The 72,089-nt window shown below is 41.5% G+C and overlaps 1 protein-coding gene across 3 annotated transcripts; it reads left to right on the plus strand.

Annotated features, from left to right (window-relative positions):
- Nucleotides 1–21,742: 21,742 nt before the first annotated feature.
- On the plus strand, nt 21,743–36,881 carry LOC141642536 (lysine-specific demethylase JMJ26). 3 transcript variants are annotated; one of them, XM_074451372.1, is made up of 14 exons: nt 21,743–21,865; nt 22,195–22,308; nt 23,515–24,101; nt 24,416–24,531; nt 24,763–24,862; nt 24,988–25,120; nt 25,246–25,309; nt 25,534–26,206; nt 34,050–34,379; nt 35,137–35,415; nt 35,583–35,655; nt 35,948–36,033; nt 36,156–36,275; nt 36,365–36,881. In XM_074451372.1, exons 2-14 carry the CDS (start codon nt 22,290–22,292, stop codon nt 36,482–36,484), a joined length of 2,700 nt encoding a protein of 899 aa, XP_074307473.1. In that variant the 5' UTR covers nt 21,743–21,865; nt 22,195–22,289; the 3' UTR covers nt 36,485–36,881. The 3 variants fall into 3 exon arrangements, with proteins under 3 accessions (XP_074307473.1, XP_074307474.1, XP_074307475.1); XM_074451373.1 differs by lacking the exon at nt 22,195–22,308; XM_074451374.1 differs by lacking the exon at nt 36,365–36,881 and having other exon boundaries at nt 36,156–36,281.
- The last annotated feature ends 35,208 nt before the right edge of the window (nt 36,882–72,089 follow it).

Genomic DNA, 72,089 nt, shown 5'->3' on the forward strand with positions numbered 1-72,089 from the left:
CAAAGAGTCTCCGAAACCCTATTCCTTCACGTGATTAGTATAAATAGGAGCATTTGTTCCTCATATTTCTCACGCGAGTGTCCGCCCTTCTCTTCTCCCTTTGCATTCTAGACTTCGTTCTTACTAATTGGCGCCTACGTGCTTGGACTTCCGACCACGTAAGCTCGGATCCTTCCGGGTACCAGCCTCTCCGTTGCATGACCGACCAATTTGACCAACTACACTCAATCAACTTTAATTAATCGATCGTTTTCCTCTTACGAGGGCACTCTCTTTGCATTCGCGTCGAGCATTCACTAGTCGATATCTTAGTTCGTCTCGTTTCGTCAACATGTAAGTCTGAGGGTGTATAATCTCTCTTTTATTTATTGTATTTTATTTATCGTATCATCGTTGTAAGATTTATGTCGAAAACACCATTAAAACCGATTTCTAAAACCGTGCTTTAAAACTCTGTTTTTGCGGATTTCCAGTAGACAGACGTCGAGAAAAGACGCAGCAACTGCTGCGCCTCTTCGTGAGGCTGCCGCAGTTCCTGCTTCTTTTCTTCTTCCTTCGTCCTCTGTAATTCGTGTGTTTGTTATTTGTTTCGTTTATTTTCTTTAATTCTTCATCACAATAGTTTAATATTCACATGTATATTGTATCACATAATTCATCATTCATTAATATGTTTTAATTATCACAAATCCGACTTGAATCCCTTATAATCCAATATTTACGGGTTTTCGTCATTAAATTCAATCCGGGTTTTAGAAATTCAATTTGTTCATATTGAGTTTCTGGAAATCATCGTTGATATATTTTCATCTGTTTATTCATTAATTTGTCATCATTCATTATGTTTAGTCTAAATTAATTTGTTTAGTTAGTTTGTTAATTCGTTAATTAATCTTGTATCATGTAATTAATTCGTCTAATTCCATCTCATCCATGTTTTACTGTTTTACGACCTATTCATATGTTAAATAACCTGTTAATCACTTTCATCCGAGTAATTATTTTAATCAATCATTAAAATCATCAATTGACATTAACGGCTTGCAATTACGGCTTCACAGCCAGAACTGAGCCACGGAACAGACGCAGCAACTGCTGCGCCTATTCCAAAGGACGCAGCTCTGCTGCGCCTGTTCCTGGCTGAGTTCTGTCTCTGAACTCCGTTTCTGCCTTGACATAGTTTAATTAGGCTACGTATTAATTAACTAATATCCGTATTATCACCTTCTAATTCCTGTTCGTTAATTTATTTTATTCTTTTATTCTTTTATTTCTTTTTCTCAAATTATCCGTTTTAAAGGTATTTTCGACATAAATCGCCTATTCCATTGTAATTAATGTAATTTTCATTATTGTAATTTATTTCTTTTATTGTTTGTATGTTTTCACATGTAAATCAATATTAAATCCTACTTCGACCCAACTGTATGCTAATTACGTGTCAACCGACTTAGTCTAATCTTCACATGTTAGGATTAATCTATGGATGTTGCATTGCATGCATATAACCGACGATATATCGAGTATAAACAACTTCCCTAATCATTAGTAGAGGCCGCTATCGAGGCGGGCGGGATTAGGTGTTCGATCAAAAGAGCTTCCTAATACGTACCCTCACCCCTTACTCCAGATCTCCGTGAGCACCCGTGTTCATTGGCATCCACGAGAGTCATTCTAGACATAGAATGCTAAGGGTAACGATTGCTTAGTGTTCATGTCACTACTTTGTGTCTTGACATGGCACGAGGTATTCGAACGGTTCCAATTTCCCATAAAAATTGGTGGCGACTCCATACAAAATGCAAACGCTTGTCCCGTTTCTCACCAAGCGCCCCCGTGGGCGGCCCGCTGTCCACAGTTTGGCGACTCCGCTGGGGATCATACACTTACGTGTAGCAAGGGTGAAACTTGAACAAGGTTAGGGAATAAATTTGTACAAGACAATTGTCAGTTTTCATAACTCGGTCTTCCTAGACCGTTTAATTCGGCCTTCCTAGGCCCAACCCAACCCATTCGACCAATCGTCCCGTCTAAACTGTCCTAATTCTTATTTGGGCCTAAGGATGGATAGCGATTGACGTCATCCATACCATGATGCTTACTCTTGTTTGTATCAAGGGCCTTCACTACTTGAGGAAATGGACTAGGAATCGGCCTTACTCTTGTTTGGCACGAGCCTCTCCACAGACTTCGGGTTTGATGGTTCGGTATGGCAACCCACCCTTTAAACCAAAACCCTTTTAAATGCACTCAGCATCCCGTTATAATGCTTGTATAAATGTGTAAACCTTACGTGATCACCACTTCTAAACAAAACCATGACGAATTTTCAAAAAATCAAAATCCTTATTTTCAAACAAGAATTTCGAAATAGGGCCTTCAATTAGCGCAAAATCCGGTCAAAACTCTGTCCGTTTGTCGCGTCAAAATTTCGGGCCACAAGCCCATTTCAAAACCTCACTTCGAGTCCACTCCTACAACTACACTACAGTTGACTAGGACACACATTTTCAAAGACCTTGTCTTTCTTCAAAACTCACTCAACACAAGTGGCACACACCCACTTCACGAGTCAAAACTTTTCCTCTTTTAGCAAGTGTGATAGAATGGTCGACCGTGTTTTGATTCGTCGCCGATCTCTTATCCAGTTTCCAAGATGCCTGGATCAAGTGATGAAACAAACCTCCAGCAAATTCAAGAGAGTAATGATCGAATCCTAGCCGCGCTAGCCCAAATGCAAATCACTCAAGAACAAACCTATGACCGCCTTGACTTATCGAAGGCCGTATCTTTGATGTAGAGGGAAGGTTGCCTCCCCTTAAAGGTGAAGTACTACAATTTTCCGATGACGAGTCTAAAGATGAGAATCCAATCATAGGGACAACCGCAGCTGAGAAAAGACTCCAATACCTAGAGGAGCAATTGATGTACCTTAAGGGGGATGACATTTATAGGGAAAACAATCGCAAGTATGAAGCCGTCAATTCCAAATTACCAACTAACTTTAGCATGACCGATATCCCTAAGTTTAAAGGACATGAGAACCCTTTGAACCACATCCGCGCCTTCAAGGACTACATGTCTATCAAAGGCATCAAACCCGAGATGTTCTTAAGGATCTTTCCTTCATCTCTTGACACCATTCCGAAGCAATGGTTCTACACTTTAGATCACAAAAAGGTCGCTACTTGGGAGGACGCCGCAATCGAGTTCTCGAAACAATATGCGGATAATGCCGAGATCCAAGTCAACATGCGTACTCTAGAGGTTCTTACCCAAAATGACAAAGAAGGATTCACCGACTTCCTAAGTAGGTGGAGGAAGACTAGTACTCAACTAGTTGAACGCCCGGATGAGGCTACTCTCGTGGAAAAGTTCGTGGATAATCTCAAACCCATATATGCCAGTCACTTGAGATATCAAAACATCAAGACTTTCAAGGACTTAACCGTACTAGGGACACGAATTGAAGATGACATCCGTAAAGGACTCTTGTCCAAAACGGTAGGTCGAGGATATCAAGGGTCCACAAGTCGTTCATACGGCTCTACTAGCAAGACCGATGAGGTTAACCTTCTCGAGCCATCCAAGAAAACTACCCCACCAAGGAAGTTCACAAACCTTGGGGATACGTACTCCAACGCTCTAAAAAGGCTAATGAAACAAGGTAAACTCCAACCCATTGGACCTACCCCCGAACCCGAAAAGAAATCCAAGTTCTGGGATGAAAATTCCTACTGTGAGTACCATAGGGGCAAAGGGCACGACACAGAAAAATGCTACAAGTTGAAACACGTGCTTCAAGACATGATCGAAGATGGTCGACTTCCAATTCCACCAGGAGGTAAGCCCAACAACACTCAGAATCCTCTTGGAGTTCTAGTGATTACAAGTGACGAATCTACCTTAGATTGCTCACACCTCATTTCTCCCACCGAAAATGAAATTCATGCAATTGAGAAAGAAAGGCTCTACTCTACTATCTCCCCTACCATTTCCGACTTCATCGCATGGGCAAGGAGTGTAGATAGACAAGTGTGGGAACTATAAAACATGGTAACGACCTTACGCAATCCCAATGCAATACCAAAAGAACGCGTACCATTGATCTTCTCTCAAAATGCCACTATGCAAGAAGTAGTCACCGTGGTTGATAAACTAGTCGATCAAATCATACGACTAGAAAGTGATATCATGAGAATGAAGGAACTAGCTACAGTCAATGGGGTGTGGGCCGATGATGATGAAGATGAATATCTCATTGAAAACCCCTTAGTCAAGGAAATAGTCCAAAATGGTGAAGACCAAGATGTGGATCACCTCACTCGTTCGGGTCGCCCATATCAAAGCACTACTCAAAACGGTCCAACCAACGTCATCACACCAAATGACAACGAAGATGACCCCACTGATCATTTGCTCAAGCAATTACAGAAGACCAAGGCTGATCTTTCAGTCTGGCAACTAGTGGCAAGCTCATTTCCGCATCGCAAGCTTTTACCGCAAGCTTTGGCCAAATTGAATGTAGCACATAACTCCACTCCTGAAGATGTAGTCAACTTGGTCTTCCAAGAATCACCGAGGCTAAGTAATCCTATTACTTTCTCAGATGAAGACTTGCCACCTTTTGGCGCTAGTCACAACCTTGCTCTATACATCACTGTCATTTGTCTAAAGAAGAATGTGCCAATGACTTTGGTAGATGATGGCTCCGCGGTCAACGTCATACCCCTCAAAACGGCATACAAACTAGGCATGAAGGAGTCGGATTGGACTCCCACCAACCAAGGTGTACGTGCATATGACGGTACGCGACGAAAAGTGGTTGGACTTGCTAGCCTAACCATAGCCACGGGACCAATCGAACGAAAAGTTAACTTCCAAATAGTGGACATCGAAGCTTCATTCAACATACTTCTAGGAAGGCCTTGGATTCATGCTTCCAAAGCGGTAACATCCACCCTTCATCAAAAGATCAAGATCCCACTAAAAGGCAAAGTTGTGACGATCACTTCGTCACCCATCAAGGCAATAATCGAGAAGCAATCAAACAATCAAGTCCTTACGGATCCCATATACGAACTTGGGGGCTTCCAAAGTGTAAACGTCATAGAAAGTGAGTTGGCACCCTTATACTATAATCCCTACTCTAACTTGGTGGTCAACCACATACTCAAATCCCAGGGATACTTCTCTGGAATGCCTTTAAACCCAATTCGGAAGAACACCTTCACACCATACAAGGAAGGCAACTCGACAAGGATACCACTTGGACTAGGGTACAAACCCACAAAAGAAGAAGTTCTCGAAATGCTCGCTCAAGTCCAAAATCGCAAGCACGTGGGAGTCCAAATGAGACCATATCTCCCCACTCTAAATGGGTACTTCGTGCAAGAAGGAAGTTCAGAACTCTTCCACGGATTTCCCGAACCTTAGCACTATCTTGAGAGGAAGTTAGCCGGAATCGAGATCTTTCACGATTGCTACTTCATTCCTCCCGAAACGGTTCCTACCGTCAAAACCCATCAAGCACCTTGCTTCGACGAACAAGCTGTTAGCCTATTGTTTGGAGAGGACCGATTCATTAGGGCCGCGCAGGATGAGATCATTACTATGATACTTCAGGACGATCGCTTCAACCCCACCGCGTTGATCACAGAAATCGACGCAAAGCAGCAGAAAGGGTGGAGAAAATCTATCAAGTGGACCAACAACCAAGGAAGGCTCTTCAAGCTCACCACTGGAGAAGGAGAGATGTTCAAAGAAGAACCAGAAGACGACGAGTTCGAGTCGGAGTCGGAGTCGGAGTCAGAGTCGGAGTCTAGAGGAGTCATTAGAGAATCTACTCCTGTTGTCATCCCCACTCCCTTCGTTTCTCCTAGTTTAGCCTCGAGTAGTCACGGTAGTTCGGGAAATGTCCCAACTACTGTCCCTTTGCCGCCACTGACCATGGATCAGTTGGCTTCTTTGTTTCAACTTTACTCAAATCTTAATATGAATAAATCAGGTTCTGCTTACTCTCTGTGTTCTTTCGAGTGCAATTCTGTTTATGATGATACTGAGGATGACCAAGACCCAGACTTGACCGAAATACCTTCCTACGTAGCCAAAGAAATATTACAAGAAGGGGAAGGGGGACCAGTAATAGAAGATACCGAACCCATCAACGTTGGAACCGAATTAGAACCCAAAGAACTTAGGATAGGGACTACCTTGAGCTCTACCGAAAGGGCCGATTTCATAGACCTCCTAAATGAATTCAAAGACATTTTCGCTTGGTCCTACAAAGACATGCCAGGGATCGACAGGGATATCGCCGAACATAGGATTCCGATTAAGCCGGGTTTCAAACTGTGAAACGAAGCTTGACGAATGAGAACAGAATGGGCTCTAAAGATTAAGGAAGAAGTGGACAAACAATTCAAAGCCGGGTTCATCAAAGTTTCCGAGTACTCTGACTGGGTAGCTAACATAGTACATGTGCCCAAAAAGGATGGGAGAATCCGTGTTTGTGTTGACTTCAGGGACTTAAACAAAGCGAGTCCGAAAGATGACTTCCCTCTACCTCACATTGACATATTGGTGGACAATACTGCAGACCACGCATTACTATCCTTCATGGATGGATATGCGGGTTATAACCAAATCAAGATGGTCATGGAAGATATGCACAAGACCGCATTCGTCACCCAATGGGGAACATATTGCTATACAGTAATGCCATTCGGATTGATCAACGCCGGAGCTACATACCAACGCACCGCAACTACACTCCTACATGACATGATGCACAAAGAAGTTGAGGTATATGTAGATGACATGATCGTCAAATCCAAGGAAAGAAAGGGACATATTGCAAACCTTCGCAAGTTCTTCGCGAGGCTACGAAAGTACAACATGAGACTCAATCCCCAGAAATGCACGTTTGGGGTAACATCCGGAAAACTCCTGGGATATGTCGTTAGCCAACGCGGTATAGAAATAGATCCCTCAAAAATCAAAGCTCTGATCGAAATGCCACAACCTCAAATAGAAAAAGAAGTCAGAGGATTCCTGGGAAAAGTACAATACATAAGTCGATTCATATCGAAACTCACGATGATTTGTGAGCCTATCTTCAAGAAACTCAAGAAAACAGACCACACCATGTGGGATGATGATTGTCAAAAGGCGTTTGACCGAATCAAAAAGATATTGGCTAAACCACCAGTGCTCATGCCACCGCAACGAGATCAACCTCTTGGTTTATATCTCACAGTAACTGAAACCGCCATGGGTGCCATGCTAGCTCAAACTATAGGAAGTGAAGAAAGAGTTATTTACTATCTTAGTAAGAAGTTCTTGGAATATGAGTGCAAATACTCGCAACTCGAAAAGACATGCCTCGCTCTTGTGTGGGCAACGAAGAAGCTACGTCACTACATGCTTAGCTACTCCATCAAGATATATTCCAAAATGGATCCAGTCAAATACCTCTTCGAGAAACCCGTACTCAACGGACGTCTAGCAAGATGGACTCTGATGCTCTCAGAATTCGACCTCAAATATGTCCCACTGAAAGTCATAAAAGGTCGCGCCGTCGCCGAATTCTTCGCAGAAAATCCTATCAACGACGCACAAACCATAGATACTTGGTCATTTCCCGACGAGGATATACTTCAAACAGATGTAGACTCCTGGGATCTATACTTTGATGGGGCATCAAATTTAAGAGGATTCGGAATAGGAGTGTTGCTCATTTCTCCTGAAGGTGAGCATACACCGATTCTTTGTCAAACTCGACTTCGAGGTGACAAACAACGCAGATATGAAGCTTGTCTCATTGGACTACAAGCGGCGAGTAAGCTTAGGTATCAAAAACCTCCGAGTACATGGGGATTCATCACCGATCATCAACCAAGTTACAGGATCTGGAAAATCCGGCGAAAGCCTCGCACCCTATCAAGCTAGGATAGACCAAGTCGCTCAATTCTTTGATCACGTAACCTACTTACACCTACCTCGAGAGGAAAATCAATTTGCAGACGCTCTTGCGAAACTTACATCCCTAATAAATATGCCAGATCACATGATAGACATGCCCTTGTGTATCGAACGACGGTCAGAGCCGGCTTATGTCCATCAAATCACCGATGAAGAAGAAATCGCACAGGAACCCTGGTTCCAAGCAATCCTGAATTTCAAGCTTAATGGTACCTATCCACCGGGTATGGACAAGAGGGGACAACGTGCTATACGCCTATTAGCTTCCCAATACATTCTGATGCAAGGAGAATTATACAAAAGAACACCTCTTGGTGTAGTCCTACGTTGCCTTGATCATTCACAGGCACGAAAGGTGATGGAAGAAGTCCACGACGGAGAATGCGGTCCCCACATGAGTGGGCCTATGATGGCAAAGAAAATCACACGTTTGGGATATTATTGGACCACAATGGAATCTGATTGCATCAAATACGTGAGACATTGCCACAATTGTCAAATCTTCGGGAATGTGCAACATGTCCCTCCTTCGTTGCTATACACGATGACATCTCCTTGGCCATTCTCTGCATGGGGAATTGACATAATCGGGAAAATAACCCCAGCCGGAACAGGAGGTCACTGTTTCATTCTAGTAGCAATCGACTATTTCACCAAGTGGGTAGAAGCGGCTTCCTACACTAGTCTTACGGCGAAAAATGTGGCCAAATTCATACAAAACAACATCATCTGTCGATATGGTTGCCCACATGAGATCATTAGTGATAATGGGTCACACTTCCAAGCTGAAACCGAGCAATTGCTAGCCAAGTATAAGATTAAGCATCACCACTCTTCGCCCTATAGACCACAGACTAACGGCGCGGTAGAAGCGGCAAACAAGAACGTTGTCACAATTCTCAAGAAAATGACTGACAACTATAGGGATTGGCCAAGCAAGATACCCTTTGCTTTGTGGGGGTATCGTACATCAGTTAGGACGCCCACTGGGGCCACTCCTTTCTATTTGACCTACGGCATGGAGGCCGTACAACCAGTCGAACTAGAAATACCATCCTTACGTATTCTACTCGAAAGTCAAATCCCTGAAGCCGATTGGAAGAAGGATAGATATGAAGAACTCATCCTCCTGGATGAACGTAGGCTACGCACCTTACATAATGTCCAAACATATCAAGCCCGTATCAAACGAGCTTTCAACAAAAGGGTTAGGCCAAGAAACATCAAAGAAGGAGACTTAGTACTCAAATCGGTTAGAGCTCTTTTACCTGTCGACCCAAGGGGAAAATTCAAACCTAATTGGGCCGGACCATATCTAGTCAAATCCATACTCCCAGGGGGTGCGGTTAGAATCACAAAACTAGATGGGAATGAGTTTTCAAATCCCACAAACCTTGACCAACTGAAACGATACTATGCCTAGAATAGGACCACACACGCGCCTCGCGTAAACCCATGTGTCGCTCTTGTGGCACTAAATAAACGGCCCCTGGCCAAGCTGAAATAAGCTAGTGTCACTATGCTCTTACATTTTGACAAGATTGTCATCCTCATATCATCAAATAAACTAAATTCGCACCTTGAGAACAAGCAAAAGCTCATGCTTATTTTCTATGTTCATTACAAGCTCTTGCTTAGAACAATTATTCTTTTACATTTACTCGAACTACGCGCAAGGGTTTGATTTCGCTTTTTTTAAGAGAATACGTAGGCAATCCTTCACGGGATTCAACCCATTATATCTAAAATGTAAATAGAAGGACATTTGCATTGCATTTGAAATTCGACAAGAATAATAAAAGAAAATCACAACGGTTTCATAACCATTTAACCTTTTTTTATTCCATTCGCTTTCTAATAATAATAGTACGTTACATAATGAAAAATAGAATAGGCTAGGATTCTAAAAATCCCTCCTTTTTATTACAACAATAATAATAATAATCAAATAATAAATAAGGACTCGGGCTATTCCTCCATCTTCCCCTTGCCCTTGTCATTCTTGTCATATTTCTTGTCACGACCTCGAGCCGGACGCTCTTGCACCACTTCAGACCTAATCACCAACGGTCTTTCTCGAGGCCTGACTCTTCCATTCTTGCCAACCACCATTTCCGCAACAGGAGTAGTCTTTGATTTCTTCGAAGGATGAATGACCTGAAATCCAGCTTCTTCTTCTCCCTCTGTCAGATGCTTCTCCTTCTCTTTCTCTCCTTCGCGCACCTTGTAGTCAACAGGCTCGCGTTTCCTCAGTCTTTCGCGTTCTTCCGAAGTTGCAGCCTTTATCCACCTCAGATAGGAACCCGACACCCACAAAGCATTGGCGGAGAAGCTCAAGAACCACATGTTTCTTTGGGCCCATTTAATGGCCCACTCTCTTCGGCTCTCGGTGGTAAGCGCTACAGCAGTCTGCGGGACGGTATCAAGCCTCGGGATAGTCCGTCACCCAACTTGCCTCATCAATCTTTCGGAAAGATGCATACCATGAACTCCAATCCCGGAATGCGCACGGACCTAGTGGGATCCAAAGAAGACACTCCAAAGTGATGGACTTGAGGTGCCACCACGGACAACCCACCTAATCAACGGGTCATCATCATTCTTGACTTATTCTTCCAACGATCGCATGAGACCGGGTGAAGTCCACCATGTACAACCGCGTCCTCATCGCAATCATACGGGAATGATAGGAAAGTGCATGAACTGGGGGCTCGAGCAGTCGGAGCCGTTCCATAAGCCAAACCTACCAAAAGCAGGTATTAGACACCCAAAAAAAAAAAAAAAAAAAAAAAAAAAAAAAAAAAAAAGGTGTCTTTACTCGTAAGATAACAGGACTCCAAAAGTGGCGGATCGCGGTTGGATTTCCTATTATTCAAACCCAAAATGATCTCTCCTAAGCATAAACAAGTTTGGGCTCTGCGCATGACTCCATTTGCTCGATAAGACCCAAAAGACGGGGATCACCTCGCAAATCTTCATCAACGTGTCCGTGGAAGACATACACATGCAACAAACAAAAGCCAAATGCCCTCCTCCTGGCAACATAGGAAACGGTAGGGGTCGGCCCGTTAATGAATCGGTCTACAAAGTCCAAAGCATTCTCACGCCTTTCGGGGTAACTAAGCGATCCACCTCGAGTCTAGTCAATCCGAGCAGGTCTCTGAATTTGCTCTTATACCCTTGTGAAGTGGAAGGAATGGCAGGTAAATGCTCGGGGTCCCACCCACCAATAATAGCAATTTCTTCCGGAAAAGGACAAATATCACCACCTGGGAACGCGAAAACATGATAATTTGGGTCCCAATAGTCAAGGCAAGCATCCAAGAACGGTTTTACAACCTTAATGAGTTTCAAACTCAATAGAGACTCAAGGTTATGAGCACCCATGTCGTGCTTCTCAATATTCGAGAATTCATTAGTCCATTCCTTCAAGCGGATCTCCAAAGTATTCATGATGACAATTTTCTCTTGAAAATTTATTTTGGGAGTTTTTATGTGGATTAACGGAGAAGAGACGGAAGAATTATATGATTTAAAGCTTCGTCGACGCTTCTATTTATACTAATTGCTGTTTCCAAAAATCCGCCGAGAAAAGACCAGGGCAGGAACAAAGTAGCCTCTGCGCGCCTATTCAAGGATGCGGCTCATCGCGCCTCTTCCCAGGCTCACTTTCTGCGATTTCCGCGTTTGGATCTTTCCTAATTCTATAACGAATAATTTTCTATTCCTACGGGATTTTATTTTGGTAAATACGAGCAGTTTACCATGTTTCAAGTTTCCTAAATTCGCGGGCACGCATTTCGAGGCGACGTCGACACCTTCGCCATTTTCATCGCACTTAATTCTTCTTTTTATTATTATTTTAATTCATTTATTTATTCTTAGGAAATAAATTTCATTTTTTTTTTAGGAAGTAAATTTCATTTTTAGGAAATAATTTGCTTTTGTTTTCATTTTTAACAAATTTCAACATTTTCATTTCTACACTTGTAGATTTCTCTTTTTTTTTTTTTAGGGGGTAACCCTCCCTACTGTCCGGTCATTTCCGGCAAATTTTTTGCATCTTTGTGTCCTTTTGAGTCTCATTTTTGCGCTAATTAAGACCACATGTGTATAAAATGTATGTTTTGGTGAGATTTCCATGTAAATTTCGGCAGCATGATGGCGTAAACCGTTGTCTACCAAACCTGTTCAAGAACTAACCTGCAGGTACAAGCAACACAACCCAGCAGCAAAGGCACTCAGGCCATCATATATACAAATGTACAAGCAAACTGGGGGCTTGCGCCCCGAACCAAGTCCAAAGTCCAAGCAAACTGGGGGCTTGCGCCCCAAACAAGTCCAAAAATGTTCAAAATCAGATGTCCAAATGTACAAAACTACACAAAACTACTGTTGGGCGCCCTCCAACTCGGCAACTCTTGCCGCAAGAACGGCATTCTCGGCATCCCGAAACTCGAGCTCCCTCAACAAGCGAGCCGTCTCCTCCCGAGACTGGGCCAACTCTCGCTCCAGCTCGCGGTCACCCTGTAAACAAGAAATTGGCTCATGTCAATCAACTCAAACAAAACTGAAAATCAAAACTCAAAAGAAATCAAATGAGGTTCATACCTGACGACCTCGACCACCGACGAGTGCCTCGATGGCAGTAGCTCGTAGCCGGTTGGCCACCCTCCATAGTGCCACGAACCGAGATGGCGCGACCTGCATTTCAAAAGAAATTCTCAGTAAAGTGAACAAGTTCAATCAAATGTGTTCTTACACGAAAGGTATATAAGCTGGAGGCTCACCCTCCGAATAAGATGCTGCCAGTCATCTAAGCCAGCATCCGTCACAGCTACGTCAAAGTCACGCAACTCGGAGATCGTCGTCCTCCCAGTCGCGTCAGTGTACTCAAGGGTCTCGGGGTACACTGGGGGCTCGATGCCCGCCGCCTCGACCTCCTGCAAGGACAAATAGTTCTCGTTAATCGACGATCTTTCGTCGTAATTCTCAAAATCAAATCAAAGAAAAGTAAAAGATACTCACCACTACTGGCCAGTACGCCAACCTCCCGTAAAGGAACGCCGAGTAGTCCTCGCCAGGGAGAATAAGGTCGTCGCCACGGCACCGCCCAGTCCGCCTCCTCTCAGCCTCAGAAGGCTCCCTGAACATCGTCCTCGGAGGGTCAATGGGAACCGTCAACTCGCCCCGAGAGCACTGACGAGCCAAACGCTCGCCCAGATACCACACAGGACCCATCGACGTCCACAATAGCAGCCGACTCGGGCTCCTAGGTCGAAGGACCTCAACGACAAAAGGAGGCGCTCCAGCGTACTCCGCCCAAGGTCTGGGCACCCACTGCGACAAGATAAGGCAAAGATCATTCCTATGATCAAGTGAAAGCAAAGGATAAGAAATATAAATACGAGTGGGATACTCACGCTGCTCAGCTGAAGAGCGTTCACGTCCCGCCGGTAGACATTGTGAGAAGAGCGCTTGCTCTTCGTCCGGCACATCACCCAATCCCTCACCACGGGATAGGCCTTCTCCAACGGCTCCGTCCTCTTGGGCGCGAGACTCGGGAAGTAAGAATACACCCACGCCTGTAAAACAGAATAATCATTGACGATCTTTCGTGATTTGATAAAGAAAGGAACTTACTTTGGTCTAAAGGAAGGTTCATACCTCCAGCAGTAGCCCAGGTCCGACAGCGCCAGGAGAAGTCCCCTTATCCATCAACTCCGGACGAACCATGGCCCTCATAAAGCGGTTGAGGACCGCAAAACCAGCGGTGACCCAGTCCCAGCGCCCTAGGGAACTCAGGTCAGAAAGAAAGGGAAGAAGCTTTGTCGATAGCCTCTCGCCCTTGTCTCCGAGATAAATCGAAGACAGGAACCACCAAAGCCACAGACGAGCCCTCTGCTCAGCTGTACAAGGAGGAGGAGCTGTCTCCCTCCCATCGATCGTCACCAGCGCCGGGGTCTTCCCCGCAAAGTAGTCTCGAACGTAGGTACGGGTACCAAACCCAAGATCGCTGTGACCTTCGGCGACAAGTTCCGGCCGATCAATCTCCTCACCTCGGCCGAATCCGCCCTCATAGCAGTCTCCGGCCACACCATCTCCTCGGTCCCCACACCGGACAGAAATCATGCCGTAATCCTCCAGAGTAACTCCCACCTCACCGAAAGGTAGGTGAAACGTGGAAGTCGTATCCCAGAATCGATCCAAGAAAGCACGGACCAGGCTAAGGTTAGCCCGCAACTTCCTCTTCACGATATCCCTCCGGACGAACCAGGAGGACCAAACGCTCCACGCTCGATCATGGCCCTCTCCTCCGCCGACACCCGCTCGTAGTGCTCCATCATTTGTCGTGTAACCCGAGAACGACCTGATGTTCCCGGCCTCCTATAATGATTTGAAACAAAGCTATCTTTAGTTTTGAATGAAATTTGCAAGAAGTTTGGACAAAAAGAATGAAAGAAAATAGGTAATGAGTAGTGAATTCTTATTTACCAAGCTCTTCACCGTCCTGTAGGACAGGTGATCCTCTGCAGCCCACACGAGGTGCCTACTCTCCCAGGTCTCAGCCCACGCAGGAGCCCCCCTCAGCTGACGACCTCCTCGCCTGACGTTGGCCCGTCTCGGGATCTCCTCCTCCTCGACGGCCTCCTCCTCGTGAGCCTCGTCTCCAGTAGCCATCACCGCAGCGGTGAAGGCCTGCTCCAAAGCCCCCTCGACAGTGGCGGCGTCGATCTCCATGGGAGCTCTCCCAGAAGTAGAAGCCTCATCACCTGCAGCGTTAAAGCAAATTCAGGCCGCGTCACACGACGACAAGCCTTTGTTAAAGAGTTTTCGAGCCTTCAAGGCCCTGAAATCGCTCTTTCCTTGCCATATTTGGCCACGTTCCCATCAACCCGATCACTCATGTGATAAATTGGGTCAAGTCAAGTCAAGTCAAAGCCTAGTTCCGGTTTCGAGTCGAAAATTCGGCAGCATTTCGTTATAACGACGATTATGCCCTAGAAAGGTGTCCTGAAAAAGTTGTCATAAACCAAAATTCCGAGATGGTAGAAAGTTTACCCATCATCCAAGGATCCCAAATATCAAATTTCATCGCCAATGGACAATCCTAAGGCTATTTTCGAAGCAATTTACGGTTCAGCTGTAAAACCGTCTCAAAATTCGTTCAAGGGGTCAAAACTCGATGAAAATTCGAAGCAAATACATGGTTATGTTCCTAACATTGCCTACTATCCATTTCTAGCATCAATTTGGCATAGCAAATCCATTTGGGGGAAAAGCCCCAAATTTTCGATCGAAAGGGTCGGAAACCCTAAATCTCGCGGCTCAAAATTCAACAAATGTAGATGTTTAATGCAAGATTAAGACACATACCTCGATTAGTCATGTTTAATGCAAGCTTTTGGACCAAACCTCGACGGAAATGGTGAAGATTTGAGAGAGAAATGCAAGAATTATGTTTCGAAATAATGAAACACAATCCTTCCGAGTTCGCGTTTTTACGCAGAAATAGCCAAATTGGGGAAAAGACGCAGCAGGTGCTGCGCCTCTTCCAAGAGACGCAGCTCTTGCTGCGCCTCTTCCTTGTGTTCCCTCCATACGAATTTTCAAAAATTCGTTATGAGTTCGTTATTCGTGGGCCCATCTTTGGTGCGCCTCTTCTTCAACGCTATTATATTCTTTTGGTCCGTTTCGATGATTTTCTTTCGTTCCGCCCGCATTTTATCCAAATAAGCGAGATTTTTGCGATATTGCTCAAAATCATTATATCCAAGCAAGAGCAAAGATATATTGCGATATTGCTCAAGATCATTATATCCAGTAGCAGTAGTATTTTAAAGATCTTTGCTCACTCAAGTTTTCTTCCATGACGATCTAGATGTTCCTAGTCGTCTGTCTCCAGCGCAGTAGTATTTTGCAGTACTGCTCACTCAAGATTTCTCCCACGACGATCAAGATGTTCCTAGTCGTCAATATTTCCCCAGCAAGAGTTTGTTTGAGACCGACGCAAGCAGATTCAACCTCAAGTTTTGCAAGAGTTCGCTTGAGACCGACGCAGCGGATTCCCAGCCAGATTTCTACCGACGTCCTGCGCTTTCAATATTTCTTGTTTCCCCACGAAGTTCGATTAAGTCTCAGGTATGATCTCTCCTTATGGTTGGCGAGCTTCCTTACGTAGTCTAATGGACTTTAAACGACCCTCCCCGATAGTCGACGAGACTAAAATGTTCGACGACGGGTCCTTGGTTCGAGACCCCTTGAGCGCCTCGCGTCGCCATAGTCGTCAGGTTGTAATCTTCGATTGACCTGATGGCTATACTTTGACTTTCGCCTTGTCCAAGCCTCGGTCAAAGTGGGGGCTCAGAGACACCTCATTTCTCGCACCTCCCGCAAACCACCTGGTGATGATTGGGCCGCATGTTTGATTCGCGGAACGATTTGTGACAGTTCGTAAGATTATCGTCAAGTGATTGCTCAAATATTAATGTCAACCTCTTAGTTGTCATCTACGCCCCGATACGGTCGTTTTGGCAGTAATTAGAGTACATTCGGAGTCCGGGTCAAAAACCGTCTCCATTTTTCGATAAATGTTAAATCCCGAGTCGGAATGTTCGGAATGTTAGGATATTTCTATTCCATATTTTATAAGTTTTATCTTTTGGCAAATAATATCCCGTAATATTCATAAGATAATCGAATTATTTCCGTCCTACCATAACTCAAACACGGAAATCTTTCTTCAACAGGAGGAAACCTCCACGGGAATAGACGCAGCAGCCCAGTCTTTGCGCCTCTTCAAAGAGACGCGATGGGCTGCTACGCGCCTCTTCCCGTGCCCTTCTTTGCATGATTTACGTATCTTTTTTCATATCTTTCCGAGATTCACTTCCAAAGAGTCTCTGAAACCCTATTCCTTCACGTGATTAGTATAAATAGGAGCATTCGTTCCTCATATTTCTCACGCGAGTGTCCGCCCTTCTCTTCTCCCTTTGCATTCTAGACTTCGTTCTTACTAATTGGCGCCTACGTGCTTGGACTTCCGACCACGTAAGCTCGGATCCTTCCGGGTACCAGCCTCTCCGTTGCATGACCGACCAATTTGACCAACTACACTCAATCAACTTTAATTAATCAATCGTTTTCCTCTTACGAGGGCACTCTCTTTGCATTCGCGTCGAGCATTCACTAGTCGATATCTTAGTTCGTCTCGTTTCGTCAACATGTAAGTCTGAGGGTGTATAATCTCTCTTTTATTTATTGTATTTTATTTATCGTATCATCGTTGTAAGATTTATGTCGAAAACACCATTAAAACCGATTTCTAAAACCGTGCTTTAAAACTCTTTTTTGCGGATTTCCGATGAGACAGGGACGTCGAGAAAAACGCGCAGCAATCGCCGCGCCTCTTCGTGAGGCCGCGCATTCTCGCTTCTTTTCTTCTTCCTTCGTCCTCTGTAATTCGTGTGTTTGTTATTTGTTTCGTTTATTTTCTTTAATTCTTCATCACAATAGTTTAATATTCACATGTATATTGTATCACATAATTCATCATTCATTAATATGTTTTAATTATCACAAATCCGACTTGAATCCCTTATAATCCAATACTTACGGGTTTTCGTCATTAAATTCAATCCGGGTTTTAGAAATTCAATTTGTTCATATTGAGTTTCTGGAAATCATCGTTGATATATTTTCATCTGTTTATTCATTAATTCGTCATCATTCATTATGTTTAGTCTAAATTAATTTGTTTAGTTAGTTTGTTAATTCGTTAATTAATCTTGTATCATGTAATTAATTCGTCTAATTCCATCTCATCCATGTTTTACCGTTTTACGACCTATTCATATGTTAAATAACCTGTTAATCACTTTCATCCGAGTAATTTTTTTAATCAATCATTAAAATCATCAATTGACATTAACGGCTTGCAATTACGGCTTCACAGCCAGAACTGAGCCACGGAACAGACGCAGCAACTGCTGCGCCTATTCCAAAGGACGCAGCTCTGCTGCGCCTGTTCCTGGCTGAGTTATGTCCCTGAACTCCGTTTCTGCCTTGACATAGTTTAATTAGGCTACGTATTAATTAACTAATATCCGTATTATCACCTTCTAATTCCTGTTCGTTAATTTATTTTATTCTTTTATTTCTTTTTCTCAAATTATCCGTTTTAAAGGTATTTTCGACATAAATCACCTATTCCATTGTAATTAATGTAATTTTCATTATTGTAATTTATTTCTTTTATTGTTTGTATGTTTTCACATGTAAATCAATATTAAATCCTACTTCGACCCAACTGTATGCTAATTACGTGTCAACCGACTTAGTCTAATCTTCACATGTTAGAATTAATCTATGGATGTTGCATTGCATGCATATAACCGACGATATATCGAGTATAAACAACTTCCCTAATCATTAGTAGAGGCCGCTATCGAGGCGGGCGGGATTAAGTGTTCGATCAAAAGAGCTTCCTAATACGTACCCTCACCCCTTACTCCAGATCTCCGTGAGCACCCGTGTTCATTGGCATCCACGAGAGTCATTCTAGACATAGAATGCTAAGGGTAACGATTGCTTAGTGTTCATGTCACTACTTTGTGTCTTGACATGGCACGAGGTATTCGAACGGTTCCAATTTCCCATAAAAATTGGTGGCGACTCCATACAAAATGCAAACGCTTGTCCCGTTTCTCACCAAGCGCCCCCGTGGGCGGCCCGCTGTCCACAACACCTCATCAGGCTGCTCCCATACCGACATGTACGACTCGAAAGACTCGGCATGGTCGGTCGGGTCGCTATCCCCTTTGTATGATAAGGGCGACGGACTTGACTTAGTCGGCACGGGGTCTCGAGGACATAGGTGCGAGGGGGTCGACCACGTGTCGAATGACACGCGGCGATCGGCTCCTCGCAACCTTAGTCCGGCTTATCTCCCTCTGGCGGGAAGGGCTTGTTGTCCGACTTTGGTGAGTCGGACTTCTTTCATTCCTTCGGCCGGCCTCGTTGTTGCCGCGCGACGCTGTCCTCCCGCGAGTGGGGAAGGACTCAGTGCCGCCACCGGCACCACGGGCTCTATTTGGCGTTCTAGCACGCCTTGACTCCTTGTATCGCTCCGGACAAGTTGTTCGGAGTCACTTTATGGGCCCTGGTCACTGTGGATGCGCGCCGTCACCGTCGTCGTGACGGGGGTAACCGCGTACTACCCATTAGGTCCAGGAATAGCTTTAATTTGGCCGCATCGACCACATGTCCCATGACAATGACTTGGTCGGTAGGCGCGGTGTTCGGCTCTTTCGGCATCCCGAGCGCCGTGTCGGTGACTCGGCCGGTGGGGATCGCCCGATCTCGAGTTTTAACGTGTCATCCTGGAAGAATGCAGTTCCTTCACTCACATTTTCTTGTTGCTTTGACATCTTCTTAGCTCGCTGAATGTTTTTTTTTTTTTTGGGTAATGTAGGTGACTAGCTTTTAGTACGTTTTCCCCACAGACGGCGCCAATTGTTCCGGGTGTAATTCCGGAGCAGGATTGTGACCACTTGAGCTTGTAGAATGATGTCGTTGCTCGTCTCTTCCTTTCACTCTTTCCTATAAAGATGAACAAACTGAGGGCTCGGCTTGGGGCCGAGCGTACTCACTCCGACGCTCAAGTCAGTAAACTTAGAGAGATATGTTGTATGTTTAACTTGGCAAAGTATATTGTAGAGAGATAAGAGAGTTTTATACCAGATTTTCCAGTTGATTTCTCAATGAGAGATGTAGAGTATTTATAGACTTTCACCTTTTGTCACGTAGTGGCCAAGTGGCGAAGAAGCGGTGGAAAGATGTCTTACCCTCGGCCGAGGGACCCATGATGGCGGCGAGCTGGTTGACTCCATGCCGAGGGGACTGGATGTGAGTATACGGATATGCTTCTACGGCTAGTTGCCGAGCCGAGACCCAAGTGACAGCCGATGTGCTTTGCTTTGCTAGGTTAAGTAGTTTTTCTTTTGACTTGTTGTCTTTTAGCTTTGACCTTGGTCAATATGTTGACTTGGTCAGCGGGTGCAGAATATGCCCCATCACTTACCTTTTAATAATTTTCAAAATATTACAAATACTTATATTATATTTATGTATGTTAAATAATTAACATATTTATAGTAATTAATACCATAAGTGGGACCCATTTATTTTAAGGAAATTCTTCATATTCTAATATTCTCTAAATTTATACTTTTAACCAAAACTATATAATATTTACATTGAAATCCCTTGTTCAGGTCCATCACACGGCGCTAACGATTTAAAACTATATAGTATAATTAATGTGTATAGATTTATTTAATTACATGGAAGTCCCTTGGTTTCTGGAATTAATATATAGTATTGATAACACCCCCCTTGGATGACCATTCCTTAAAATAACATAATGTCTAGTGATGTGCATGGAATGCTGCCTCGTTAAAACTTAGCAGGAAAACCAATGGAAAAAATCATGATAAAGGAAAAAGAGTACAGCGTGCATTGAATATGAATATGTAGGTATATTAAATAAGCCCATGAATTTTTGATCCACAAGATTCCTGGACCAAAGAGCGCCCATTGAAAAAGCTAATCGTCGTAATGTGTACGACACATGAGCGTCAAACGTCAACCCACCGTTTTATTTCCCACGTTTTCCATCACATAGTTCCCAACTTCCAACACTGTCAGTCACGCGTGAACCTTCCTACCAAAATTATCAGATCCTATCTTTTCCTAATTTTAGGCCGCGTCTAAGAATAACCTCTGACTCTATGATTATGGTAAGAATATTTTTATCAGAAGCTATCTCTTGTTCTCTCTGTTAAGTTATTTGTTCTTCGTTCATTTTAATTGTTTATTTAGTGAGTAATCTTTTAGTCAATGGTATAATAAATGAGTAAATGACTGAAATCGTAAATATATTATTTTTAATGTAACTTAATTATTATTTAGGTGTTTTATAGCATATAAAAACAATTTTAAAAACATAAAATTTTGTTAAACATTAAGACAATTTATAGTCTATACTACTCCCTCCAATTCAATCAGTTATTTATATTTAATTAAAATATCACTCGAATAAAAAAATAAATGATACGAAGGAGTATTTTATTATCATAAATAGTTTTTCACTTTCTTTGAGGAACATTCAGATTACGTTGTTATTTTGATAGTACCCCTATCAAAGATAAGATGCATCAAGATAAAGATATGACCCATAAAGGCAATAAATTAGGTGCTACCAAATATAATAATGGTAATTAATCATCCCTACCAAAATGGATATATCCGTTTTAAAATTAAAATAAACTAAATAATACAAATTCATACATATATTCGTCTTTGGTCTAGATCGGAGGGAGTAGAAATTAAAGGTAACTGTTGCTTTATTACATTTGACGAGACACATTTTGCAACGTGAATATCTTTAGTTACACATTATTAAAAATTATAAAAAAATGATATTTTTATAGCATTTATGATGATAAATCAAACAAGATCTCATGACTATATTTTGTCTTATAAATTAAGATAAATATCAAAAATTTCATACGATTATAAATAGTGTCAAAAAACAAATATTACTTTGATTTGGATGAGAGGTAGTAGATAAGACAATATTTTAATATTTAACTTGTTTTAAGTTTAAACTAATATTGGACTCAATTTGGGTAATAACAAACATAAGTGAGATACGAGTACATTAATATGATGATCACGTATAAATAATATAATAGTGAATAAAATATTAGTGCATGCATTGCAGATTGCATAACATAACATTAAACGCCACATTTGTTTTCCTATTTCTCACCAAACATCCGCCCCATTTCCTCTCTCTCTCTGTTAACATCAACAATCTGTAAGTTTCATCTTCATCATCTATCTCACTTTTAATAATTTACATTTGTATAGTTATATATATATATCAATTTGTTTTGTATAATCTGAAATAAAATCGTTATATACCATACAACGGTCTTATTTGAGTTTACGTAACGTCAATCTCTGAATTTAGTTACGTCTTTTTATTGTTCATTCTGAATTTGGGTATTTGATGATTTTCACTTGGGGGTTTTTTTAGGAGTGGATTGATGCTTTTGCCTTTTGTATAAATCGATTAAATTTGATTATTTATTGAATTTTTTTAATAATATTTTTATTTATGACTTTTATTTGGGTTGCGTATAGTTTGGAGTTGAATTTTCTTGGTCAATGGAGAAGTCGTTTTTATAAATAACACTCTGAATGTCTCTATGCTTTGATGAAGAGTTTCAGGAAATAACATGATAACCCAAAATTCAGGTTTAATTTCTACCGTTTTACTAATTTTGATGCTTTTTTTTGTTTTGTTTTGTGCTCCCTCCGCCTCAATCATTTCTTTGTGACGGGATTTAATCAAAGGTAAAGAAATGATTGGGACGAACCGAGTAGCTATTAGTTTGATTGTTAAGTGTCAGTTGTTTGAATGATTTTTTATTTTTAAGTGATCTAAGTGATTCCTTTAGCTGTTCCAGCTAGAAATCTGTGTGTGATTTGTTTGGTGATCAGTTATTTTGAGTGTCACAGTTATTTTGTTGCACTTCTTGTATATGGGTTTCTGATAACCCTTCATTTGGTTGAGGTGGGGCAATCAGTGTAGAAAAAAAAAAGCAATTTTTTTATGTCTCCTGCTAAGTTACTACAAATCGTCTGCAAGCATAGACGTGACACGGTGTTGAGGGTTGGACATTCTTATTTTGTGAAAATTTTCATGCTTTTGGTCTAGTAATAAAATGTAAGTGTCATGTTATTCAGCTAAATTGAGTGAAGTGTTGAAGTTACATCGGAACTAAGAGGTCATTGTTGATATTGCCTTATGCTGCTATTGCTTTGAATGCATATGTGTAGCTAGGTTCAGATGATTGCTACATCATGCTCTTTCGTTCTATCCGTGTTGTGGCGTGTATTTTTTGATTGTTTGCCAGAACTTGTATGCGTGTCATCTGTTTCCATCTCTAAAATAAAAAGGATACTTGTTCTTTGTAGGATACTCCATACACGACATGGTACTAGGGGTTAGGTTGAAGAGAAAGCATAGTGGTGGCTCTCTTATTTTTGTTTTAGGTGTATTTGTCTATCATGTCTCAGCTGATTCATATATTGTGTGTGTGTGTGTGTGTGTGTGTGTGTGTGTGTGTGTGAGGGAGTCACAAAAGTAGTTCGATGCTGAGAGGTTTCAAACCTAGATTATGAATATCACATTATCACCTGATCATCGATTTCCCCAGTCAAGATAAATGAGATCTGGCTGGTAGCATAATCCCCCGAATGCTTGGGAAGTGGGTTTACCAATGCTTCGATTTATAATGATGAAATTAAACAACAATGGAGAGTTTTTTATGTTTAATTTATTTTTAAATAGGCTGTGTCGTTTCATAGGAGAGCAAAGAACTTCGTATCTTCTTATTTATCACATGTACCAGATTGATTTGATCAATGACCTTGCTCTCTGCTTATCTATTATTTCAGTCAAAATGTCGACCATGGTTGCAACCAAGAACCAGATGAACCACCACAGGCGAAGATTAATCAAAGCTTGTGACGTTCCCAAGATGAATATAAAAAGGAAGCTTGAAGGATTTTTGGGTTCCAATACTGAGCTTAGTAGTGAAAAAGAACAAGAAGTTTCTTCTGAGAAACGACAACGTATTTCTAGAAAGAACTACATAGTTTTCGAAGATTCTGAAGTAGATGATGATGATGATGAGGAAGACTGTGAAGTTTTGAGGTTTAAAAGGATAGTCAGGGGTGCAGGAAAATGGATGAATCTCAATGAGTTCAATTCTTCAGGCCAAGTTGTTCAAGACAGTCAAAGTTCAAATCCAAATTCCGTAAAACCCATTCCAAAGAAAATGACAACCAAAGGGAGATGTAGGCAGTCCGTATGCGAGGAGTGGGAGATAAGCTCAACAAGCTCAAAGACTAGTTCTTTGGGAGATTCAGATTCTCATGATTCATCTTCGTCTCTGACATCTTGCTCCCGTACTTCAAATAAATCAAGCTCGAGCACTAACTGCGATGGCTATAGCACTGCAAAGTCAACAACATATGCATCCGTAAGGACTTCTCCTGATCTTTGTCATTTGGAATATTCCAGTGGATCTCTAAACAGGATGCCTTCTTTTATTGTGAGAAGTAGCAGTCGTTGGATAAATTGTTGACGCAATTTTCATTATGTTTCATCTAGAAGCAGCTCTGTGTTCTGTAACACCGAGGCTGATAGCATCTGACCCCTTATCCCTGCCATTTGCAGGGGCCATTGAGTCACTGGGGTACTGTTGTTGTTCTCTTATATTATTAAGATTTAGACGTTATCTTTTTTATCGGGGTTACTTAGAAGTTCTTATGGAGGTTATTTTCTCTGGCACAGGAGCAAGGAAAGAAGAATTTCATGTGCCATCAGTGCAAAAGGAATGATAGACCAGCAGTTGTCAAATGTCTCAACTGCAAGGATAAACTATATTGTCTACGTTGTATCCGACAATGGTATGCTACTAAGTCGCAGATCCATGAAATTTTGTTTTCCAATGTTACACTGAATACAGTTGTTTGAAACTTTTTTTAGCACAAAAGTGGTTAGAACTATTTTTTTTTTCCGTCTGAGGACAATAGGCTGGGGCGTGGATCCGCCAATCGCCACTATCTCTACATTTCTTTTGAGCTTGAGAAAACATGCAACTTCTCTTGTTTATGAATAGCATTTCCTTGTGCCTTCAGGTATCCTCAATATTCTGAAGTGGAAATTGCGGAAGCTTGTCCTTTTTGCAAAAAAATCTGCAATTGCAATAAGTGCCTGCATTCTAGTGGCATTATAACGGTAAGTTGGCTGGTTCCAGTGTCCGTCCGCTCCATACTTGATTTTGCCGAATTTCAATTTTTTTTTTTTTTTTTGTTTTGTTTTGTTTTTTAACAAGTGATATTGAGTATCGACTAATTTATCAGACATCAAAGAGAGACATACCCCAACAAGGAAAGATCGCAAACCTCAAGTATTTGGTGGGATCATTGTTTCCATTTGTAAGGCAAATTCGTCAAGAGCAAATTCAAGAAATAAACATAGAGGCAAAGATTCGAGGTACACTTCCAACAATTTTTTTTAATAAAATTTCAACTGCAAAGTTAACTTTTCTTTGTCTTTCCATTAAAGTTCAGTTGTTTAGAACTTAAATGTTGTATAATGATATTTCTGTCTCGTTACAGGTATTCCTCTGGAAGAGGATGACATTCCAGAGACATCCTGCTTTGAAAATGAGCGAATTTTCTGGTACTTGTTTAATTTCTGAAAATAGAGAATAAAACAGAAACAGCTATTTGTGTCAAATACTGAAAACAAAACAATTACGAGTACACCCTAGCAGCCATGAGGGCATAGGTTCCCATAAATAAGAAAGCAGAACCTAAGGAAACTAGGAAAAAAGGACTCATAATTATATGGTGCACAGGTGAGATTTTCTGTACTGATGTCATCTTTCTTGTGTTCTCTACCAGCAACCAATGTGCAACTTCTATTTTCGATCTTCACAGAAGTTGTTCAAGTTGCTCCTATGAACTTTGTTTGGCTTGTTCCCGGGAGATTCGTGAAGGAAATCTGTTGGGAGGTCCTGAAGCCGATTTATATACCTACTCCAACAAGGGTTTTGAGTATATTCATGGCGGTGATCCTTTACCTTCTTCTTCCGTAGACAATTTTAATAATGGTTGTCAAACATCAAGTCAATGGGTAGCTGACAATGAAGGCAGTATCCCATGCCCCTTAGAAGATCGAGGAGGTTGTGGTAACGGGAATTTGGAGCTTAGGAGGATCCTTCCAAAAGGTTGGTTAAGAAGTATAGAAGAAAAGGCAGGGGTACTAATAGAAGATGGTCAAAACTTCGATATGGTACAGGTTCCTAGCACAAGCCCCTCGGGGATGATATGCAAAGCGGCATCCCGAGCAAACTCAAACGATAATCACTTGTACTCCCCTTCTTCAAGTGAGTTACTTCGGCATGACTCGGTAACTTGTTTCCGTCAACACTGGGCCAAGGGTGAACCTATTATTGTTCGAGACAGTCTGCGACAAGTACATGGCTTAAGTTGGGAACCAATGGTGATGTGGCGAGCATTATGTGAAAGTGCGGATTCCAACATTAAAGCAGTTGATTGCCTAGCCAATTGTGAGGTAACCACCTCTCTTATGCACCTCATTTTGTTATGTATTTCTTAACATTTTCTGTGTTGTAGTGGCCAGTTGCTCTGCTTTCTGCTCTTTGCTACTTGTTTCGATATCATGCATTATGATTCTGCTTTCTTGTAGTAGATATCCGATTGAAGTGAAGTCACTGAAATGCAGCTTGATGGTGGACTGGTGGGTGGTTAGATGAGAGAGATTGAACGATTTTGTTAGATGTAAATAATTTTTCGTTCTAAAGGGAACATGAACATTGGCGCTGACGCTGACTAACCAGGCCATCGGTATTAGGGGTGTAAACGAGCCGAGCCGAGCTCGAGCTTACCTATGATCGAGCTCGGCTCATATTGTAAAAGTCGAGTTCGAGCCCGAACCCGAGCTCTTGAAATCAAGGCTCGGGATCGGCTCATATAATATTTTACGAGCCCGAACCCGAGCCCGAGCTTTGTTTGTGTACTATTTTTTCGAGCATTATTTTAATTATAACGTAATTTTTTATTTAAAAATTCAAATTCAAACGAGAATATTATTTTTTTGTTAGCTTATAATAACAGTTATTATGTAATTTTATCTTATAAACTAATATTTTAATTTATTTATTTTAAAATTGATACAATTTAAGTAAATATATTGAAAAACATTAAGTAATTTTAAAAATAACGAGCTCAAACGAGCTCCCGAGCCGAGCCTTAGTGTGCTCAAGCTCGGCTCGGTTTGGGCTCAGCTTAGTTCGAGCCCGAGCTCGAGCTCAGTTTGACCGATCTCGAGCCGAGCTTTGACCGAGCCAATCCCGAGGGCTTGTCGAGCAGGCTCAGTTCATTTACAGCCCTAATCGGTATCACATCTCAGTGACTACTTAACATATGAACATAATATACATTATGTTCTAAAGTTGAAGTGTTAACATTAACTATGAGGTTTTGAGGCCGAAGCCTATATTGTAGAATCGCCCTCACAATCGATGCTCAATCAAGATGTTTGACGGGGACGGAAACACATAAAAGACCAAGGTTTTATGTTCATAGCAATAGACCAGAAGTTGTTTTCCTAGGCCCGGAGGGTTCCCTTCCATTTACTTCTGGTTGTTGGCTGGCTTAGATCCTTTAATTAGTCTCAGTGTTCATTCAACTAATTATCTCTGACATTGTCTGCCCCCATGGATTCAGGTCCTACGTTCCAACCTTTTGCCTCCAACAACAAATTTCCATTCTAAAATACTCCCTCTGTCCCGGTCATTTGTTGTCTTTTTCCATATTGGGGTGTCTCTGTTAGTTGTTGTCCTTTCTATTTTAAGAATGAACTTGATGAACAATTTGATCACACACTCAATTTGTTCCACTTGTCATTTAGTAATTGGTCCATTTCTCTTTCCTTGGTCTTTGTGCCAAAACCAAAGGACAACAAATGATCGGGACGGAGGGAGTATCTTCTTTTGGTTTTTACAATTGATCTACATAGACAGGTGATTCCAAAGTCAGTTTCCAATAGCCGTATCTTGATTACCATGATGCGGCCTACTGGGAGATTAAAGATGCTCCTAGAATGAGGTAAATGGCCATTTCCTGTGATGAAAATACGGAGATTGTTTCCGGATGTGAAGTGCATGAACTGACTCTTGCTTGATACACAATACAAACAGCGTGGATAGTTAAGGACTAAGGGTGACTATACGCATGCAAAGAGGGCAAATTTAGAGTGCGAAGGCTGGAGTATGATACGTGCATGTTAAGTGGTATATTGTACCACTTCTTAATTACTCATATTTATGAGTTAATTTAGCACAAATGAAGATGAGGACGTGCTACAAATTGATGGTGAAGAGATCCACACGGTAGTGATCAATTGCACACATCAATATGGCAAGGCTACGCGAGGCAAGAATGCTCATATTCCAACATTATAAGAGATCCAAGAGCATGAGGCGGCAAGGGCCGTTTGTTCTTTGGTTTTGTTCTCCTTCCCTCAATTAAATTATTTGGCGGAGCTTATCACTTGGGAAGTTGAATAAGTTCTTAAAAGGTAATAAGGATTTGGGTAAGACGTTACTTTTGAACTCGAGAACAAGCACATTCTTAGTCGATGGAGTATGATAGATTGGGCACGTGATTCTTCAATCACGACAAGCATATTCTTAGTCGATGGAGTATGATAGATTGGGCAAGAGATTCTTCAATCACGACATTTAGACATTTACACATAGATTGCGCACGAGATTCTTCAATCACGATAGGTGACAAGAAAAAGATGTACTTATGCCACAACATGATGGGTGGATGCAAGCCAACAAAACCTATATCCGGTGGAGAAGATGACATATTCGCAAAATAACAAATATGTCGATGGAGTACAATGGATGGGCACGAGATTCTTCAATCAAGACATTTACAAAGCTAATTGTTGGTGACAAGAACAAGATGTACGTACGCCACAAGGACGTAGAAATGATGTGTGGAAATTTAAGGGTGATAATGAGACGAGATAGCTTGCAAGCAGCTCGGACTTGGTCAAATCTCGAGTCGCTCGCTTTGACTCGTGCGAGCTTGGCTGGCTCGATAACTTAACGAGTCAAGTCGAGTACACATTGACTCGGCTTAAGAAACTCGCGAGCGCTCGAACATGTGTGATAGGATAATATCTTGCTCTTATTTTATAAAAGACATTTATCGTCATTATATCTTTGTATAACATCAAATGCTTTCATTGATTTGACTAATAACTTATATATAACCTCGAATTAATGTGCTTGGAAATAGCAAAAAAAACAACATTATGGGCTCTTGTAACATGAGCACAAGCCGAGCATGACCAAGCTCTGGCTCGGCTCCCCCGGTGGCGGTGGAGTGCAGAAACCGGATAAGATGCATCGGCTCAAGCTCGAGTTTTGTTTCACGAGAACAAGCCGAGCAAGCCCTCGCTCGTTATCACCCCCAGGTGGAATGCAAGAACATGCAAGGAACCGAAGAAGGTAACGTCTCTCCAAATTCATGTGAAGGAAAACATAGGGGTTGTTTGGTTCGAATATGGGAAGATGAAGTTTCCGTGAAAATTAAATGGATTTTTCTACATGACATCCTTGTATTTCTTCGAATTCTAAGTGGTACAAAAATCAATGTTATCCCTAAACTTCATGAAAACATCTTAAAATACCCAAAATGCTCTAATCCACCTCTTTTAATTGTTTAGTTTATGCATTTTTGATTGCTTTGTCAATAATTTGTGTCGTTATCACAAATATCATCGTTTATTTAGTTGTAAAAATATTTACAAAATTTAACTGTTTAAAAACTTGATTTTTAGTAATTTGGGAGAAAATAATTTCATGTGAATTGATTGTTTGGTTGTCCTAATACAACCTTGAAAGACCATATGAAATTCATGTGAATTGATTGTTTGGTTGTCATGGGAGAAAATAATTTCATGTGGTAACATACCGGGGACTTCGTAGGTGACTTACTACATTATGTAGGAATTAGGGTTTCTTGGAAAGTTTTATTAACCACAAATTTGGCAACCAATAAACATTTTTATTTGACCATTTCATGGTAAATTCTACTTCCCATTAGAGGGGCAACTAAACCACCCGAGAGTCTTAGGGGCGGACCTATAATTAGAGTTTCTTTGAAAGTTCTATTTTCTGTCACAGTTAGTCTTGCTATAGACGGATATATTCGTCTATAGCTAAAAATAGGTCAAATAGCTTAAAAGTGGTAATATTTTTGGCCCCTACCACCTTACTTGTTACTTGTCCTATTAGGAATGTTGTATTGTATTTGACCCGTCTTTAATTATAGACGGATATGTGCCGTCTATAATGAGATTAATGACATTTTGTGTTTCTATGAATTTGACAGCCAAACAACACTTTATTTAACCACTTCATGGGAAATAAGACATAAATCCAATTAGTCTTGCCGAAGACGGGTCGGAGTAAGTGACGGGTAATGTCACTCACAAAACGAATAGGGGGGACAAGGTGGGGGCACCTCCATGTGCTTCCCTCTCTCCTCTATTTGGGTCATTTGTGAGAGAAAATGGTATCCGTCACTCCAAAGTGACGAATACGTGTCGTCACAAATGAGATTTTGTGAAGTCATATTCAATGTATAAGAAGTTAATAATATCATGGGTACTAATGTTGACCTTTGACATGTACAAAGGTTATAATGTTATCTTTGTATAAATATTCATGCTAATGAAATAAGATATCAACCTATAAAAAAGGTTAACATAGTATCAGAGCCATGTTTTATATTGTATATGTTGCTATATTAGTGTGCAAATGCCCGGTGAATCTTATTTCTTTAGCATGAGTATTTATAAAAGGATAGTTCCATAAGATTTGAATAGGGGTGATAATGAGATGAGACACTTCGCGAGCAACTCGAGTTAATGAATACACAAGGAAGAGAACGAGGTTCCATATTGTGCTTAGTATACGGTCGCAACCATAGATAGCCGAGGCACCCAAAGTTGTGTAATTTGGAGTAGTCGGGTTGGAGATTATGGAGTTTGGAGTAGGGATAGATCAGCTCAGCTCGGGCCCGAGAGCTTAACGAGTCACGCCGAGCAAAAGCTTGCTCGACTCGAAAAGCTCGCGCGCGGTTCGAACGTGCGTAATTAGATAAGATATTGCTCATATTTTATAAAAATGTTTTGTCATGATTTGCGAAATATTTTACATAATATTCGAGCCTTATTGCTGAAATATCGAAAGGAAAAAAAATTAAAACTTATATATAGGCTTTACTCGAGCTCGCAAGCTTGAGCACATTTTTTTCAAACTCGGATAAGCCTAAGACTGGCTCAAGCTCGAGTTTTGCTTCTTGAGCACAAGCCGAGCAAGTCCAAGCTCGGGCTCGACTCGTTATCACCCCTAAGTTTGAGTATCTCAAAGGTATATCGTTAGTACCAATGTAATGACACTAAGTTTACTATTACTCATATTATTGAATACGATTCTTAAAACCTCATGTTGTTTTATACACTATTATTTTTTTTATTTTATTTTTTTTGGGTACATATTTTATACACTATTGACTATTGTCAAGTAGTCTTATTCTTAAGAACCTTTGGGTAGCAAAAATCGATTAAGCTTAACCAACTTTTGAAAGTGTGGGGTGGCGAATCTATATCTATATGTTTTCATTACTACAAAAATATACTTCCTCCATTCAACTCCACTCTACCTATTTCACTTTTGTACACTATTCACAATTGTGTATTCAATTTCGATTTTCTCTCGATACGTAAGTGAAAATATATTCATGTGGGATCTTGTTTGATTCGTCTTTACGAGTACATTAAAAATATCTAACTTTTATAATTTTTGCAAATACGTAGCTAACGATATTTAGCGCGTAAAATACGCGTTGGCAAACGTGAAAAAGAAAAGTGGTAGAGTGGAGTTGAATGGAGGAAGTATAAATTATAAAATGTGCTTTTTAGGGGCCGTGTGAGATTTCAAAAGTAGGCCTCTTGTATTAATGTTAAAATCTATATCGATTAAGCTTAACCAACTTTTGAAAGTGTGGGGTCCCCAACATTCTAGGGGCCGTGTGAGATTTCAAAAGTAGGCCTCTTGTATTAATGTTAAAACAATTGGTCTCCCTTGTGACGGGTTACCATTTGTGGCGGATATTTTGTGAGTTAAAATGGTAACAAAATGGGTTAGTGGAGAAAGGGGACCACATGAATAGTGTTGCAGAGAGAGAAAAAATGGGTACTTTGTGAGGTAAAATGGTATCCGTCACTCAAAAGTGACGGATATGTGCCGTCACAAATGAGATTTTGTGATGTTAAAATCTATATCTATATCTATATGTTTTCATTACTACAAAAATATATAAAAATGTGCTTTTTTTTTTAAAGATAAATTTTATAAATTATAAAATGTGCTTTTTTTTTTAAAGATAAATTTTATAAATTTCTTAAATTATGTGGAAAACTTCTTTATGATGATATAGTATTTGTTATTTTAACGAATAGAGATCTCGTTGAAAATAACATTAACATGGTCCATTAGTATATTACCACTATAATAATAAACAAATACTAGTAACTAACATGTCCATTAGCTTTGTTGTGCTACTCAATGGTCTCTGTTCAATTCCAACCGACTGTCATTTTGCTGAAAAGTATTACATGTTCTGCTCTAGAAGCAAAAAAACATATCCAAATATGCTACTAGGGGGAATCGAGCATGTGATCAAACCACTACGGCTACAAAGATTTACACGCACAATATTACCACTACGCTACAAATGATATCTATAAAATGTCTGCTTATGAATTGGGCATTTCGGCCCCTCCAAATCGGGGGTCTTGTGCCGTCACACCGGTTGCTACCCATTACTAGGTTCTCCCTTGCGTATAACCAAACTTATGTTTTACGGTAGGGGAATACCTATACTATACAACATATACAACAATCGCATAAAACCATAAAACCTAGACCCTAAACCCATAATACAACATATACAACCAATCGCATAAATCAAGAAATAAACTAATAAAGGAAATGAAAGGAATTCATATTAGTTGCTCAAACACTGGCCCTCGGGTTAGCGAAGCTGCTTATTCTTTACATTAGCGTGCTTTCAGTTAGAGATGAAGAAGACAAATAAAAGTAATATCGGAACAAAAAGTTCTACTGCAGACGTATATTTTACAACCAAAACAACCAAGTAAAAGCATAATCAAGCTGGACAACTGTTGATGAAATCCCATGTTACGTTTACACATATCACAACCTTCTCTTTTGGTGTAATGATCTCCAATAACAGTTAACATGATTCTATAATTTAGCTTTCCATTGCTACCTTATATCGGGAGCTAAGAAAGACCGACCAAGTACAGGGAGTGACGGATCAAGAAAGTTTCCTTTTCATGGTTCCGAGACAATATTAAAGTTACTTTTACATAAAGTACATTTTATTTTCCTAAGAAACGTACGAAATACAAAAATAAAATAAAAAAATAATAAAACTTTTTCCGGTGTTGCAAGAAAACAGAACCTAACACAGATCTGCAAAAGAGTGTGGCGCTAACTAATCAGACCGTCTGAACGAAAAGAGACTTGCAAATACTAACTTCTATTTTAGAGTACACAAATTTATCTTATAGCAAATAGTTAAGGACAACCTATTTAGGATAGGAAAGGAAAACTACTAAAGGCTTTTCGCCAGCTAAAATCTCTTCTAATTTTGGTTTCTTTCCTTCTCAAGACTGCGGTTCGGGTACCTACGGCTATGAAGGAGAAAAGTGCTCCTTAGCCAGAATAAGCAAGTAGGAGCCACCTGCATCATTTGCAAAACTAGGAGCTAAAATTCACTTGGTGGATCACATTGTCGTTATACACTATCAATGATTTCTCATTTATAACAAAATGGAATCCAAGTTAACAAGTGTATAAGGAGTTTAAGGACATTAGGGAGTACTATATAGTGATCCCGTACAAAGGGTAGCTAAGAATTTTTGAAAATTCACTGTAAGCAAAAGCGATGCAGCTGAAATTTGTCCAGCGAAGAAATTTCTTAAGAGCGTCCAACAACTGGAATTAAAATGCAAAAAAAAAATCTAAAATGGGTCGTGCAAGCCGCAAGGTATTACGTGGTACTTATTATAGAATATCAGAACTCTAGTTCCCTACTGTTTTAGCATTTACTAATTACAAGTATGTAATTCACAGACTGAAATTTATTAGTCGCCTTATGTCCTTAACATGTAAATCCTATTTTTTGGAAGTTTCCCATTCTTTCTTGTGTGCAAAACGTAAGCCCGATAACAGAATATGAAGTAGATTTTGTGTTGGCTAAAACAAAGTCATGTCGTGCAGGTTGAAATAAGTACTCGCCAATTTTTCAGAGGATACAAAGAAGGTCGACGTTACCCGAATTTCTGGCCAGAGATGCTGAAGCTTAAAGATTGGCCTCCATCCGACACGTTTGAAAATCTTCTTCCCAGACATTGTGATGAATTTATTAGTGCACTCCCATATCAAGAGTACACAGACCCAAGAGATGGGATTCTGAACCTGGCTACTATGTTGCCTGCAAGCTTCCTGAAACCAGACATGGGACCAAAGACATACATAGCTTATGGAGTCAAGCAAGAGCTCGGACGAGGAGACTCTGTTACTAAGCTTCATTGTGACATGTCAGATGCGGTATGCAGCAATTTTGAGCTTTCAAACCAGAAACAACAAAGTAATGCAGTGTACCCATATTATACCATCACAAATACTCGCAAATACTTGTGCGAGGCTAACATAACCTAATGTTCCAAAACTAACTGTTTTTCAAATATTCACTTGTATATTCTTTAGGGGTGATATTAACTTGCTTATTTGGGAGTCAATCTCCCGAAAGACGGTCTCATTATTTATTTTATTGTGTGACTAGGCCATTTACCCATAAAAACTACCCATTAACCCACTAAAAAAGCCCTAAATCAAAATAATAACTTAACCATGTCATAAGAGAATGCGTATTTTGCAATTAACTTCTCTTTTGTGTGAATCATTTTACGCAGGGCCGTCTCGGAGTTTTCGAGGCCCCTGTGCGAAATCTAAAGATGGGGCCCTATATAACATTTTACGAAACTATTTTATAAAAACAATTAAAAAAAAGGGGCCCTATATAAATTTTTACGAAACTGTTTATAAAAACAATGATTAAAAAAAGACATAAATGTTAGTATTCGGTTTTGAACTTGAGTCGTGTGTTTAAAAATCTACTTACTAACCACCAAGACACTAGCTTTCATTGAGTTTTTAAAGGCCCACAGTTTATTTATCCTTACTTTACTTTGGTTTTCTGGGCCAAAAATTTTGGGGCCCTGTGCAGCCGCGCGGCCCGCACGGGCCCAAAGACGCCCCTGATTTTACGCTATATGATACGCAAGTGTTTCTTCTATTAACGCAGGTGAATATCTTAATGCATACTGCTGATGTTTCCTTGAGCAATGATCAAATCTCAGCGATGGCCACACTTAAGAAGAAACACAAAGCTCAAGATCGAAGGGAATTGCTCGGCCAACATGTGACTGTCGAGGAGCTTGATCTTGATCATGACTCTTGTGTTTCAAGGGACGGTGCTGCTCTGTGGGACATTTTTCGCAGAGAAGATGTAGCAAAGTTGGAGTCTTATCTAAGGAAACACTCAAAGGAGTTCAGGAACACCTATTGTTCTCCAGTTGAACAGGTACACAATTAACTTCAGACCGGGAGACACAATTCTCTTTGATCTTGAACTTCGTGTTTCTTTCTCTTTTTGGCATTATCGCCGCAATTTGATATTTACTAAAAAGAATACCAACAGGGCATAAGAATTTACCTGAAATTTTGATTATTGCTTGCTTTAAATGTCAGGTCTTTCACCCTATCCATGATCAATCCTTCTACCTGACTCTAGAGCACAAGAGGAAGCTCAAGGAAGAATACGGTATGTGCTATAGATGGATTATTTTTGAGAAATAATTTTGACTTGGGGTCTTTAGACTTGGGTCTTTAGACTTGGGAACTAGGTAATTCAGATCAAGGTTGGAGAAGTGTCGTTGTCAGGGTAGTAGCTACTGGTCATGTCAATTAGGTCATATTCGGGTTGCGACTATAAGGTTTTGGATTGGGTCCACTCCACTTCGAGTTGTTCCTTCTGGATATGTCTCCGGTCAGTGGGGTCGGGTCGGGTCGGGTCGGATCGGGTGCATGTCCACATACTAACTTTCAATCACCAGGCATTGAACCATGGACATTTGAGCAAAAGCTTGGAGAGGCAGTATTCATACCTGCTGGATGTCCACATCAAGTCCGCAACCTCAAGGTAAAGCCGAGCTATTAGATCTTTTCATATATTCGGACTTTTGGAAATAGATCTTCAATCTAGTCAACGACTGCACAACCTGCGCATTGATGATCTAACATACATTATTGCACCCTCTGCAGTCTTGTACGAAGGTGGCAGCAGACTTTGTTTCGCCAGAAAACATTAAAGAATGCCTCCGGTTGACAGAGGAGTTCCGAAGACTTCCAAAGTTCCACAAGGCTAGAGAAGACAAACTCGAGGTATAAATCTCTCTTTGCAGTTTGCACTTTCAAGTTCCAACATCATTCAAACATAAGCCTAATAGACCTTTTGACAATATATTCACCAGATTAAGAAGATGATTCTTCATGGACTTAACCAAGCGATAAAACGCCTTGAAGATCTGATGTCAAAGGAAGATCTGCCTTTGAGCTCCAATAATGGTTACCCCCTCCATTTCAGTCAATAGGTTGCGACAACTTTTTTCTGGCACCTATGCCCAATGCCCCTGTACAGTACAATAGTTCGCAATTACCATTTCAGTCATTATATACTCCTGAACAACATTGGATTATTGCTGTTTCAAAGGATTACTTCTCCAGCTTCCAGTTCTATTTGCATGAGGAAAATAATATTAGAACTTTCTCATTGAGTTGATGAACTGGACTTCGCAGTAAAAGAGAATTGTAAGTTTTGCATACAACTATGCAAGTGTTATGTATCAAGTGAATGGACAACAACATTGTAGGTTCCGCTGTAGAATTTAGTTCTTATTGATACGCAATCTTTACGAGTTATAATTAATGATTTATGAAACAAAACGTGTGGAGTTTAGATATAGATAATATTCCGAGTTTTGCTGCCCAGATTTATCATTTATGGTCATTTACTCATTTTAATCTGTGTTGTTCAACAAGTTTTCTTTCCAAATATTTATATAGTGGAAAATGGATATGATTTCTGTCTCACTTGTACATGCAAAATTAAATTCAAAGCCAAACGTAACTATTTATGGGGAAAAATATAACATGTGGTGGATGATCCATTAAATTTTGAAAATTATCAAACCTACCAATAAGAATAACCATATCACAAAATCTCACTTTAGACGTAAAGTTATAGACTGGTCAAATATGTGACCACTTACATAATAAGATAAAGAACAAATGGGATGGTGGGTTACTATTCATACAAAAATAAGACTAATTGTAACCATATATACTCAAGAATTGGCTATAAACTATGACGGGGTACAACAAGACATGTTAACGAAAACCAATCAAAACCCACCCCAAAATATCCTAGTCCAGAAATAACTCAAACCCGACAACAAACGTAATTTTACATGCAAATGATTACAATATTTGTTACGTACGTATAATGAATCCAATACTTCGCATAACATTGCGATATTCACTGAATATGTTGAGACAAGTATTAAATTAGATAATTGTAAAAACTTGAGAGCCGTTTCTGACCTTAACCGACCCAGACAAACCCGTATATTGCCAACTCGAAATAGACCCGAGTCATATGTTTTATGTTTTACTTGAAACCGAAATAAACGAACTTGTAACCAAAATAGACCCAACTCATATTTTTTTTAAATATTGAGGTATCGTGTAAAGACGATCAACTTATGGAAAGAAAATTCAGCCTTCTGATCCCGTAACTAAGAGATATGACAAAAATGCAAGCCTAAAGGGTGGCATAAGAGTTATCTGTAATTTTTAAAAAGTTTTTTTTTTTGACAAATTTAAATTCCCCAACATTTCCTCCTTTAGATATAAAGGAGAGGAAGGTATGCTTTAAAAAATATAGAAACTCAAAAAGTAACATGCACATGTAAAGATATAAAATCTATTTAAAACATATTTAGCAGCAAGCGTGCCTTAAGACGATACTATCTGTCTTAAGTTTAAGACGGCTCAAATATACTACTTGTGTGTGTAAGAATGTATAGGGAAAAACAATATATTTGTCTTTTATGGACAAAAGGTATGATATTTGACCCGTCTTAAATTTAACGCAGATAGTGTCGTCTTAAATGAGAACAAAAGGTATGCTTTTATTACTCAAAACATCAACAATAATGGTCTTTACACAATTATTATTGTAAAATCATGTGTTAATTTCCTTAATTATCCCGACTACTTACTTTCATCAATTTTATGTTTGAATGAGATCAAAGCATTTTGTAGACGATTTTTTATAATGTTATATTGTAAAACTCCTTATAAAGAGACTTGCACAAACATATAAACCTAATTAACAAAATATTAAAACATTGGTTTGTCACCCCCAATATCCCACTTTTATTGTCCTAAAAATTAGGGCTAATAGTGATAATTCTCTCATTTAGCTTACTAAATTCAGAAAGAAGTGAATTTAAAATAAATTTTGAAATAGAGAACAAGAAAAATAAAAGAGAAAGGATAATTCATTTAATTAAAATAACTCATAGCAAGTTGAATAAAAGAGAGCACATTCATATCATATACCACAAATTCTCATTATAGACGGGAGATATCCGTTATCCACCCACTTTTAAGTATAAGACAAGCAACAAGTTGCATGGTTGGACCAAAAATATCACTACTTTAAACATATTTGACCCGTCTTTCAGTTTAGCATAAGACAAGCAACAAGTTGCATGGTGACGCTAATAATATCATCACTTTAAACATATTTGACCAATTTTTCATTTTAGACGGATATATCCGTCTATAATGAGACTAATTGATCATACCTCATATTCTAAATAAACTCCCACATTCCTTTATGCATAAAATTTAGGAACACACACTCTCTTACTCTATTCTCTTATGCACAAAATTTAAGAAAACACACTGCCCCGCCATATAATTTAGCAAGTACCACACAAACACACTATCACATCATACATTAAATTTGGACACACAAACACATTCCAAAAATAAAAATAGATATCTTTATTTGATACTCCCCCTATTCACTATTTTCTTCCATGTTTTCTTTAACGGATTATTCAAGTTTTCTTCTCCTTTCTTATTTTGGAAACTTTTATCCTTATTTTATTCATCCCTCTCTCCTATTACCAAACTCCACCCAATTTTTACTCTTATTTTATTCATCACTCTCTCCTATCACCAAACCCCACATAACTCATAATTCCTTATCTAATTCCTAATTATTCATACCTCTCTCCAATTCACAAACTCCACTATCTTCCTTTATTCATTCTTTAATCATCTCCTAAAATATTGTGCCCACATCAAAGGGAAAGAAACCCCCGAATAGAATAGAGTATTTAATTCACATCATTTCACATCAAATAAGATAGGAACAAATGAACAATATATCCCTTCAATTTTATTTTCAAAATATCTATCACACAAAAGAAAACCATAGATAACTATAAATTTATATAAAGGATTAGTATATCTATCACACAAAAGAAAACAATAGATAACTATTGATCAAGATACTCATTTCATTCAACTCCACTTTATATGTATTTTTTTTTTCATCCATTTAACTACACTTTACATGTTTCACTTTACATGTTTTTTTTTTGGGCCAAAAAAACGATCATTCTATCCTTATTCACACTTCATATTTACAAAAAATGTCATACATACCTCACACTAATTCACCATAAAATCTTATCTTTATAATTTTTTAACATTTTTAACCCCACCATTCTCTTTCCCTATGTACTTTTTATAATTTTTTTAATCCGCTCATTAATACCATACGAAAAGCAAACATGTTAAATGGAGTTGAACGGAGGGACTATAAAGGATTTGTAACCTCTATTTGGGAGTAAGTTTTGCTTAAGACGGATTATCCATTTTATAGATAAAAGAGATCCAAATATTACCACATGGTTAATAAGGATAAAAACTTTGTAATTCCTAATTAACTATCATATGATTTTGTATCTATTTGATAGATCTTAAATATTTAAGACGAATGTTTCCATCTTAAATAAGAAATTGTGTTAGTAAAATACACAATAGCTACTAGGTTCATGACTATTATGAGAAAGAAAAATGAGATCTTTAAGAGAGGAACTTACATGAAAGGCATCAAGTTCTTGCAAAAATATGCTTTGTACCCAAAATACTATAGATCTACCATGTCTAGGCAAATATTTGAGGGAGAGGGATAAGGAGGCTACCAAGCTTGACTACAATAAAGCATTATCACTCCCTTTTATAGAGAGAGAAAACACACTAGGGTTATTTAATTAAAGGACCAAAATACCCCTGTAACATGGCATGACAGGAGCATGGGCGGAGGGCTTTTATGTCTTAGCATATTGCTAACGTCGGTTACAAATTATTTAATAAACAAATATAAATGTTGTAATTAGGAAAGAATCTTTCCAAATTTTGTCGGTTAAGATTGCAGTTATCTCGCGAAATTGTGTACTGCAATCCCGACGATTGGGCCATCGGGTTACCTACCGTGGTGTTTTCGGTCAACATGGCTGACTTAAGAGTTAAGGCCTGGTAAATATCGTTCGCCTCGGTGTTTGGATTGGATTAAATTTGGTTTGATTAAGATCGGATTGACTTTAATTATGGTTCATTTCAATTTTAAAAGGGGTAATTTTGGTTAGCCACTTTATTCATTTTATATTATTTTGAGTCGGGTACGATCAAATAGTTTAATTGAGTTAGGGTCATAACTTTTTTGAGCTGAGGGTAACAAAATTAGCTTAAATTTATCTTATAATTTTCAATTTGAATGTAATCACTCATTATAAGATTAATAAACAAAGAATGAATGAAAAAACACCTAAAATATGAGTCTATTTAAGAAAAAACAAATATTTTTATCTTAGGTAAACCGGTTCATTTCTTATGGTTCAAATATATTCAGGTTCGGGAATCATTCGGTTATTATTGAATTCGGTTTAATTTCGATTCGATTTAGATTGAGTCGGCTTCCGGATACTATTCAGGTTACTCATATCGGGTGTACGATTGGTTAACAATTCAGATATTTTCGATCATGTCCCCCAATAAGCCATTGTTCTTTTCGGATGAAACTAGGTGAACAAACTTAATGGAGCTGAACTGAACTGAACTGAATAGGGCTGAGCTGGACTTCGGGCCAGTTTAGCACCGGGCGGGCTGGACCCGAGCTGGGTCGGTGGATGAGAGCCCGAACCCACAGTGTGGGCCAGGGAGTGACGGCCTTGAACCGGCCCCGTTGGGCAAATAGGTAGAAAAAGAGGCAGGTTGGGCGAGTTTGGCGGTGTAGGCTGGGAAGGAGGGGGCATGGGACCGGCCCAACTTGGGGAACGGGCTGGGCGGGCCATGGTAGCGGGACAGCGGCTTAGAGATTAAAGGTCCCGGTAGGGTGGGGCGGGCCAACCTGCATTGTTGTCCAGCTCTAAATTGAAGTAAAAGTTAATTTGTGAAGAGATAATCTGAAGTGAACTGAATTAAACTAAACAGAATTGAAGTGAAATGAGAGAAAATTAAGTCCAAAAAATATGGCCAAAATTTGTGAAGAGACGAGTTGAACTGAACTGAACTAAATGAAGTTATACTGGACTTAATAAAGCTTAATTGGACTAAAATAAGCTCAAAATAAGTCCAAAAGAATTGAGCTTTAATAATAACTACCTCAAATTCATTTCAAACTACCCATTCAAAGTTGCACAAAGATTAAGAAAATAATAAAAAAATGTGCAAGTGTTTGTAATGGATTTGGTAAGAAAGAGAAAGATATAACAATAAAATATTACATGTGAGAGAACTTTATTACAACCTTCCTTGTTTTCTTAACCGACATCGTTTGCTATCCCAAACATCGATTGAAAGTTACGCCATTGCAAAATGTTAAGTCCTTCAGCCAAAAAGTTGTGTTTAACAACAAAAAATTTATTAAAGGTTGTGTTTTACAAACTTTTTTTTTAAAGGTGGTGTTTGGAAAAAAAAAATTAAAGGTTGTGTTAGACAAAAAACCCTTGTAAATATTGAACCTTTGCTCTCAGCCAAGCTTCAAGGTCGGCCTCATTCTAGGCGTTGAGCCCCTAAGATCCGAAAGAAAAGAGGAAGATGCACGGGTGAAGAGACCTTTCTTCGACTCGTTGGAAATGTGGAAATACAAGTTCTCCATGGGTTACCAACACGATGGTCAAAGATGGCTTTGTGTGGGGTATATTGCTGTGTAATGTAAGGCTAGTCAGAGAGATTAGCGGGTGGTAGGGGATTTTTAGTGGGTCTTTTAATGAGGTTATGATGCTTTGTTTGGTCTAAAATTTGGTATGTAGGTAGCGGGAGTGCAAGCTAGGTCTTAATTGTGTTGTTTGTGGTGGTTGTTGGTTATAAGTGGTGGTTTGAGGGGAGTTAATTTGGAGGTAAAAAACATTCAAATGAATGTCAAAGTAGGATTTTTTTTGTAGGTCAATTCACTCACCTTAAACCACCATTTACAACAAACAACCACAAAAAACAACACAACTACGACCTACCTTACACTCCCTTCTATCTATATACCGAAATTCAGACCAAATAAAATACCCTAACTCTATTTAAAGACCCACGAAATACCTTATGACCACTCGCTTTAGAGCTAGCCTCTCCAACCAGCCTTACTTTACATACCAATAAACCCCACATAAGGCCACCTTTGATCATCGTATTAATAACACATGGAAAGCTTTTATTTCCACCTTTCCAACAAGTCCAAGAACACCTCAAACCGACATCGTTTGTAATCTCAAACATCGACTGGAAGTGTAATACTACGGTTTTATGTGTCTTGGGAGTACTCTATCGAGTGGGGCTTACTCTGTCGAGTAAGTATGTTTTTACGCAAAACAGTAGACTGCCTGTAGGGTACTCGATCGAGTAAGGGTCACTCGATCGAGTAAGTGACTTACTCGATCGAGTAAGTCGGTTAACGGGTGATTTGCGACGGGTTTATTAATAATGCGGATTAATATATAATGTTTCGTCATCTTTTTCCTAAAACACTTTTCATAACCTAAATCACACAAAGAGAAGATTAAAGTTACGTTGCTTCATCCGCGTCGCATTATTAGCAAATCTCGGAGCTAGAAGTGTCGGTTTCCGCCGTTCTTTACATATTCGGGATCCTTGCGTCAAGGGTAAGTCTTAAATATAATTTTTATATCGTTTGGTTAATGCTGGTTAAACCCTAATTGGGTGTTTTGGGGGTTTTGGTGATTGTGTGATTATGGTAGTAATATTATGTATGTATGTATGTATAGGAGGAGGGTTCGTTGAGGAGAGATTCTGATTTAGCTGCTTGATCGTCTGATTCCGTGTTTGCTTTCCAGGTAGGGTTTTCCCTACTCAGTATTAATTACATAAGTGTGGTTGGTGATTACTGTTGTTGTTGTATATCGTATTGACATTGGATTCTGTTTTGGTGGTTGATGATAGTCTAGTATAATTGTTGTTGTGTAACTGTCTGTGATATTCGGGGCACGTCTCTGGCTGAGTGGAGTCACTTGCGGAAGTGGCTTCACGCCCTTGGTTCGCCCTCTGTGGAAGCCGCCACAGGAGGGATGTGCACATTAAGGAAACTTGGGTTTATCGCTCAGTGGTGATGAGCGGGGATTTGGTGGGTACGGCTGTGGTCCCCCACTGGCGGTGTGAAGTACTTGTTGTGATGGGTACTCTGGCAGGACTACACACTAAAGTGTGTAGTCAGTTGTGTGGAGATTGATTATGGAGTTTGGAGGATTGTTGTGTTGTTGAGCTGTTTGTGTACTTATTTCGTTGTGGATTGGTTGTGTGTAATTAGTACTGACCCCATTTTAATGTTTTAAAAACTGTGGTGATCCATTCGGGGATGGTGAGCAGTTGTTGAGCATGTATGATATGACGCGTATGAGATAGCTGGGATGAGTCATCAGGTGGCAGTTAGAAGTCTTCCGCTCTGTCAGACGATGTTTTAGAGCTTTGATAGTTTTATTAGTAGACCGTTTTGAGAACCTTGTATTTCAGTTTATCAGTTTTTGAGTTGACATGTAATCACTTTAAATTGTATTTACTTTTAAGTATGTTTCATTATTGTCTTATGATTATCATTGTCTCGGGTAACCGAGATGGTGACGTTTCCATACCTTAAGTGGTCCTGGTAAGGCACTTGGAGTATGGGGGTGTCACAAAGTGGTATCAGAGCGACGATCCTGAAACCGGTAACCAATGAACTAATGAACATAGGGAGTCAAACTAAAATGAACCCGGGGTAGGAGTTATAGGAGCTAATGCAAAGGCTTGGGAGACGTCCTAAAGTCGCGAACTCGCCCTACAATTTTGAACCGGTCACATGGGGTACGTGTCGGGATCGTTATGTGTCATTTTCTTGTTTGCATATCTATATAATAACATGTGGTGTGAATCGGTGGATACATGAATGTGGAGGATAAGAGGTATGGAATAAAAGGTGATGATTATGTGATTTGTATGTTGGATGATTGAAGGCATGATGTTTGATTTATAACGTGATATGTTAGAAATATGGGAGTAAAGTTGTTTTGTTTGAGCATATAAAGAGTTGCGTATATATAAGTTGTTGTTGTCGTTTTGATAATAGTATGGAAAGTTGGGAAAGTAAGACGAACATGCGGGTAGTGTATACGAGTCTGCATGACTCGATCGAGTGGGGGGCACTCGATCGAGTAGGTGAGAGGCTCGATCGAGTGGGCCTGACTCGATCGAGTAGGTAGTTTTGCGTTTTCTGGGCAGAAGCAAGTTTTTGGGCGCTCGATCGAGTAAGTGGTGGCACTCGAACGAGTAGGATCAGCTCGATCGAGTGGGTTATAGGCTCGATCGAGTATGTTTTAGAAATGTTTTTGATCATGTGTTGGAGTCGAGGCACTCGATCGAGTAGGAGGGGCAACTCGATCGAGTGACCTCAACTCGATCGAGTGTGTTGAGGGGCTCGATCGAGTAGGTTTTATACAGGTCGTATGCGTGTTTTGAGATGTGGGATGAATGTTTATGTTTACCTTTCTTTTATATAGTTACAAGATGCCGCCAAAGAGGAACGCTTTGTATGCTAGAGCAGAGAGTATGACCGTTGATGATATAGTAAAGATGTTGGAGCACCAGGATGCTCTCACAGATGCTTTGAAAAGAGTGGGAAAGGATAAAGACTTTGATCACTCCAAGATCAACATTCACATAGCTAGGTTCAACCCTAAGGAGTATAAGGGGACAGGGGCGCCAATTATGCTGGATAATTGGCATAGAGAGATGGAGAATATTCTTGAGTTGATCCATTGCCCGGAGGAGTTGAAAGTGGAACAAGTTGCGTTCTACTTAAGAGAAGCGGTCGGTGAGTGGTGGGATAAGGTTAAAGTGAGTGCTCGGGAGTTGTATATGAAGCAGGGGCTACCTGCGATACCTTGGGATGAGTTCAGGAAAGCGATGAGGCGTGAGTTTGTGCTAGAGCATGTGCGTAGTAAGCTGAAGGAGGAGTTTGATGATTTTAAAATGACATCCGAAATGACGTTTGCTGAATACTACCGCAAGTTTAATGAGATGTCCAGATATGCTGAGGACATGGAGTTGAGTGAAGAGAACTTGGCATTGAGATTTGAGAAGGGGTTGACCCCCAAGATTATGGAAAAGTTACCGGTAGGAGTTCTTACAGATGTAAAAGAGGTCTATGAGCGTGTTGGGAGGGCTGAGAGGTTAGTTGATATGGCCAAGGAGAGCCGGGAGAGAGCCTCTGAAAAGAGGAAGGCTGAGAGTGAGGGAGGTGGTCAATCTAGTTACAAAAAGGGCGGCCATAACCAGGCAAGAGCATATTCATCAGGCTCGGGGTTTAGTGCTGGGGCTTCTTACGGGCGTGGTCGTGGTGGTGGTGGTAGTAGTTGGGGTATGACCTGTTATAACTTTGGCGGTGTAGGCCACAAGAGACATGAGTTCACCAGTGCGGTGAGTGGGGGTTTCCAGAGACCGTTGCAAGGGAGTTTCTCACAGGGTCCTGCGCAGAGCTATGCTAGTAACAGGCTGGCTGGGTCGTGGAACAACAGAGGAGGTCAGAGTAACAACGGTGGGGCTAACCGCAATGGCGGTAATTCATACGCGACGAACAACAAAAACAACCTGGGGTCGGCTGCTAAGCAGGCTACCTCAGCTAGTACTATCCAGGGAGGTGGGCAGAAGACCAGCGGCAAGCTGTTTATGATGGAGAAGAAAGCAGCTGAGGATGATGCTCACGTTATCACCGGTACATTTCTTGTTAATGGAGTTTTTACCTTTGTTTTGTTTGATTCGTGAGCGTCACAGTCTTTTGTATAATCGAGTCATGTTAAACGGTTGGGTTTGAATGAGTATGAGTCTGTAAGAGAGGAAGTTTTTATACCTTTGGGGGAGTCTGTATCTTGTGGGCGGTTGTATAGAGGTGTTTCTATGTCAGTTGGACAAGTTGATCTACCAGTAGACTTGTCAGAATTCCCTTTAGATGGTTTTGAGATGATAGTTGGGATGGATTGGTTGGGGAAGTACAAGGCTAAGATAGATTGTCATCAAAAGAAGGTTTCTTTGAGGGGTCCTAAGGGGATTAGTGTGTCTTATCGTGGATTTGTTGTCAAACCCAAAGTTAAGTTGATTGCAGCAGTGACTTTGAAGTCTTACCTGAGGAAGGGGTGTCCGTTGATCCTGTGTCATGTGAGAGATCACCGTATGGAGAGTCCGACAGTAGTGGTGGGAGAGTTTTCAGATGTCTTTCCAGATGAGATACCGGGGTTACCACCGAAGAGGGAGATAGATTTCACCGTTGAGTTGAAACTGGGGACGGGGCCAATCTCTAAGGCATCGTACCGTATGGGTCCTAAGGAGTTGGAGGAGTTAAGAAAGCAGTTGGATGATCTGATTGAGAAGGGATACATTAGACCTAGTGTATCACCGTGGGGAGCACCAGTGTTGTTTGTAAAGAAGAAGGATGAGAGTTTGAGGTTGTGCATCGACTATAGGGAGCTGAACAGAGTGACGGTAAAGAATAAGTATCCTTTGCCAAGGATAGATGATTTGTTTGGTCAGTTGAGCGGTGCGGCAGTCTTTTCTAAGATTTATTTGAGGTCGGATTACCATCAGGTGAAGATTAGGGAAGAGGACTTACCAAAGACAGCTTTCACTACAAAAAAAACATTTCGATGCGACGGACACATTGAGACGGAAGATTAACCCGTAGCAAATTTAAACCTGCGACGGATCCTGCGACGGACCTCAGAATGTGCGACGGACTTTCCGTTGCAGCATATTTTCCCAGACCGCCAAATTTTCTGACATGGCGGGAAGGTCTGCGACGGAATTTCCGTCGCTATATTAAAATAATATTAAATTCTGCGACGGAAATTCCGTCGCTGCATTAAAATAATATTTTTCCTGCGATGGAAATTCCGTCGCTGCATTAAAATAATATTTTTCCTGCGACGGAATTTCCGTCACAGGCTTTTTTTAGTGTCCACCTTTACATCTCTTAACACGTTGGATTAATATTATTATTTTATTCCTGCGACGGAAATTCCGTCGCAGGATTTATTATTATTTTATTCTTGCGACGGAGAGTCCGTCGCAGGCTTTCTTTATACGGGCAGCAGCGGATCCCGTCTCCCTCATTATCACTCTTCAATTAATTACCCAAAAATTCCCTAAAACCCGTCTCCCTCAATCCCACCACCACCACTCCCACCACCACCACTCCTACCACCACCCTACTCCCCAAATCACTCCTCCTATTTCTCCTTTCTCCTTTCGTTTTAATTGATCGACTGACATTCTCGGTCGATCGACTGAATTCGCGTGTCAGTCGATCGACTGACATTCTCGGTCGATCGACTGACCTCGTGAGGTTACCTTTCGTTTTAATTGATTTTAATGTTGTATTTAATGAATCGAATGCATGCGACCAGTTAGATGCTTAATTTATGACAAGCCCATTAGATCGAAAGATAGGGTAAGTTATTAGATCACCAATTAAATCGACTAGACTGTGCTGAGATCGAGAGAGAGGTATAGTTTAGACCGTTAGTCACTTTTCAGGACGAGAGTCAGTATTAGTGGTATTAGGGACCTATAGCGAGATCGAAAGATGCTATCTGTTAAGAGTGGACCGAGAGGACCTCTTTATTTCCCGCCTCACATGTGTTTGATTCAGACCGACTTAGTATGCTGCCGCCGAAGCTTTAATGAACCGACCATCCTAGTACCCCTTCTTTATCTGTTTAAGCCATCTTTTTAGTTTACTGTTTTTATTTATTCTTAGCTTTAGACCAAATCAACTCAACCCCCATACTTGTTACCTTAGACTGAATTTAGACAACTAGAATTTACATCTGCCTCTCTGTGGTTCGACCCGACTGCCACTAGCTATAGTTGTAGTTGGAAATTATAAATCTTATTTTTGACACCTCACGACGGGTATCATTTAATTTAGTTAAAAGCCAATTTAGGATGTTTAAATTAATTTTATAATGCTTAGTTTAATTAAGTTTAGGATTATTAAATTGATTTAGTTTAATTAAAAGACAATTAGGATATTTAGGATTATTAGGGTAGTTAATTTAGTTTAGTTAAAAGCCAATTTATGATGTTTAAACCAATTTTAGGATGCTTACTCTACTTTTGCTTAGTTTTATAAGGTTTATTAGTAATTATTAAGTTTGTTTTGATAAGTTGTGTACATTTGTGTCATGTGTATTTTTTTTTACAAATATTAATTCATCTTATGCTCGTGTTGTGATTGTTAATATATTTTTGACCTACTACCCGTTCAGGTATTACACATTAGGTGTAATTCTTGAATAGTCCCCGTTTTGGGAATGTCTTTCAATCTTTTATGCCATTTAGGTGGTAAATACTCAATTTTTTTCTTGATTGTTATGAGACAAAATTTGGTTGACATTTCCTTTAATGTTCTCCGAATACATATGTAGAGTGGGAATTCATTCTAAATAATGTATTTGGAGAACTGTAAGGAAGTGCTGCCGAATTTTTGTCTCATTACAATCAAGAAAAAAAATTGGGTATTTACTAATGGTATGAAAGATTCAAAGATGGGTTTAGGTTGGAGAGATAAGGACCCCAATACAGAAAGTATTTTTTTGCAGGTTGTGGTTGTGGTGTGGGAAATAATCTGTATACTTCCCTTAAAATTGAAGGATTATAACGAATTTAATTAAGACGATCACTAGTCATAAATAAAATACATAAACAAAATAAAGGATTCAGAAATAACCTTCGGTCCTAACAAATATGGCCTAAGAACAATATCAAAGTAGATATTCGCCTATCAGTCGCACCCAAGACGATATGAGATGTGCCCTTCTGATTATGCTAGAATCGATCTTAAATTTTCTGTAAAATTATGTTGTTTTGTGTTTTTACTGATGAGAGGAGGCACAAAAATTGCTTTGGAAAAATTAGGTCAGAATGATAATCTCCCTCACTCCCTATATACCGTGTATAAGGAGTTAATTAGGGTTGATTATCTTCTTTTAATTTTCGGCCCATTTGACCGAAATAAGGAGTATGTTTCCTTATTTTCGGTTAATCCAAAAATGTATAAAATGTGTTAAATTGTCATCTAGTAAGGATTGAACCCATGACCTCTTGGTTTGTGTACCCTCACTATTACCACTATGACACATTCATCTTGTTGATATTAAATATAACCGATTACATTTAATTACGAATTAACAGATTAATTCGTCCAAGCTAACATTACATACATTTAATTAAATATAACTTATTATATTCAATTTACTTAATTGATTGATTAATTCGTCTCAACTAATATTATTTAATCTTCATTAAATAATTGTCTCATCAACACATTGACTAACTGTTTAGTCATATTAGGCATCAATGTGATCATATTTCTATAACCACATCTCTCAAACACATCCTATAGGTGTGACCTTTAGGGACCAGTTGATCACCGCCATCTGTATGATAATAACGTCAAACTTTCTAGCAAGCCAACCGTTATTAGGTAAACGTTAATCAACTAATTAAATATACGAAGTATACCCTTGTGAACCTGTAAGAGGTTTACAAATGTTATCACACTAATTTGTGGAGGACACAAGCTCCAACAAACTCCCACTTGTCCTCACAAGTGTATGTGCGATAACCGATTCTCATATCCTAAAATTTCTCTCACTCAATGTAAAACAATTTGCAAATCCGTATTCACAAAGGTCGTATTTTACAAGCGATCATTATCAAGAGTGGTTTCCCCGACTAGAGAGTAACTTAACTGATAAACGAATCATCATTCGAGCATGGCCATGCATTTCAGTTACAACTCCTCGAGTGGCCCTGAGAAATAACTATACCTGATAAGGGTTGGATATTTTCCTCAACTCGAATCCTGCAGATGTAAGTACAGTATGAAATGACCCAGAAAAAGTCTACTTAGCCTCCAGTTACGGCAGACCGTGAGAAAGAAACCAAAGTCACCCAAAAACTGCCTTAATCTCAAGAGACAGTCTATAGTCAAAAGAATCGATTCTAGGAACACAATGGATGTCCTATCCACGACCTGGCACCGAATGTTTTTAAACATTTAGGACTCCATTACGTTGTCACAAAAAGTTGTCCTACGAGGTATCGTTATAATCTCGCATCTGTGATCGATCAGTCAACCGTTTGACTTATGGCTCGTTGAACCCACCATCAATCGACTGCACAATATAATAGCCGGAGTTATCAGCTCACATTGGCGATTACGGACCAAAACAAATATAATGTAATTGAGTTCACTTTGTGGCGTTCAATGTTGTCAAGACAATCCACATGAAAAACAAAATATTATAATAAAACGATGAAGTTATAAATAGTATATGAAAAAGATAATGTATCAAATCCATAATCAAGTACTACAACTCAGGAACACGTTTAATTCCCATGGAAATACCGTGCCCTGCATGCTTATCATAATTCAACGGTTTAGTGAGAGGATCCGCGATGTTATCATCCGTCGCAATCTTGTCTATCACTATCTCCTCTTGCTCCACGTAATCACGGATCAGGTGAGCTTTCCGATGTACATGTCTAGATTTGTTGCTAGACTTTGGCTCCTTAGCCTGGAAGATGGCACCTCTATTGTCACAATAGATGGTGATCGGGTCATTCGAACGAGGAACTACCGAAAGCCCTTGTAAGAATTGACGCATCCATATCGCTTCCTTTCTGCCTCCGAAGCGGCATAGTACTCGGATTCAGTAGTAGAATCGCTACAACACTGTTTGGAACTCTTCCGGTGACCGCAACACCATTAAGAGTGAAGACGAACCTGCATCGAGATTTTGAATCATCTCGATCCGTTTGGAAGCTAGCATCTGCGTAACCGATTGCGCATAGCTTAGTATCGCCTCCATAAGTCAATACCCAATCCTTAGTCCTCCGTAGGTACTTGAGGATGTTTTTAACAGCTATCCAGTGTGTTTCACCTGGAGTCTTTTGATACCGACTCGTCATACTCAATGCATATGCCACGTCTGGACGTGTGCATACCATGGCATACATAATCGATCCTATTGCAGATGCATAAGGAACACGACTCATGCGCTCAATCCCTTCAGGCGTCGTGGGTGACTGAGACTTGCTCAACTGCATCCCAGTTTTCATTTGAAGGTTCCCCTTCTTGGAGTTGGTCATGCTGAACTTCTCAAGAATCTTATCCAAATAAGACTCCTGACTAAGTGATAACGTCCGTCGTGATCTATCTCGGTAGATACGGATTCCCAAAATGCGCTGTGCCTCACCCAGATCTTTCATCTGGAAATGGTTCTTCAACCATTCTTTAACCGAAGATAGGAGAGGAATGTCATTCCCAATCAAGAGTATGTCATCGACATACAATATCAAGAATATGTCATTCCCACTCGACTTGATATATAAGCATGGTTCCTCGACCGATCAAGTGAAACCATACTCTTTTATCACCTGGTCGAAACGATGATTTGATAAGTGCATTTTCTATACATTTTAACTTCTTATATTAGCTTTATTTCACATGTCATTTAGCACTTATCTTAGTGTTTTATAAGCTAATATGTGTATTCTAGTATCTTTGCTTGTCTTGTCATATTTTGTAGGTACTTAAGCTTTTTGGAGCTAAAATATTACAAATAAGCTACTAGAACAAATAAGCTAAGTAAGAGCACAAATTTGGGCTAAGTGTTGGAAGTGCATGGATTTTGCATGAAGAAAGTGTTGGATCAGTAGGGTGGTGGATAAGATTGTAGCAAGGATTCGAGGTTGGGGTGCTAAACATCTTAGCTATGCTGGGAGGCTAGTGTTGGTTAAAGCTGTCCTTACTCAGTTACATGTGTATTGGGCTAGGATCTTTCTGCTACCAAAAAGAGTGATCCACAAGGTGGAGAGCATATGCAGAAATTATTTATGGGCAGGAACTGCAGAGTACAAGCACTCTCCTCCTGTGGCTTGGGAGACCTGTTGCTTACCAAAGGAGCATGGTGGTTTGGGTATAATTAATTGTTCTCTGTGGAATGCTGCCCTTCTTGGCAAATATGCGTGGTGGATTCATAGTAAAAAGGAGAGTCTCTGGGTTCAGTGGGTTCATCACATATACATAAAGCAATGTGACTGGTGGTTATATGAGCCTTCTCAGAATTCCAGTTGGGCGTGGAGACAAATCTGTAAGATAAAGGAGATGCTTAAGCCTGGTTTTTTGAATGGTGCGTGGGATGGCGCTTACACTATTCAGAAGGGGTATACCTGGCTTCTTGGTCCACAGCAGAAGAAGGATTGGGCGCCTTTTGTTTGGAATAGAGTTTGTGTGCCCAAGCACAATTTCAGTACCTGGATGTTTGTTCAACAGAGGTTCCTAACTCAAGATAGGATGAATAATTTTGGTATTTGTAATGCTGGAATGTGTTACTTATGTGGGATGCATATGGAAACTCACAGGCATCTGTTTTTTGAATGCCCATTTAGCTTGCAGTGCTGGCTGCTACTGCAGACATGGTTACAGATCCAGTGGCAGGGAGATGTGGTGGCTTGGCTCATTAGGTGGAGATGCTGTTCCTTGCTCAAAAAGCAGGTGGTTATGGCAGCGATTTCAGGTCTGATATATCACATTTGGGAGTGCAGAAATAAGTGTAGAGTGGAGATGTACAGTTTGAAACCTATTTGGGTTGTTAAGAATGTTCAGAAGCTGGTCACTTGTAGAGTGACAAGAGGGGATTTTGGTAAGGGGAGGTTGAAATGCATATCTTGGCTACAAAAAAATCAATGTAATAGATTAAGAAAGCTTAGCTTGATTGTAGATTGGAATGATGTATGGTGGTTATGATTGATTTTAATGATATTCACATTTTCACCAAAAAAAAAAAAAAAAAAAAAAAAAGTGTTGGATCAAAATGAAAATACATGCAAAGTCATTGTGCAAAGTCAAGCCCAAATTCAAAGTTCAAATTATGGTGGAAACTATTGGATGCTAAGAAGAGCTTAGGATGCTAATATCACATTTAACCAAGTGAATTATGATGGAATTAGTGGCTCACTTAGAATTTCTTTGGTAATTAATCAAGCAATTAAGAGAAAATATTTGGGGTTGACTCCTTATATTTACTCAATGTTTCACCCCTTATTTCTTATATAAAGGGTGTAGACTTCAACACACCACACCACCATTCACATACACAATTTCTCATAATTCTATCTAAATTTAGTAGTTAGTTTAGGTTAGCTTTTAGTTTAGTTTAGATTTATTTTATGTTATTTACATTTCCTATTTACATTACAAGTTATAAAACAATTTACATTTACAAGTTATTTATATTACAAGTATTGTTCTTCCATTTTCATTTCCATTTCCAATTTCAAGGTAATTTCTTATTCATGTTTTCATTTATCATTAGTTTAATTTACATTTCCACCATGTTAGAGTAGTATCTTTTGTCTAGGGAATGAAGGGAGCCATGCATAAAAAGTATTTGTAAAATGTTAAATTAGGTTGATATAATATTGTCTAAATTGTTTCTATCACATGTTTGCACCTTAATGTTTAATCTTTGTTTAAAAGCCTTATTCATTGATTAAGTTTGTTCATTCGTTCTAAAAGTCGAGAGGCACGGAATTGAATTAGACTAAGCATATGTAGTAGGACGACCTAGTCATGGACGGGAGTTTTTCTAGGACCCGGTCTATGGTTGACACTAATGTCGTAAGGTGGGTGTCTCTAAGCCTAAACAATTAACATTTATCAACTCCTATGTTTAATTTAAGCATTTACATAATTTGCTTGTGTGACCCGACTTCCCTAGACTCCTTTTATCATATAGTTTATTATTTTCTAATCATCAAACCATCCAACAAATCAATCCAAAATGTAATCGACCTAGATAAAATTCACTCCATAACAACTAATTAACAACTCCCGTCTCTCTGTGGTTCGACCCCTATATACTACATTCATTTGTTTTGCTAGGGTATAAATATTATTTTTGCATAGGTGTGCGATAGCCTATCATGATTCCAACTCCGAGAGGCTTGCTTAAGTCCATAAATGGAACGCTTAAGCTTGCATACTTTCTTAGGATGCTCAGGATCTATGAAACCTTCGGGTTGCACCATGTACAACTCTTCCTCCAAATAACCGTTTAAGAAGGCGGTTTTCACCTCTATTTGCCAAATTTCATAATCATGAAATGCGTCTATCGCTAAGATTATCCGAATGGAACGTAGCATGACTACAGGTGCAAAAATCTCATCATAATGCAATCCGTGCACTTGAGTGAAACCTTTTGCCACAAGTCGTGCCTTATAGGTATCTGGTTGCGCGTCTACAGAACGCTTTATTTTGTAAAGCCATTTGTACTGTAGAGGTTTTACCTTATTAGGTAAATCAACTAGATCCCATACGTTATTCTCATACATGGAGTCCATCTCGGATTGCATGGCTTCAAGCATAGCTTTGAGTCGGAACAGGTCATAGCACCTTTATAGGTAACGGGTTCATTACTCTCTAGGAGTAAAACGTCATTCTCCTCGACCATACCAATGTATCTGTCCGGAGGATGAGAGACTCTACCCGACCTCCTAGGTTCCTCAGGAATATTAACCGTATCATCAGTTGGAGGAACAACTTCCTCCATCTATTCCTCGGTTGTTGGTTCTGGAATCTCCGACAGCTCGAAGGTTCTATTACTTGTCTTGTTCTCGAGAAATTCTTTCTCTAAGAACGTCGCACTAGCCGCGACAAAAACTCGATGTTTGGTAGGCGAATAGAAGTAATGACCAAATGTTCCTTTTGGATAACCTATAAAGTATGTCTTGACCGATTGCGGGCCGAGCTTATCCTCGTGTCTCCACTTGACATAAGCCTCGCAGCCTCAAACCCGAATAAAGGATAAGTTAGGTACCGTTCCCTTCCACATTTCATATGGAGTCTTGTCGATAGCTTTAGACGGATTTCGGTTAAGTATAAGAGCAGCTGACAAAAGAGCAAAACCCCATAATGAATTAGGCACTACGGTGTGACTCATCATGGATCGAACCATATCAAGTAAGGTTCGATTTCTCCGTTCGGACACACCATTCAATTGAGGTGTTCCAGGTGGAGTTAACTGTAAAACGAATCCACAGTCTTTCAGGTGTTGATCAAACTCATTTGAAAGATATTCACCACCCCGATCTGAACGGAGTGCTTTAACCTTTCTTCCCAGTTGGTTCTGTACCCTGTTCTGGTATTCCTTGAATTTCTCAAAGGACTCACTTTTATGCTTCATTAAGTAGACATATCCGTATCTACTTAAATCGTCCGTGAAAGTGATAAAATATCTATAGCCATCTCTAGCGGTAATTGACATAGGTCCACAAACATCAGTATGTATGAGTCCTAATAGGTCACTAGCGCGCATTCCAACACCTTTGAAGGAAATTCGAGTCATTTTGCCAATGAGACATGATTCACACGTGCCATATGTAGAAAAATCGAATGGGGGAATAGTCACATTATCGACGAGTTTCTTCACGCGTTTCTCATTTATGTGTCCCATTCGACAATGTCATAGATAGGTTTGATCTTTGTCACCAACCTTTATTTTCTTATTATTCACGTGTAATACTTTTGTGGTTTGGTCTAAGATGTAAATTCCATTCATGGAAACTGCTTTGCCATAAATCATTTCATTGAAAGAGAAAATACAGCTATTATCCTTTATTGAAAATGCAAAACCGTCTTTAGCAAGTACGGAAACAGAAATAATGTTCTTAGACAAACTGGGTACATAGTGTGATTATTTAAAAATAACTCAAAACCACTAGGGAGTTGGATTACATATGTTCCCTTCGAGACAAGAGACAACTCGTGCTCCATTCCCGACACGCAGGTCCACATCACCTTTTTTGAGAGGTATGATGTTCTTTAGGCCCTGCAAATGATTACACAGATGAGAACCACAACCAGTATCTAGTACCCAAGTTCCGAAACTTGCATGGTTAATCTCAATCATATGAATATAAGATGGCATACCAACAGGAACGACGCGGCCTGCTTTGATGTCCTCACGGTAGACGGGACAGTTCCTCCTCCAATGTCCAGTCTTGTGACAATGGTGGCACTCTATGTCACCGCCCTTGCTCTTTGCCTTGCCCTGTGAGCCACTAGTCTCACCAGGCGCACTCTTACCGTTTCCTGGCTTCTTAAACTTTGGCTTACCTACAGCTAGGTCGCCATGAGCCTTGCCCTTACCTTTACCCTTGTTTGAAATCATGAGAACATCCTGCTTCATGCTCCCACTCAATTTCATATCCTTCTCGGTCTGTACGAGAAGGGAGTGTAGCTCATGAGGACTCTTTTTCAAGTCATTCATGTAATAGTTCGCCCTGAAAAGGGCAAAACCATCGTGAAGAGAATGAAGCATTCGGTCAATGACAATGCTCTCACTGATTTTACAATTCAGTGCCTCCAGCTTCTCGACATTCTCAATCATGTGAAGAATGTGTGGGCTAACCGGTTGGCCCTTCTGGAGTTTCGCATCAAAGAAGCGACAGGTATGCTCATATGTAACGATTCTTGGTGCTTTTGAGAACTCGTTAGTGAGCGTAGTGAAAATCTTGTTTGCACTTTGGGCAATGAAGCGTCTCTGAAAATTGGTTTCCATTGCAAAGATGAGTACGTTCTTTATCGCACCCGCTTCCATAACGAAGTCACTATAAGCGAGTGACTCGTTGACTCCTGCATTGGGGCCTGGTTGACCGGTATTGGCTCAGTTAAGTACTTGAGCTTACCGTCAGCAATGGTAGCATTCCGTAGTGCCGCCTCCCAGTCCGCAAAGTTGGACCCGTCATTTTTCAGACGTGTGAACTGATTCATCTGGTCCATGAATATTTTTAGCCAGGACGCGCGATCAAGTGTGGCACTAGGCATTGAGATTGCGTTATTTCCAGCCATTTGTTTGTAACAGTATTATCAAAAATAATCGTGTTCTACACTGCGAAAGAAGAATAAAAATAATAAGCATGTGCATCGTTTTGATTTTAAGTCTAATGAACTAATGTCATAACGCGAAGACTCAAAACATTTATACAATTGATCTCCCTCAAGCATTATATAAATGATCCCAAGACTCAATTCTCTGTAAATTGATAAGCTAACCTTTTAGCTAATTCTACCGGTAGAATTCTTGGTCGATAAATTTCTGTAAATTCTATCTTTAGTCCATCATAATCACGAGAAACTCTTCGGACTATGATGTTGAGCTAAACTAAGTCAACACAACTACTTACCTAACGTAGAAGGGGTCATATTATGCCTACCGACGAAGAAGGGATTCGTAGTTGTTTGCCCTTATAAAGACTAATCTCAATTTCCGTTTTAGAGGAAGATCCCGTCATCTTTATTTTAATTCATTTTAAGTGAACTAATATCTAGCATGTGAGAATGAATAAACTAAGGTGATGGCTGAATAAGACTGTGACATCTGTATGTCCAAGAAAACTAACATACAACCTATATGAGTCAATTTTCAAGCATTTTAGTAGTAGGTGGTTTGGTTTTAGGCGGAATATGATGCATAAACTAACATGTGAATGAAAAGCAATAAGAATGAAAACGTAAAAACAGTAAAAGTCCTAGTGTGGCCTATCCTATCAAAATGAACATTAAATACAAGTTTGGAATCCATCCTTGGACCCGAGAAGCTTGTTTTAATGTTCCATCTTGATCCATATAGCGGGAGTGAGCTCCAATCTCCATCTTTAGTCTTCTTTGAAATTACAATAATTAAAATTACATAATAAACCTATTTATTACAATCTAATTTCAAATCCCAAAACTAAAAATAAAGGAGATTCGAGATCTCATAATTTCATAAAAAAATCATGTTTCCTTCATTACGAAAACATAATTTGACTAAGGCCACACTAAGTATTACAATTTACAACCGATTGCAAAGAAAAAAAATACGTAAATAAAATTCATTCATTCGATTCATTCAACAAAATTAAAAAACATCAACTAAAAATAAATTAAACATACATGACACAATTCCTTAATTATGTTGATTAATTTATCCAAACCACCTATTTAAATCAAATTAAGTGACAATTCCTCAATTAATCACATTAATTTCATTCTTAATCCATATTAAACTTGTAATATGAATTCAATCCGTCAAAATTTTAAACTGCTTTAAAATAATTCGGTATCTTTTAATTGTGAACCGTTTCACAATAACTCATTGGCCAAAAACAAAATTAAAAACCTTTTTTCTTCCTTTTGGGTCTCGGCAAAAGGAAAAACAGAAAAAAAAAAAAAAATTTTTTAAAACCCAGCTCACGGCTGGAAAAAAAAAACCAATTATATTTTTTTTTTCAAATCGGCAATAAGGCAAAAAAAAAACAAGAAAAACCTTTCCTTTTTTTTTCTTTACGGCATACCAGAAAAAAAAACAAAAAAAAACAGAAAAATATATTTTTTTTTTCACGGCAAACCCTAAAAAAAAAGTTAAGCCGTTTTTTTTTCTTTTCTTTTGCGGCAAAAAGCCCTAAAACAAAAACGATTAAGAAAATGTTTACAGTTGCTATTTAAAACATGATTTAGCAAATGAATTAATGAACATGATTAATCTTATATGCTAAAACTATATAGCAAAAACAAGTTCTTGTTTCATCGACATGACGATTATATTTGCATTTTAACTTAATCTGCATTAAATCAAAATCTATCAATTCTTCATATAATAATTTTAACTGATTAAAACAATGATATGAAAAACGAAATTGGAAATAAATCATCAAAAAAGGGGAAAAAAACAAAAAACAGGCCGACAAAAAGAAAAATTCTCTCGGCACAAAAAAAAATCAGCCGAAAACCCTAATTTTTTTTTCGAAATTCCCCATTGTTTACATACAATTTTATGATAATCATCAAAATTAAAATTCGTGGCATTTGCTCTGATACCACTTGTGGGAAATAATCTGTATACTTCCCTTAAAATTGAAAGATTATAACGAATTTAATTAAGACGATCACTAGTCATAAATAAAATACATTGTTCCGGGTGTAATTCCAGAGCAGTTATTTGTTACCACCCGTGCTTGTAGAATGACGTCTTTGGTTGAATCCTCCTCGCGGTCTCCTGAAACGATGAACAAACTGAGGGCTCGGCTTTGGACCGATCGAACTCACTCCGACGCTCAAGTCAGTAAACTTAAAGGGATAAGTTGTTGTTACTTGGCGAAGTATATATTGTAGAGAGATAAGGAAGATATTACCAGATGAATAGTGATTATTAGGTTAAATTGTGGATCCTTTCCTCAATGAGGGTTGAGGAGTATTTATAGACTTTCACCTTTTGTCACGTAGTGGCCAAGTGGCTAGCAGGTGGAAAGACTGATGTACCCTCGACCGAGGGACCCATGGCAGGCCGGCGGGCCCTGATGACTCGCCGTCGAGGGGTCTTGGATATGAGTTCGCGGATATGTGCCCCGGCTGGCTAGTTGTCCTAGCCGAGGCACAAGAGACAGGTGACAGTCGCGTCGGTTAGGTCGTCTCTAAGTCGTTGACTTGTTGTGGATATCTTTGACCTTGCTCAATGTGTTGACTCGGTCAGCGGGTGCAGAATATGCCCCATCAATTTGCCCCCAGCGTAGTCTATGCCGTGGTATGAGCTCCGATGTGTGTTGAGCGTATATTCTGCGTAAGACAATTTTCTGCCCCAGGCTTCTTCTACCTCGGCTTGGTTCTGCTTAGGCCGTACCATATCCCCCCTCCACATGGATGTGTAAAGGGCATCTGATGTGGAAAAGAAAGTGACGCTAGCCGAGACCAGGGTTGAGAGTGCCGGTTGTTTTTGATTGCCCCCGGCCGGTGCTACCTAGCTTGGTTGATCATGTGGCCGGCGGAGAACAGACGCTTAGGAATTTGTTGAGGAAGATGAATAGGCAGAGAGATATGAAGGGGCGTGTTGAAGACGCTTGGTCACTGTTGCATTGATTGACGTTCAACTGTTGCAACGATTGACATTCCGTGGTTGCATGTCTGACACGTGTCCGTTCGCCGATTGGTCGACGTTTTATGGGTGTGCCACGATTGGTCCTTCTTCATGGGCTTTCCCCTATAAATAGGGCAGTTAGTCCCTGAAATTGGCCACCAATTTCATTCTCTCTAAAATTTTCTTCTTTCTAGCCCTCTTTGACGAAACTTCTCTCTAGCTTTCAGAATCGTTACCCCGGCGTAGCACTTTTCTTCAAGGTAAACAAACAAATTTTTTAACTTTTTCATTGTTAAGTTTTCGTTGTGAATCATGTCTTTCGTCTGATGCCGGTCCTAGTAACCGTGCGCCGGGGGGTTCCCCGTCGCGTCTTGATGAAGAGGAGGCACTGGCCGCCATCCCGCTAAGGTCCGGGGGTCCTAGGTCTCCTTCTCCCGAAGTTGACCCGAAAGTTTTGGAGGGTTGGGAGGATGATGACGAGGCTGATGAAGACTTTGATGATGACGGTGAGGAAAGGATTCCTTCTGGTGATGTGAGGCCGCATCTCCTGGATCACGGCGAGGCCCGCATGATTGGTCTTGACCGTGCTCTGGACCAATAAATTCGCCAGTTGTTCTGGTGAAACTCTTTTCGAGGGTCATTTCTCCTTCGGTGAGGGGTACAAAATTGTTATCCCTGAGGAGGGTCAGGCGGTCTGTTGCCCTCCCCCGGGTCACATCGGCATATATATTAGGCACCTGGAGTATGGGCTCCGGTTTCCTTTGAATGAATACGTCATGGCCATCATCAAAGCTATGAACGTCGCTGTGGCTCAACTGCATCCGTTGGCCATTAGGACGATAGTTGGCTTCATGTGGCTCTGTCTCTTTAAGGGGGAGGCCCCTACGGTTAACTTATTCCGCCGGCTTCATCATCTTCGACCATCGACCCCCGGTAAAGTGGGGTGGTACAGCGTGCAGATGGAGTCGGGCTACGCTTCCGTTGATAAGCTTTCCTCCTGCAAGGACTGGAAAGAGCGGTGGGTGTACGTTAAGGTGCCGGATGACTATCCGCTGCCCCGGTCCTTCCAGCACCAATTCAACTTGCGGTGCGAGAGTAAGGGGGAGCGTGAAAAATGGGTCTCCCGGAGTAAGCTCAAGATGGACGCCAGTAGGGTTCCTCTTAATGCGGACGAAGAGCGGGCGATCACTGTTTGATCTTTGAGAAGGGATGGGTGCCCCCGACTCAGATTATTCTTCAGGATGAGCTGCTTTGCCGCGTCGGCCTCATACCGGCCCTCAACCAGGGTGAGTAGGGTCGGTGTGAGGCCCATCTTTGCCTGTTATGCTCCTGTTTTTAGAGCTTTGTTTTACTTCTTTTATGTAACTCTTGTCTGGTTTCTTGCAGACCGGTTTGGCCAGGATCTGTCTGAGGGGACCTTGAAGAGGTTAGGGCTTGATAAGGACGGGAAGGTCGTTCAGCGGCATCCTCTCAGCCGACGCGCGCGATCGTAGATCGGCTCCCAACGAACTCATGGACAAGCAAACAAGGCACCGGATCCGGCGGCGGCTCAAGCACGTGTTCTCGGAGGCGTGCCGAAAAGAAAACCAAAGGCAGCGTCCAGGTCGGCGACGGCGTCGATCCCAACTCCCTCTTCAACCCCAACGGTCCAGAAGGAGCATGTGGAGGTCATCAATGTCTCTGAGGAGGTGGTGACCGTTGCGAAAGGCCCTCCTCCTCCAAAGAAGAGAAAAGAGCCACTGCCGGCTTCTACCGTTGCCGGAGAAAAGAATGATTCACCCGGTCCTTCATCTAAGAAGGTTCGGACTGGTACGGACCTAACCTGTGGTTCAGACTTAGCTGGTTCATTATGCATTCCCGATGACAGACTCTCTGATGTGTCAATGAATGTTGACATGGATCTTGTTGTGTGAATTTTTTGTAGATCCGTCGGCAGCCGCCGTTCTCACCGAGCGGCAATTAGAGAAGCGACTGAGAAGGCGGGTGATGAAATGTCACCGTTGACTCCTTACTCCAGAAGGTTCCCCCCGCCGAGCTTGTGGCAGAGGGGACGAGAATATACAAGAGGTTGGCGAAGTGGACTCAACTAGCCGGCTCCCACATTATGGAGCAAGAAAAGGCCATGGCCCAGGCTGCGCCACTGATCGAACGGCTTTAGCTTGATCTTTCTGCTGCAAAGGGGGAAGCCGAGAAGGCTAAGCTTGACCTCCTTGCTGCTCGGAAGCGTGTGGAGGAAGCTGAGAAGCTGCTATTGGCCGAGAGGGCCAAAGTTGAGGCTGCTGATGCCACCTCTGCCAAGTTGCTGGAGGAGCGGGACAGGTATAAGGGTGGCTACGACGCCGTTGTTGCCAAGAGGGAAGAATGGAGGGAAATGTATTTGGCTCAGTCGGAGGCACATAGGGACACTAGGGCTGTCCTTGCCCAAAGGGAGAAAGATATTGAGATGCTTCAAACTGAGATCATCCCTAACATGTGCGCTCAATTCCGGGATCAGGCCGAGGAAGCGACCAGGGAGGCAATCAAGAAGCTCATTCTGAAGGCTCCTTCCCGTGGGAAAAATTTGAACAGCTTCTGGATGAGATGGCCGATGCTGCGGAAAAAACGGCTGCGGAAAAGGCGGAGGCGACGAAGGCGGCTCAGATAGCCGAGGCCAAGGCGGCCTACGATGCAAAGGTGAAGGAGGCCAAAGAGGAGGCTGAAAGGCTGAAGGCACGTGGAAATGACGAGCTTTCCTCTGGGCCGGCCACCGAAGATGATGCTGCTGCTGCCGATGGTGGGCAGCAACAAGCGTAGGGAGACGGGCGGTCGTCACCAGACTCACCCGGCGTCTCGGATAGCTTTAGCGTTCGGGGCCAACTCATCGAGCCTTTCCTCCCCGCCATCTTTTGGCGCTTCAAATGTCATGTCTGTAACCTTTTGCTTTTCTTTTCCTTGTTTTTGTAAAACTTTGGTAGGTTGCGTTTTGGCTTATCCCTATGGGGACGGCCGTCATCTGTATCCTTCTCATTTGTAAACTGTTATCATTTTTAATAAGAGTTTGCTTATTTTGCCTCTGGCTTGGCCGAGGTCTTCTCTTGTCTTCTTGCGTTATTAATTGAGCGCTTCTCATCTTTACCTTCGGCTTGGCCGAGGTAGCTAGAATGCGTATCTCAACTGCGTTTAGCGTCTTTTCCTTGAACATGTTAGCATGTTGGTCGCTTCCTCTTTCACTCTCGGTCTAGCCGAGGCGTCGGAATTGCGCTTCCCAACCGCCGTTGTGAACATGTTAGCGTATCGACTGTTGTGTCCTCTGCCGGGCCTTCGGTTGGCCGAGGCGACTAGAGGTTACGGCGCGACAGCGTATGTTATCGTATCGACCGTTGTGTCCCCTGCCAGGCCTTCGGTGAGCCGAGGCGACTAGGGGTTACGGCGCGACAGCGTTCGTTAGCGTATCGACCGTTGTGTCCCCCGCCAGGCCTTCGGTGGGCGAGGCGACTAGGGGTTCTGGCGCGCAGCGTTCGTTAGCGTATCGACCGTTGTGTCCCCGCCGGGCCTTCGGTGGACCGAGGCGACTAGGGGTTCTGGCGCGACAAGCGTTCGTTAGCGTCACCGACCGTTGTGTCCCGCCGGGCCTTCGGTGGCCGAGGCGACTAGGGGTTACGGCGCGACAGCGTCAGATCTCAATCAGCATTTGTAGAGATCGCTGCTAGTGGCGTCTACTTCTTGGGGTGATTTGCCGGCTTGGGCGTGGCGTCTACCTCGATATGACTGCGGAGGGGATAAACACTTTGATGGAAAAATTGGGTGATTCTTCATTAGATGTAAACATGCGTTGGGGTGCCAACAATTATTTTGGACACCTCCGCCGCTACACAAAGTATTTCCTGAGATTGTCAGTGTTCCAATGGCTCATCAAAGGCACACCCTCCATGTCGGTCAGCCGGTATGTACCCGGCCTCATTTCTTCAACCACTTTGTAGGGACCCTCCTAGTTGGCCGTTAGTTTACCATGAATGTTTCCTTTGTTGGTGGCGGCCGACTTTCTTAGGACTAGATCCCCTACTTTCAAATCCCTTTTGTGGACTCTCCGGTTGTAAGCTCTTCTCATTCGGTTTTGGTATCTTTGCCAAGTTGAGGCGTCTTGTATCTCGGCTTTCTTCGACCAGGTCTAGGGAGGTTCTTAAGCCTTCCTCATTTTCAACCGGGTTAAAGGTGGCCGTTCTGAATGTCGGCACCGTTGCTTCAATTGGCGGGACGACTTCGGACCGTAGACTAAGTGGAATGGATGCACCCGCCGCTTCTTTCTCCGTGGTTCGCAGGGACCACGGGACGTCGGGTAGTTCATCGGCCCATCTTCCCTTTAGGTCTTCGACTGTCTTCTTCAAACCGTTGAGGATTGTTTTATTGGTCGCCTCCTTTGTCCATTGCTCGTGGGTGGAGACGGAGGAGTATGCAAATTTGATACCAAGTTCCTCCGGCCAGCTCATTATTGTGTCACTCCAAAACTCTCGGCCGTGGTCGAATACCATGACTTGGGGTAACCCAAAACGAGTTATGACATTTTCCCAGATTACCTTTTTCTTACGCCGCCGTCGTCTTCGCAGTACCGCTACGCCTTCAACCCATTTGGTGAAGTAGTCAACGGCGACAATCAAGAACTTTCTTCCGCCGGATGCCGTTGGAAATGGCCCTAGTAGATCCATCCCCCACTGTGCAAAAGGAAGGGGACTAAGTACCGGCTGCAGGTCTCGGGATGGCGCATGTATCACCGGAGCATGCATTTGTGGTTGTTGCACTTTTTGGTTTTGGCTCTAGAATCCGCAAGCATGGTGGGCCAGAAGTAGCCGGCTCGGAGAGCTTTGTGGGCTAGTGTTCTTGCCCCCATGTGATGGCCGCAGATGCCTTCGTGAATTTCGTCAAGATTAGCTCGCGTCCGGGCCGACACATTTCAAGAGTGGCCTTGTCACGGACCTCTGTACAATTCCCCTTCAAACACCAAGTACCTTCTGCGCAATCCTCTTTATCTTCTGCGAGAGACTGCGGTCCTCCGGTAATTCGTTTGTCAATTTGTATTTCATTATCGGAGTCATCCACGTCGTCTCGGTCTCTATGTTACCCACCATGCCGACGGCCTCAGTAATGCTCTTGGCATTCCTGATGTCCACCAGCACGGTTCGGCTGACATTCTTGATGGTTGAACTGGCAAGCTTCGAGAGAGCGTCGGCTCGGTTGTTCTCGGACACAGGAATGCATTGTATCCGAAAAGATTTCAACTTTGAGGTGTCAGCTTTTACCCTTTCCAGGTATCTTACCATTCCGTCGTCTCGAGTCTTGTACTCTCCTCTGATTTGATTAGCCACTAAAAGTGAATCTGTTTTCAAAATTATGTGCTCCGCCCCGGCAGCTCTAGCTAGCTCGACTCCGGTTATCACCGCCTCGTATTCGGATTCGTTGTTTGAGGCCGTGAAGGTAAATTTCAAGGCGTACTCAAACTCGTCCCCGTTTGGGCTGATGATAAGTATGCCGGCTCCTGAGCTGTTCGTCGTGGAGGACCCGTCGGTGTATACCTCCCATACTCCGGGGTTTTGCTCTTCTTGGTATGTGCACTCGGCCAGGAAATCGCGGTCTGTCCCTTTATCGAGGGCCTCGACTTGTATCGAATGCCGGAGCCGGATAGCTCTCGCCCATTTGATGAGAGCTGCCGGATTGCTCAAATTTTTCCAATGCTTTCTCCAATGGCTGGTCGGTTAAGACCGTCACGGGATGTGCGTCGAAGTAAGGTTTCAGTTTCCTTGCGGCGACGACAACAGCGAAGGCTGCTTTTTCAATCAGCGGGTAATTTCTCTCGGCGGGCAACAACGTATGGTGACAAAGTAGATTGGTCTGCTTTGCTTGTTCTCTTCTCGACGACGATTACGACGCCGACCGTGGCGAGGTAATCGCTGCTATGTACGGATATAGCGTCTCCCCAAAGATCGGCCTGGACGGGGTTGGGAGAGTCGAAGATGAGCTTTCGGTTTCTTGAAAGCGTGCTCGCTCCTCCCCCGGTGAAGTCTTTATTCCCCTTCAACACCTTGAAGAATGGGGTGCTCTTGTCGGCTGACCGAGAGATGAAACGGGCTAGAGCCGCCATCCTCCCGGTCAGCATCATAACCTCTTTTCGATTCCTCGGCTCCGGCAGGTCTAGGATTGCTTGGACTTTGTCTGGATTGGCATCAATTCCCCTGGCGCTGACAAGTACGCCGAGGAACTTACCTGCCCGGACACCGAAGTTGCATTTCATTGGGTTGAGCTTCATCTCGTATTTCCTTAGTGAACAAAATGTCTCGTGTAAATCGGCTAAGTGCTCGCTGTCAGACTTGCTTATTACAATAGCATCGTCGACGTAAGCCTCAATGTTCCGCCCTTTTTGATTTTGGAACACTTTGTCCACCAGCCTTGTGTAAGTTGCGCCGGTGTTCTTCAAACCAAACGACATCATTTTGTACATGTATTTGCCGTTAGCGGTGATGAATGCGCATTTAGGCATGTCTTCCTCGGCCATGAATACCTGATGATACCCTGAGAAGGCGTCCAGCAGGCTCAGCATAGTGTACCCTGCCGTCGCGTCAATTAAACTATCTATTCGAGGCAAGGGATAGCAATCTTTGGGGCATGCTTTATTAAGATTAGTAAAATCTACACACATCCTCCACGCCCCCGACGACTTCCTCACCATTACGACATTAGCTAACCACTCAGGATAAGTACAAGGCATGATGAAGCCCGCCGCCAGTAATTTATCTACCTCGGCTTTGATGGCCTCATCCTTCTCGGCTGAGGAGTTCCTCATCCTTTGCTTGACAGGGCGAGCGGTGGGGAGTACGTTCAGCTTGTGAACAATTACCTCCCGGCTCACGCCTGGCATCTGGGCCGCTGAGTAGGCGAAGACGTCTTTGTTCTTCCTCAGCAGGTCTAGGAGAGCGACCCTGAATTTTAGCTCCAGGTTGACACCGATAGTCACGGTGCGCCCTGGGTCAATTTCCACCTCTTCAGTCTCGGCTCCCTCGACCATGCCGACAGTTGAATCCACGAGGTTGCCCTCCTGTTGTAAGGATGGGCTCTTCCCCTTCTATGACTTTTTTGCCACTTTGAGGGACTGCAGGTTGCATCCTCTGGCAGATATCTGGACGTTGACCACCTCGTCCTTCTCGTCCTTGGAGATGAGCTTATGCGCTTCCCCCCGGTCCGAGACATACATCGTGTCGGGCCCGTATGGACATTATTCTGCGTCGGCCTCACTCGAGTGACTCGGCCTATGAGAACGTTGTAGGAGGACGAGCCGTCAATGACCACGAACTCAGCTGGGACATTCTTAGCCGCATTCCCCTCGCCGAACATCACTGGCAGTCTGATTGACCCTAGGGGTACCAGGCCGGCCCCGGAGAAACTGTATAGCGGATTGGTGCAGGGGCTCAAGTTTTCAACCTTCAGACCGAGGTTGAGAAAGCACTCCCTGAACATGATGTTCGTGTAGGCGCCTGTGTCAATCAGGCACCTCTTGACCAGGTGGTTGGATATGTCCAAGTGGACTACGAGCGGGTCGCTGTGAGGGGCGATGACTCCCTCGTAGTCCTTCTTTCCAATAGTCATGTCGGGGATGTTGGAAGCGGGGATCGCTGTTTTGGGCACAAAGTTGATGGCCTGATACAGCTCGTTCAGGTGCCGTTTGTGCCCATGAGTGGACCCACCGTTCTCATTGCCCCCGATGACAACATGGATTACTCCTATCCGTTCAAAGACGGATTTCTTATTCGAGCCGCCGGCATCAGTCTTTTGGCCTTTGGCGACATATTTGTCGAGGCTTCCCTTCCGGATCAGCTCTTCGATGGCATTCTTCAGATGCCGGCAGTTGTCAGTTAAGTGGCCGGTGTGGCCATGGTACTCACAGTACTGGCTCGTGTCACCGTCACTCCTCGGCCTGGGAGGCCTTTCCCACTTCGACCCTCGTTCTTGCTCGGGCGAAGACCTCGGCAGCAGACACAACCAGGTGGGTGTGATCATTGTACCGCTCTACGGTAGTACGTTTCGAACTCCCCGGCGCCCACCGAGTTACGTTTCTGGGGACTGTCGGACCGTGACCTATTATTGTCACGGCGTCTTTCATCCGGGTTGTCCTCCCGACGGCTCTTACTTTCTGAGTGCCCGGCCTCGTCGGGGCCTACCCAGGTTTTGTGGTAGTCCTCCACCTTAATAGCTTGATCGGCCATCTTCCTGGCGGAGTCTAGGTTCAGGCCGCCGCACTTGATGAGCTCATTTTTTAAGTCTCCTCTCAGGAGGCCTTTCAACAGTGCGAAGGCCGCCAGTTCGCTATTCAGCTCACGAATCTGCTGAACCTTAGCGTCGAACCTTTTCACATAACTTCGGAGAGACTCGCCTCCCTCCTGCCTGATAGTCAGGAGGTCCGATGTCTCGACGGCCCTCCTCTTGTTGCAAGAATATTGGGCTAAAAATATGTCCTTTAGGTCGGCGTAACAGTATATCGACCCATCGGGTAGCCCCTTGTACCAACTTTGTGCCATCCCCTGCAGAGTCGTAGGGAAAACTCGACACCAAACCTCATCAGGCTGCTCCCACGCCGACATGTGAGACTCGAAAGCCTCGGCGTGGTCGGTTGGGTCGCCTTCTCCTTTGTAAGATATGGATGGCAACCTTAGCTTGGGCGGCACCGGGACCTCTAGGACGTAGGCGCTGAGGGGCTGTCTGACCACGTGTTGAACGACACGCGGCGATCGGCTCCTCGCATCCCTAGTCCGGCTCCTCTCCCCGTGGCGGGAAGGGCTTCTTCTCCGACTCTGGTGAGTCGGGCTTCTTCTCCGACTCTGGTGAGTCGGACTTCTTCTCCGACTCTGGTGAGTCGGACTTCTTCCACTTCTCTGGGGCAGGCCTCGTCGGTGCTGCAGCGACACCGTCCTCCCGCGAGTGCGGGAAGGACTCAGGTCTACCACTAGCACTCTGGGCTCCCCCGGCGTCTTGACAGGGCCAACTTCTTCCAGTGCTCCGTTCAAGTCTCTTGGAGTCACATTTCAGGGCCCTGGTCTCCGGACGGGTTCCGCCGCTCTTGTCGGTGTGACGGTGTGAGCCGGCGTACTACCAATTATGTCCAGGAGTAGCTTCGGTTTCTTTGCATCAACCACATGTCCCATGATGGTGACCTGGTTGCGAGCGTGGCGCATCTGGTATTATTGGCATCCGTACTCGGTTGAATTACCTGGTGGTGGGGGCGCAACTCCAGAATTGTGGACGGTATCATCTTGGTAAAACTCGGTTTCGTCAGTCACGAATACCTCTTGTTGTTTTGACATCTTCTTAGCTTTTTGGGTGGGTTTTTGTTTGGGAATGAATATGACTAGCTTCTAGTATCTCTCCCCACAGACGGCGCCAATTGTTCCGGGTGTAATTCCAGAGCAGTTATTTGTTACCACCCGTGCTTGTAGAATGACGTCTTTGGTTGAATCCTCTTCGCGGTCTCCTGAAACGATGAACAAACTGAGGGCTCGGCTTTGGACCGAGCGAACTCACTCCGACGCTCAAGTCAGTAAACTTAAAGGGATAAGTTGTTGTTACTTGGCGAAGTATATATTGTAGAGAGATAAAGAAGATATTACCAGATGAATAGTGATTCTTAGGTTAAATTGTGGATTCTTTCCTCAATGAGGGTTGAGGAGTATTTATAGACTTTCACCTTTTGTCACGTAGTGGCCAAGTGGCCAAGTGGCTAGCAGGTGGAAAGACTGATGTACCCTCGACCGAGGGACCCATGGCAGGCCGGCGGGCCCTGATGACTCGCCGCCGAGGGGTCTTGGATATGAGTTCGCGGATATGTGCCCGGGGCTAGTTGTCCTAGCCGAGGCACAAGAGACAGTGACAGTGCGTCGGTTAAATTTGTCTAAGTCGTTGACTTGTTGTGGATATCTTTGACCTTGCTCAATGTGTTGACTCGGTCAGCGGGTGCAGAATATGCCCCATTATACATAAACAAAATAAAGGATTCGGAAATAACCTTCGGTCCTAGCAAATATGGCCTAAGAAAAATATCAAAGTAGATATTCGCCTATCAGTTGCACCCAAGACGATATGAGATATGCTCTTCTGATTATGCTAGAATCGATCTTAAATTTTCTGTAAAATTATGTTGTTTTGTGTTTTTACTGATGAGAGGAGGCACAAAAATTGCTTTGGAAAAATTAGGTCAGAATGATAATCTCCCTCACTACCTATATAGCGTGTATAAGGAGTTAATTAGGGTTGATTATCTTCTTTTAATTTTCGGCCCATTTGACCGAAATAAGGAGTATGTTTCCTTATTTTCGGTTAATCCAAAAATGTATAAAATGTGTTAAATTGTCATCTAGTAAGGATTGAACCCATGACCTCTTGGTTTGTGTACCCTCACTATTGCCACTATGACACATTCATCTTGTTGATATTAAATATAACCGATTACATTTAATTACGAATTAACAGATTAATTCGTCCAAGCTAACATTACATACATTTAATTAAATATAACTTATTATATTCAATTTACGAATTGTGATTAATTCGTCTCAACTAATATTATTTAATCTTCATTAAATAATTGTCTCATCAACACATTGACTAACTGTTTAGTCATATTAGGCATCAATGTGATCATATTTCTATAACCACATCTCTCAAACACATCATATAGGTGTGACCTTTAGGGACCAGTTGATCACCGCCATATGTATGATAATAACGTCAAACTTTCTAGCAAGCCAACCGTTATTAGGTAAACGTTAATCAACTGATTAAATATACGAAGTATACCCTTGTGAACCTGTAAGAGATTTACAAATGTTATCACACTAGATTGTGGAGGACACAAGCTCCAACATGTGGTTGTTGTTGTGGTCGTTGTTGTTGTTGTTGTTGTTGTTGTTATTGTTGTTGTTGTTATTGTATGTAAGATTAAAAGATGGGTTTATGAATGCTCTTACCATTTTTTATTAATAATTTTTTTTACTAATATATATGTAGATTTGCAATGAATAGATTAGAACGAAACTGGATGTATCAAAGGTTGGATTGCAATAAAAAATGAAGGAAGGAATTCGTAATAGGGGTTCATAAATTCATTGATTATGTTAAGCAACAAGACGAATTCATTAGAATTAAAGAAATTAGGTGTCCATGTAGTAAGTGCAAAAATAAAAAGTATTTAGTTGAACAAGAAGTACGAAAACACCTTGGTCTAAAGGGTTTTTGTGACAACTATTATGATTGGGTGTCACGGAGAGAAATTCCCCGTTGAGGAAGAGGAAATGGCAATGCCCTCTGACAATCCTTATAGGGATATGGTAGAGGATGCGTTGCGCGATAGCATTGATCAAATTAGGGAAGAAGCTCTTAATGCTGAGGTGGTTGATGAATCTCCAAATCCCAATGTATTAGCTTTTTTTCAAATGTTAAAACGTGCCGAGCAACCTGTCTACGAGGGATGTCGACTCTCATTGCTACAGTCGGCTGCAAGGCTTGTCACTCTGAAATGTGAATTCAACTTAGCCCATAAATGTGTAGATGGTTTCACGTCACTTATGGGAGACCTTCTTCCTCAAGATTATATTTTGATGCGTAA

This window comes from Silene latifolia, chromosome 2, assembly GCF_048544455.1.
Source record: "Silene latifolia isolate original U9 population chromosome 2, ASM4854445v1, whole genome shotgun sequence".
NCBI classification, from domain to species: Eukaryota; Viridiplantae; Streptophyta; class Magnoliopsida; order Caryophyllales; family Caryophyllaceae; genus Silene; species Silene latifolia.

Excerpts from the sequence above, each read along its gene's own strand:
- LOC141642536 (XM_074451372.1), top strand. Across the intron at positions 24,863-24,987 it reads ATTCTAGTGGCATTATAACG|ACATCAAAGAGAGACATACC; the intron begins GTAAGTTGGCTG and ends CTAATTTATCAG. Across the intron at positions 34,380-35,136 it reads ATTGTGACATGTCAGATGCG|GTGAATATCTTAATGCATAC; the intron begins GTATGCAGCAAT and ends CTATTAACGCAG.